Genomic DNA, 72,089 nt, shown 5'->3' with positions numbered 1-72,089 from the left:
CTCACGTCTACGAAGTATACTTTGCATCACTTATCTCCTGGGGGCATCTTTTTTGTACCTTTCAAGTCTAGGCTATATTGTCTCTCTTCTAGGATGTGTCACTTCACAACTCTGAAATTTGAACCACATCATCTCCCTTCTGAGTGGTGTTGTTTCACATCAAGTCTCTAAAATCTGGACAATGTCACCTTCCTCCAACATCTGAAGTTGATGTTGCATCATCTCTCCTCTAAGGGCATGTTCGTGCAATGTCAAAATCATGGCGGCATTCTTCTCACATCTTCAAGGTTTTATTGGCATCTCTTTGCATCCTCAAAGTCTTGATGGGAGCTTCTTGAAACTTCAAGCTTCATTATAAAGGCCAATATTAGTGCAGCTTTTGTGCAAATGAAGTGTTGACGTAGCTTCATGGCAAAGATGAATGTTGGCATAGCTTCTGTGCAAATGGAGTGTTGACGTAGCTTCATGGCAAAGATGAATGTTGGCATAGCTTCTGTGCAAATGGAGTGTTGACACGACTTCATAGCAAAGATGAATGTTGGCATGGCTTTTGTGCAAATGAAGTGTTAACGTAGCTTCATGGCAAAAATAAATGTTGGCATGGCTTCTGTGCAAATGGGGTGTTGACACGACTGCATGACAAAAATGGATGTCGGCACGACTTCAATATAGAACTATTGGCCCAGCTTCGATGCAAATGAAGTGTTGACGTAGCTTCATGGCAAAGATGAATGTTGGCATGGCTTTTGTGCAAATGAAGTGTTGACGTAGCTTTATGGGCGATAGCATTATTGTCTAGCTGAATATCCTTATGGAAACGTCGTTGCAAAGACGAATATCACTAAAAGATTGTTGATGCAAGAAAAGAATGTAACAACATGAAGGCATACGTTCTTGCAACGTTGCTATCAATGAAATACAAAGTCACCAAATGAAGGCGAACACTTCTATGAGAACGTCAGCGTGAAGTTTGATATCAAAACCCAAAGATCAAGGAAACTGAGCTGCAAAACAAAAACAAGCAACAACAAAAAAAGCAAAGTCAGAAGAAAATCTCATTGCATGGCTAAACAAAGGATAAAAGAAAAAGAAAAAAAAAATCTTAAAAGCTGGAAAAGAAGACTGAAGGCTGGTTCTTGCCCAATCTTCGAATCCTTGAAATAAAGCATCATGGTTCCCTAAAAAAAAAAAAAAAAAAATCAGTGAAAATTTTAATAATAATAACAAATAAATAATGAATTAAAAAAAAGAAAAAAAAAAGATCTCTACACTTTTATTCAGAAGATTACACTTTGAATAAATGTATGTATGCCCGTATGGCTTTATATAGAAAAAATTTCTGGTATAAACAGACAAAAAAAAAGAGGAGTCCAACAATGCTGCTTCTCTTCCAAATTTTCAAAGTTCTCTGACAAAGATGACCCAAAGAATCAACATTCAGCGGCCACCATAATGTCTTCATCCTGTCAGGGCAGCCACCAGAATTCCTGCATCCTGTCAGGGCGGCCACCACAAAATTAGACCAGAGAAAAAGAAAGCCATAAGTCCAACAAAGACCCACGACTTTCTCGTCCAAGTTTGTGAAAATCCAGACCTTATTTCACAAATCTGAAACCACAGGAGTCTTCTACAGCCTTCGATCCGCCAAACCTGAAAGTTACAGGCCCAGATTCCGGGCCACGCACCACCACGCGCCGCCACAAATTCTCAGTGACCCGCGGGTTTCTCATTCAAAACTGAGCAAATCTATGCACAATTTCACAAAACTGACCATATAGCAGTCTTCTACGGCCTTGTAACTGCAACATTTGAAAATTTCAAGCCCAAACGATGAGCCACGCGCCGCCACGCGCCGCCAGAAGGTCCGGCAATCCCAGCGTCAGTTGCACGCGCTTCCACGCGCCGCTGAATGTTTCACGCGCTCCCACGCGCCGGCACTCCCTCACGCGCTTGCACGCGCCACGCGTGACACGCGCTCCTCGTCGATGACGTCACGGGTGACGTCATCCTCCTGGCCCGGTTCAATCCGCTTAGACCCGGTTCGACCCGGAAAATCCGACCCGGATCCGGACCGCCTGAAAAAAAAAAAAAAAAAAAAAAAAAAAAAAAAAAAAAAAAAAAAAAATAAAAAAAAACTTTGGCAAATTAAGACTTTGACTTTGACCAAAAAGTCAAAATTTTCAAAACGGACCTGTCCCGCTCAATTTTTCACGTACTTTCCAATTTTGGGGCCTGTTTCTTCAACCGAAGCTCGAAAATTGCACAACAGTCCAATTTCTAAAAAATTGACTTTTGCACAAATTTTGACCAAAAGTCAAAATTTTTAAGATTGACCTGTCTTGCTCAATTTTTCGTGTGCTTTCCAATTTTTGGTTCTATTTATTCATTTGAGGATCCAAAAATTGCTCAAATAGTGTGATTCTACAGCTATTGGCTTTGATGTAAACTCTGACCGAAAATCAAGATGTTCAAGCAACACTTGTCCTATCAGGTTTTCGCAAAGATTTTGATTTTGAAATCTAGGTATTTGTTTTGGACTTAGAGACTACATCCGCTTCTCCAAAATACTAGCGGTATCCAAAATTTAAGCTCTCAAGATCATAATTTGAAATCCATCCATTTGGTCTGGATTCCCTCAAAATTATCCTTCAGACTTGATCAAAGCTCCCCTTTCAAAAACAAACGAACTCTCACAAGCATGTCTCAAAATTGAAATTACATTGGGTCACTGCTTCAACCTATTATTTTCGTCGGTGCCTACCAGTCTCCAACCTAACGTTCCCATTCGGCGCCTACCATTCTCATACACTGTTCCCATTCGGCGTCTACCATTCTCATCCACCGTTCCGACCGAGAAGTCTCATCCGCCATTCTAAACCACCCAGCTACCATTCTTCATCTCTTCACTATAAATAGAAGGGCCGGATCCGCTAAATCCATCAAGAAAAAAAACACATACACTGAGTCATGAAATGAAAATTTGCTTCTTTCAAATTTTCAAATCCTCCTTCTCACAGCCAGTTCTCACTATGGTCTCGTCATTCTCAATACCGAGCAACCAAGATCACTTCATGATCAGTTTGAAATCAACCCCTTCATGGTTCAGTAGCAACCCTTCTCACAACATCATCACTATTTTAGGATGCAAACAAATTTTGTTTCCTCACATAATGACCACGTTTGTTCATAGAGTTATTCATAACAAGGTCGGCATCGTTGTTCCATGCTTTCTTGGATTTGGTTCACCAGGAAATCCAAGTCCAGCAGAGACACCCGTTCCTGAGACCAGAGCTTCCATAGTCTCTCTTCAACTGTTTGGTCTCCCAACAGAAGCGGTGGTTCGGAACAAACAGCAACTTGGCTGGTTTCTAAAACCAGGATCACAAGTTAGCTCCATCTTTCATTTGTTATGCTTTCCCAATAAAGTTGCATCAAGTGAAGATGGTAAGAAGTGTTGGGGTATCCTACAAATTGTCTCCCATCCAACACTTGTGATGACCTCCAAGGTACCAGCTCATCAGAAATTAGCCTTTGGTGTCGGTGAAGGGTCCCCAAAGCCTCATTCCATGTTTCCACCAGCATGGGGTCCAAAGGTCATCGTTGCTAGTACCACAAAACACACTTTCTGGAATTACTCCAACTTAAGATCAGCTTGAAGAATTTCAGAAAATATACTTCTGAAATTACTTCAACTTAATGTCCGTCAGTATGGTCCAGTTACACAGGCACATTCAACGACTTGCTGACGGACCTCATTCAGCATGCAGCCAATCCCACATCCGAAGGTGTACTTCCTAGAGACATCTAGGCCAGAAAGTCCCTAACATGCAGGGTCAGGGCCATGGTGTCATATGTCTCACCTATTCACTTGGCTTCATCACCATCTTCTTTCACCATCAACATCAACAAACCCAAAATACTCTTCTGAAATTACCTCAACTTAACCAGAGTGATGCGATAACGCAAGCACATTCGACCACACTCCCACATGTTCTCTCTGTGACCCGAAGTATACCCTTCAGATATAACTTCACCAGAAGTCCTTAAAAATAAGAGGCTAGCTCCAGAGCTCTGCATGCTGTATGCCAACATTCTCACCTCTTCTCCATCTTCAACACCCTGTGATCGCCACCAACAATCCAAAATACTCTTCCGAAATTACCTCAGCTTAACATCTACCGAAATGTTTCAATCTTGCAAGTACATCCAACTTCTTGCAAATAACTTTCAGCCCCACCAACCCACTCCAAGTACCATTGAATACTCTTCTGAAATTACTTTGACTTAACCTTTGCTCAGAAAGCTCGGTCACACAAGTATATTCAAATACGGGCAGACCCCTTCTCAGTCTCATCAAAACCTTTCATATGGGTGGGTCTACTCTTCTGCAATTACTTCATCCTGCTAAAAGCTCCACCACCTTCAGCTATTTCACTAGAAGAGTCAAGTATAAAAAGGAATCCACTTTCTTTCAAGACTCATTCATTCACCACACTCTAAAAAAAACTGTGTGCATGAACGAGTCTCGAGGGGGCATTTGTAGAGAGGGAAAATTCCCGACCTATCACAAGCTGACACATCATACTACCAAAGTCCACAAAATACAACCAATTACAAAGCGCCACGTACTGCTGCTAGGTTTTGCCATCGCTATTCAGAAACCAATAGAAGTTTGCCAAGTGTCATTGAAATAAAGGCATGAAACTGCATCAGCAGGTGTAAGCAATGACACAAGCAGCTCCGCACATGTAAGCGATGACACAGGCAGCCTCGCACGTGTAAGCAGTGACACAAGCACTCAGCACGTGTAAGCGATGACATAAGCGGACCAATCAAGCTGTGACAAGTGTCACCAATCAAACTCCGCCACGTGTCGCTCACCTACCCCTAAACTCCTATAAATAGAAGCCTTCCTAAGACATTTAGGGAGGACACAGAACAGAGAGAAGGAAGAAGATATCTTGAGTTCAGAAACCCAGAAGCTCTGCCAGGATCAAACCTCAAAGCCTCCAAGAAATTCAAGAACTTCAATCTCGAATACAGACAACATTCGAAGCAAAGTCATCCAAACTACTCATCCAGATCTCAAAGTTCACTGGAATCAAGCTCAAAAGCCTCCAGAAACCTCAACAAACCATAAATTAACGAAGCTCTACGGAATCAAGCCTCTAAAGCACCGAAGAACTTCCACCACAAACCTTTAAACACGAAGAACACACGAAGAACACGAAGAACACACGAAGAACACGAAGAACACGAAGAACAAAGAATTTCTAACAAGCTCATAGCCAGAGATTCATTGTAATTCCGTTTCAAAGATCTTCGATCCATTCTTCAGTCAAATTGAAGAATATCTTATGTTCAAAGCAAAATCACATTACCACAATTCCAATCAATAAATCTTTCAAGGAGATCGAATCAGAGGATCACTCCTTTGTAATTATAGAGAATTGTACCACACATTTATCAATACAAATTCGTATTTGTGAAACTATTTTACTTGTTTGATTTATTTCGAACTAAGAAATTTAGTCGTCTACAAGTGCATCACGAGTTTGTCTTCAATTTAGAACGACAAGTATTGATCATTCATAAATGTTAGAACTTTTGGAAGCCAAACAACAATGTGTGGTCATGATTCTTAGTTTTGAAGATTAAAGAAAAGCATTTAATTAGATTGAGACCTAAGATGTTGGCCTTTTGTGTCCCCAAATCCACACACTCTTATCTTTCCAACCCTCTCTTAAATGTCATTTTTTTAATTTGCTCATGCTGGAAAAAAGAAGATATAACATAAGCCAAATTGTAAAATTATGCTTGTGTCACAATTATGTGATTTATATCTGCCACTTTTATTTAGTGGTAGTTCATTACTGCATCAAATAAATGGGGTTGGATTCTGCAACCCTCTTTTGGCAATAGTTGGAGACTTTTCACTACTTGAATGGTCACAAAATGTTGAGGCTTAAATTTTGAGTTTTTGACAGTAAACATATTATAAGAAAAATCTGTCTCTCGTGTGCATCACGAGTTTGACTTCTATTTAGTATGACAAGCATCACGAGTTTTTGACAGTAATCTATCTCTTGAGTGCATCACGAGTTTGTCTTCAATTTAGAACGACAAGTATTGATCATTCATAAATGTTAGAACTTTTGGAAGCCAAACAACAATGTGTGGTCATGATTCTTAGTTTTGAAGATTAAAGAAAAGCATTTAATTAGATTGAGACCTAAGATGTTGGCCTTTTGTGTCCCCAAATCCACACACTCTCATCTTTCCAACCCTCTCTTAAATATCATTTTTTTAATTTGCTCATGCTGGAAAAAAGAAGATATAACATAAGCCAAATTGTAAAATCATGCTTGTGTCACAATTATGTGATTTATATCTGCCACTTTTATTTAGTGGTAGTTCATTACTGCATCAAATAAATGGGGTTGGATTCTGTAACCCTCTTTTGGCAATAGTTGGAGACTTTTCACTACTTGAATGGTCACAAAATGTTGAGGCTTAAATTTTGAGTTTTTGACAGTAAACATATTATAAGAAAAATCTGTCTCTCGTGTGCATCACGAGTTTGACTTCTATTTAGTATGACAAGTATCAATCATTCATAAATGTTACGACTTTTAGAAACTTAACAATAGTGTGTAGTCATGATTCTTAGTTCTGAAGATTAAAGAAAAACATTTAACTAGATTGAGACCTAAGATATTGACCTCTTGTGTCTCCAAATCCACACTCTCTTATCTTTCCAACCCTCTCTTAAATATCATTTTTCAATTTACACATGGTGGAAAAAAGATGATATAACATAAGGCAAATTGTAAAATTGTGCTTGTGTCACAATTTTATAATTTATATCAACCACTTTTATTCATTGCTAATTCTGAATTGCATCAAATAAACTGTTTGGATTCTGCAACCCTCTACAGGCAATAGTTGGGGACTTTTCACAGCTTGAATGTTCATAAAATGTTGAGGCTTACATTATGAGTTTTTGGCAATAAACATATTATAAGAAAAATCTATCTCTCGCGTGCATCATGAGTTTGTCTTCTATTTAGAATGACAAGTGTCAATTGTTCATAGATGTTAAGACTTTTGGAAACCTAACAACAGAGTGTAGTCATGATTCTTAGTTCTGAAGATTAAAGAAAAGCATTTAATTAGATTGAGACCTAAGATGTTGGCCTTTTGTGTCTCCAAATCCACACACTCTCTTATCTTTCCAACCATCTCTTAAATATCATTTTTTAATTTACACATGCTGGAAAAAAGAAGATATAACATAAGCCAAATTGTAAAATTGTGCTTGTGTCACAATTATATAATTTATATCAGCTACTTTTATTCATTGCTAATTTAGAATTGCATCAAATAAATGGTTTGGATTCTGCAACCCTCTTCAGGCAATAGTTGGGGACTTTTCTCTACTTGAATACTCACAAAATGTTGAGGCTTACATTTTGAGTTTTTGACAGTAAACATATTATAAGAAAAATTTGTCTCTTACGTGCTTCACGAGTTTGTCTTCTATTTTGAATGACAAGTATCGATCCTTCATAAATGTTAAGACTTTTGGAAACCTAACAACAGTGTGTAGTCATGATTCTTATTTCCGAAGATTAAAGGGAACCATTTAATTAGATTGAGACCTAAGATATTGATCTCTTGTGTCCCCAAATCCACACACTCTTATCTTTCCAACCTTCTCTTAAATATCATTTATTAATTTACACATGCTAGAATAAGGAAGATATAACATAAGCCAAATTGTGAAATTGTGTTTGTGTCACAATTATATGATTTTATGTCTGCCAATTTTATTCAGTGGTAGTCTAGAATTGCAACAAATAAATGGAGTTGGATTCTACAATCCTCTTCAGGTAATAGTTGAGGAATTTTCACTGCTTGAATGTTCACAAAATGTGAGGCTTACATTATGAGTTTTTGACACTAAACATATTATAAGAAAAATCTCTCTTGCGTGCATCATGAGTTTGTCTTCAATTTAGAACGACAAGTATTGATCATTCATAAATGTTAAAACTTTTGGAAACCTAACAACAATGTGTGGTTATGGTTCTTAGTTCTGAAGATTAAAGAAAAGCATTTAATTAGACTGAAACCTATGATGTTGGCCTTTTGTGTCCCCAAGTCCACACACTCTCTTATCTTTCCAACCCTCTCTTAAATAACATTTTTTAATTTGCTCATGCTGGAAAAAAGAAGATATAACATAAGCCAAATTGTGAAATTGTGCTTGTGTCACAATTATATGATTTATATTTGCCACTTTTATTTTTATTCAGTGGTAGTTTAGAATTGAATCAAATGAATGGAGTTGGGTTCAGCAACCCTCTTCAGGCAATAGTTTGGGGATATGTTTTACATGAATTATGTGACTTTTAAGTAGGCCATGTTACTAAAATTATATTTGAATATCGATTTGACTTAACACGTAGAAGGTTGAAACACGTACCTTCAAATTGGTTTAGTGGAAGACTCTGTCCTTGTTTCGTCAGTTTTGAAAGACGTGGTATAATGCAAGCCTGACCAAGTATGACAGACCATCACCAAAAGCTAATAAGCTATAGCCTTTTAAACTAATTGTGCTACATTTCCTTATCAATAAATAAATTGTGCTACATTGAGTAGGACTATCTGATTGAAAATAATAATAATAATAATGCATTGAGTAGGATTTGGTGGAGCTGTCACCAAAAAAGCAAAAACTGCTGATCTTGACAATGCATTATTATTACGAAAGGAGACATAGCTCAAGCGCATAGACGGGAAAGGATTTTATGGGCCAATTTGTAGTGGATGATAATTGGCAATTATCATGGAACTCTATTTCATTTCATATCTGGGCCTGTAGGCTACAAAATATGTAAAATTGGCAATACCTTTTAAATAAACTTCAGGGAACCAGTTTAACAACCATTATGGGCCCATTTGAGAGCTGGCTGGCTGTTTCTGTATTACCTAGGGTAGAAAATGTATTATTAAAAAAAAAACCACATATTTTGTTCCTGAAACTAACTCTTTGACCATCATACTATGATGCTAATTTTCATCCTGATATGGCTAATGAACGAATGAGGTAGCCTGATTTTTGTTGTCATCACATCTTTTTTAATAATTAAAAAAACTACCGTCAACCCCCCCCCCCCCCCCCATTTTGTGCCAAAAACTTTTTTTTTTTTTTTTTTAACCTACAACACAAATCAGCCTTTTGTTGACAAGTCAGTAGGACGCTGAAATACCATTTTATGTATATACACTGTCCTCCTGAAATGCAAATCACTTTAATGTTGTTGTAAATACAAAAACCTCAAATTTGAAAATCAAACAATTGAAAATATTTCACAAATATTAATTTATATTCATTGAATGAGTGAGTACCTATGCTTCAGCTTGTAGACATATATAGATTATAGATAATCGAGCATTAGCTTTTCGTGATAAGATCACCCAAACAAAACTTGCTATTTTAAGCCATATAGTAAATTGAGACATCATGTCTAAATTAGGGATGGCAATGGGCTGGGGCGGGGCCGAAGGATGGGATCTTCGCCCCCGCCCAGTATAAATTTTCCTTGCCCCATTCCCGCCCCGCCCCGCATGACGGGGAAAATTGCTTACCCCATCCCCGCCCCTTAAGGCCCCGCAAAAACTCGCAAAGCCCCACCCTACACCGTAAAACTTTATTTCTTGTTAATTTTCCCTATAACTATTACCATTTTTTCAAATAAAATGACATGTTTCAATATTAAAAATATACTTGAAATTATAAATAAATTTATCCTATTAAATCAAACTAATTTTTTGCAAAAAATAAATAATATTATCTAAATGTTTAACAAGACAATGTCACAACAAAAATCTCATAGTATGACACAAAAATCTCATATTATGTTAATGATGAAAAGTATGTTGAGAAAGACATGAATCATGAATGAAAAGACAAAAAAAGAGTTAAAATTGGTACCTTATTTCCAACTTTGCTTAAGAGAAAAGAGAGGTAGAACCACATTAGGTAAAATAAAATAAGTTGTGATATTTTTGTTAAAATAGTAAGATTTTAGAGTATGAAAAAATTACAACTTAATCCTTATTAATGCGGGGTGGGGCGGGGTGGGTCTAAAACGTGTAAACCCATCCCCACCCCGCCCCGTGGTGCAGGTCTAAAATCTCGCCCCATCCTCACTCCATCACCTTTGCGGAGATGGAAAAACCCACATGGAACGAAGCGAGAAGAGGCAGGTCAAGCGGAGCGAGGAAAAATTGTCATCCCTAGTCTAAATACCTCTTCTAGTTTTTTTCCAACTTTAGGGTCAAACAAGTAATAAAGGAAGCAGAAATCTATTAAAAGTTCCATTGTCAAAATGAATTAACTAGGCCCAAACCCCGGCTCCCATCTAGGCCCAAATGGTCATGGCCGAACGACCATGGTCCAATGCAACTATTAGGTAAATTTATGGCGGACTTAAATGTTATGCAACCAGTCTTCGAAGTAAAGAAGCATTCAACTTAAGCCCACATCTATTTGAGTATTCACGAAGACCATCATTTAAATAAATAAAATTGTAATGGATTCAGAGCATCAAAATTCACAATAAAGGTTATATCCACTCTGCTCATGATCTTGTGAAACTATCTCAAATTCTTGAGGAGACCAGCCTAATCAAACCCCTAATCTCGCTATGACTGGAATAGCATGGACCTATAGAGAGGCTAACTGGGTCTTGGGCTCTGGGCAGTTAGAGCACTGCCGTCAATAATCGAGTACAACCGTTTGTTTTTGTTATTGTTGTTGTTGTTGTTGTTTTTTTTTTTTTTTTTTCCTAATTGAAACTTTTTTTTTTTTAGAAAAATAATAGAATAATTGAAACTAAGGCAACCGTGATAGAGCACATGTAATCTTGTTTTTTTTTTCTAATTTAAATAAATTTTTTAATTTAAGAAATAGAGTTCAAACAAATCTGTCATGTTTACTATTTTCAATTTATTTATAACTATGCCAATATATATATATAATTTTGAAAACATCTTCTAAGCTGTTTTCAAAATCCTATTGTGAAAAGGGAAAACAAGAAAACAACTTTTTCAAAACCCAAAATTGTATTTAAAGAACATTAGCCAAACAATCAATTCATGTATGTGATCCACTATCTTTTTGGTTTCCTAAACAAAATATTGTATATAAATCCTCTTATGAAACAAGCCCTAAGACTTTATTTTTATTGTCTCGATAAAATCTTTGGGCGACTGTGAAATTTGAATTGAATTTGTAATCACTTTTGAACAATGTAGGTAATACTCAACTCTTTCTTTTTTAAAAGTAACAATGCAATTTGATTAGGTTCCTATGTGACTTTTTTGGTATACTGCGTGTTCAACTCATTCATTTCTTCCTCATTCAGTAATGACCAAATTTGTATGACAATTTACTTTTCATAAAGCAACTATGAAATTTGAATTGGATTTGTAATCAATTTTGAACAATGTATGTAATACTCATTTCCTTTCTTTTTTAAAAGTAACTACGCAACTTGATTAGGTTCCTAGGTGACTTTTTTGGTATACTGCATATCAATGTGGGTGATACCATACCGTACCAGCCGGTATATACCATACCGGTCAATGCACTGGTACAAGTACACCCCCTGTTTTTTACTGGAAAAAATATCGGTCGTACCGGCGAAATTCGGTTATTTCGGCTGGTAAATGGATATCAGGCCGAAACATGAAATGCAAATCTGGGTAAGCCAAGAAAATCCAGTAGAAAGAAGGAGAAAAATGCAAAAGGTAACCGGTGAACATATATAAATTCCAAATTTACAACATATATAAACTCAAAAAAAAAAAAAAAAAACAAACACTCCTCGGCGGCGACATTGGTACCGTCCCAATTGCTCCGCTTGCCATGGCCAGTTAACCACGCTGCCAGTGTTCTTGCTGGGATTTTGTAATGCCACTCCTCGGCAGTGACACTGGTACACTTCTTCCTCCAAAATGCAGACCCACAAGCCAAACCCAATATAGCTTTCTCCTTCCTCCAAAACGCAGATTCACAGCCAAACCCAATATAGCTCTTTGTCATTCCCGCACCACTCATCTATCCCGATCAACCTTTCTGTCGTGAAGCACCGAACTGCTCAACACTGTTGTGAAGCAAACCAAACTGTGAAGCAATTCACTTTCTTTCTCTCAAAAAAAAAAAAAAAGTAATGAAGTGTTGTACAGCTATACAACATTTCACATATAATATTTTTATCTTTCTTTTATTTTTTTTATTATAATAAGATATATTAGTTTTGTTACTTTTGCTCTGGTGATTTAGTACATTACAAATAATAATAATAATAATAATAATAATAATAATAATAATAATAATAATAATATATAAAAATAATGTGGTTTATATTAAAATATTAGATTATCTATAAAATATTATTATATAAAACATTAAACATACCAATAAAATAATCATTATAACTTTGTATATTGTATAAAATAGTAAAAAATAGCGTTAAACCCGAAACGGTACACCGGTATTGACCGGTAACCGAAATATATCGTATTACTGGTTAAACCTGTACAGCCTCCGATACGGTATTGACTTCCTTGCTGCATATTCTACTCATACTTTTCTTCCAATTTCAGTCACGATCGATTTTAAACAAGCATTACAATTTACTTTTTAATAAAATTAACTATAAACATTGAATAAGTTCCTGCTTAAATTTGTAATCACTTTACATTATATTTATCTTCTTTTCTTTAAAGCAACTATGCAATTTGAATAAATGTGACTTTTTTAGGTATGCCACAGGATTCACGCATTCTTTTCCTCCTATTCAATAGATCAATTTGAACAATGTATGATAATGTTCATTTCAATAAACAACTTTAGAATTTGAACAAGTTCCGTTATCCAAAAAAAAAAAGAATAAGCTCCTGCTTAGATTTGTTTGGTATACTGCTTGTTCTGTATATTCCATTTCTTTGAGTTTAGAAATTATCATTTCCAAGGAATGCAGGCAGTGTTTTCTTTAAAATAAAGCAATTTCGTAATTTGAATAAGTTCCAGTGTAACGTTATGTTGTATGCCAATTTTTTCCATATATTTTATTTTTCTAAGTAACATAAGTAAAGCAAGTATGTAAGGAAGTAGTGATATGTGGAGTCTAGCAAGACTCAGAATCCCATAGGAAACCGCCAATTTAACTAAAATCGGCCCACTTCTTCTTTTAATAACCAAATCATCTCAGTACATTTTAATGTTTGGTCGTTCATGTTAAAATTTTAGTTTTATTTTTAAATTTCATTGATGTGGATTGAAGCAAGGAATTTTAGAGTTATTTTATTTTAGTGTGCTGACATAAAGCTAATGCTTTGAATGAGGTTTATTAAACTTTAATTTGGTCAATTATTATCAAACCTTGAAGAACTGAATAAATTTAGCTTATTAGGGTATGTTTCATGTGGAAAAATGTACAGTCTTTTGTCAACCAGATAGCTATTTTCTGAAATATGTTATTCTAAGTTGCTAACAAATCATTAAGAGCCTATTTGATAACCCTAACTTCAAGTATAAAATCAGTTTAGGAATGATTCAAGTATCTTGTATAAATTGAGGAATTCATTGATCTTCTAATATTGCGCTTAGTGGCTCCTACTTCTAAGCTTACCTAGGCCCAACCCCAGCCCCACATCTAGGCCCAAATTTTTATGGAATACAACCATGACCTAATGCAAGGGATGACATAAATGTTTATAAAATTGAAAATGAATTTGGAAGGGCTCAACAGTTAGGACGGACTTCAATGTGTTCGCCCGATCTTCGACCTGGGAAGCATTCAACTTAAGCTCACATCTATTTTGTTATTCATGAAGACAAACATTTAAAATAATAGTAATAAGTGTAATAGAATCAGGGCATCACAATGAAGGTAATATCTACTCTGCTCATCATCTTGTTAAACTATCTCAAATTGTTGAGAAGACAAGCCTTATCAAGCCCCAAATCTCGCTATGATTGCTATAGCTTGGAAGTGTAGAGTGGCTAAATAGGTCCTTTTTTTTGGGTCAAAATTTCGAAGCTGTCACGTTGTGCTAGTAGAAGGATTTGTAGGCAGCTTAAGCCTAGCTAATATGAAAAAGGAGTTGACATCGAGGTGGTCAAAGTCCAATCAAAATTTCATTAATGCCAATGTTGGTAATCATAGAATATTATTGTTGTATAACAAAAACGTACCCTTCTCCTCACATAATATAGTGGCTCTTGCTAATTAGATTCATGATTAAACCCACTACTTATATGAGATGAAAGAGAGTGCTTTTACTGTATTCTTAGAAGATGATTCTATAATTTTCCATTGTGAAGGTCTATCCTAAAGACCATGAACATACTTAAACTAATTGAAAAATGCTATATTTATAATATTTTCACAATACTTTTACAACAAATTATAAATGATAAGTTGTTACAGATTGTTATTGATGAGCACAAAAGTAATTTCATTAGTAAGAAAAATTAGAACCAATAAAAACTTATTACTTATAATTTGTTGTGAAAGTATTGCGAAAATATTGTAAGCACTTCAAGAATGAATTATTTTAGAAGATTCATAATGAGATTGCCTAAGAATTCAAGCAATCGGGCTTGTATAGTGGATTTCAATGCCATTATCAAAGCCACTGAAAAGAAGGGAATGAGAGTAGCTTAAAGCTTGTCGATGATGCATTGTTAGAAATTAGAATTATGGTCAATCATGGGGAAGTTGACCTTGGGCTTTAGGCCCGTACATGTTGGCCCAAACTAAGGAATATCCAAGCATACCAAGTCAACGCCGTAATCACAATGGTGAAAATGAGACACTCTTAACAAAAAGGTTTGATAGACAGTTTTGTAATACTCAAAGCAAAGGTTTATATCTCAAGATTTCACGATTATCGAGTGAGTGATTTAGAAGTGATATCAAATTAGAAAGCGTAAATTATGTTGTATTACAGATTTTTTTTTTTTGGTAGATTTCGGTTAGCTTAACTAGTAATATCTCTGATGGTTGAATAAAATATCTGAGATTTAATCTCTACCTACACCAAAAAACGATGAGTGTCTTGATTTGATAATAGAGAGCTATCACTACAAAAAAAAAAAAGTAGGCTATAGCCGCATTTTATTAGCCACGTTTACAAGAAATGCAGCTATAGCTAACCTATAGCCGCATTTATAAGTGTTTTTACCCGGGTTTTTTTGAAAAGGGCCTATAGCCACATTTAAAAAATGCGGCTATAGGTCTAGCGGAATAATTTTTTTTTTTAAAGGAGGACCTATAGCCACATTTGAAAAAAGTGGCTATAGCTTACCTATAGCCATGTTCAAAAAACGTGGCTATAGGTCCAGTCGAATTTTTTTTTTTTTTTTTTTTAAGGAGGGCCTATAGCCACATTCAAAAAATACGGCTATAGCTTACCTATAACCGCATTTTTAAAACGTGGTTATAGGTTAAGTTTATAGCTGTGTTCAAAAAGTGTGGCTATAGGTCTAGCCAAATAATAATTTTTTTTAAAGGAGGACTTATAGCCGTGTTCAAAAAACGTGGCTATAGGTAACACCAAAAAAAATTTTAAAAAAATTACGGAATGATAATTATACCTATCCCCACTTTCCCAACTACCCCATTATTACCTACCCCCACTTTCATCTTTTCTTTCTTATCTCATTTTTATTTTCTTTCTTTAATTTCTTCCTTTCTTCTTCAAGTCACGCCTGCTTCTTCTTTCTTTTTCTTTTTTCTTTTTCCTTTCCTTTTTCTTTCTTCCTTCTTCACTCCAGGGCAACTCGTTTTTTTTTTTTTTCTTTGTTTCTCTGTAACTGCTTCTTCTTCTTCTTCTTTTTCCCTTTCTTTCTCTTTCTTTCTTTTTTTCTTCATCTCAAGCACACTAATTTGAAGCCATGCCTCCAACCAACCCTTGCTGACCCACCCACGTTGACGCCATCCACGCCTGTTAGCCTTTCCCCTTCCTCTTTTCCTCCCCTTATCTCCATCTTTGCTTTTTGTGTTTTTTTGTTTGTAGATCCAATGTTTTTTTTTTTGGTTATTTTATGTTTTCTTTTTAATGTTGAAAATTTTGAATGAAGTGGATATTCTAGCAATATTAGTTTCTATGTCTTGATTTGGATTTGAGTTTTGATTTTGAATTTTTTGGATCTGTGTTTCAATTTGTGCTATTGTGTTACTGATATTGTGCTTATGTTTAAATCTGGGTTTGTGTTCTTGAGCTTGCTTTTGAGCTTACATTTTTGTGTTTATTGAATAGATTTGGTGTCGGATTTGAGTTGGTTTTGTTGAATGAGAGAAGATTCATGGGTTTGTGTTCTTGTTTTTTGGAGCATATGGTGTTTGTATTGTGGGTATGTTGTGTTTGATTTTGAATTGTCTAGGTGTGTTTTTATTATGAGTACGTTGTGTTTGATTTTTGAATTTTCTGGGTTTGTGTTTGATTTTGAACTTTTTGGGTTTGTGTTTGATTTTGACTAAGCTAAACCCTATAACCCCAATTTTTTTTTAAAAAAACTTACAGCCACATTTTAAAATACGGCTGTAGGTTGAGGACCTACAGCTGTGTTTAACAAATGCAGCTAATGTACACCCTATAGCCACGTCTAAAAGAACACAACTATAGACCTAACGGACCTATAGTCACGATGTATAGGTTACATTTAAAAACGCAGTTATAGAAAATGCGGCTATAGACCAAATGGACCTATAGCCACATTTTTAGGAGCTAAAGCTATATTTTAAAAAAGCGGCTATAGCCCACATTTTTTGTATTGTATCATCAAGAGCGAATGCTATAGGAGTAAACCTCACCACGTTAAGTACTACTTAAGCAGCACTTTGCTTGTAGAATATTATTGATGTGAAAAGTGTTTTCCTATTTTATCAGTGTTTTTGGCCATCCGTCGTACTAATAAATATTGAAGAATATAATGCACCTTGCACCCAATCACCAAACAATTCAATTAAGTGAAGAACGTCACATTAAACATTCTCATCTTCTATGCAATGGGCTAAACTTAAATAGCCTAAACTAGATTTAATACATGCCTAACATTAGAATCACTATATAAATATACACCAAAAAAACTTAGGTATAATACTTTAAATTTTGTACATTAATGGTGTGTTTGGATACCGCTTATTTTGCTGAAACTAAAAACTCATTGCTAAAAGTACTGTAGATAAAGGTAAAAGTTAATTGAAATAGTACAGTGAGACCCATGTATAGTACCAAAAAGTGATGAATAATACTAAAAAGGGATGAATAGTACCAAAAACTATATGAACAGTAACATGGGACCCACTAAATTTTCAGCAAAACACAAAATCTTTTCTTCAAAATGCAATCCAAATGCACACTAAGTTCTTCAACTAGATTTTGAAATACATAATTACATTAATATTAATTATCCTTGAAAATGAGAATATTGTTTGTGTTTTGCAAGCCAAACCAACTAGGAGTTTGAATTTAATTGAAAAGTCTAATGTATTGCAAATAAAGCACTATAATAAAGTTTTGAACTGTCTAAATAATAGGGGAATTATTGTATAAGGATTTCAAAATCCATTACACCTTTTTGCCCTTGTTTAACATGTTCCATTCTTCTCGACTCAAGTAATATAATCACTTTTGAACAATGTATGTAATCGTCATTGATAGGCCAAGAATGTACTATCTCCTTGTGATAAATTAATTGATTAATTAGCCAAGTTACTTAATTAATCCAATTAACATGCAAAATGCATGGTAGCATAAACAAATCACCAACTAAGTTAATATGCAACAGAAAATAAAGTTGACACGATGATTTGTTTACAAATGAGGAAAACCTCTAAGACAAAAATCGCACCGGGTGATTTTAAGGTCACCACTCCCGAAAATCCACTATTATCACAACAAGCGGTTACAAGTAAAAGAATTCTAGTACCTTATACCAACCTACAATTGAACCCTTACCTTAATACACAATTGGATTTGTTCTATAGTAACAATCTCTCATTTTCAATGCACAGCTCCTAGTATGTGACTAACTAATATATGCGCGGATCCTAGTACCTGACTTAATCACTAACTTGAGAAAAATGTTGGCTGCAAAATTCTTCAGTTCATCAACACGATGAAGATCACGAAGCTCCTTGGTCACAAAATCTAACAGCGTACAAACATAGTAGCTTCTTCAAGAGAAAGATGAACTAGGAAAAATTTTGTCTCCGGTCACAATTTGCATGAACAAAACTTTGCTTCACACTTGTGCAACTGTGCCACCTTTGACAGCCCTTAAAATAATCCTTATATATGTTTAAGGTTGTGAGAAAAGAAATCCTAAATATGTACACATGGACTGAAGTGAAATCAAATCTTAAAAACTATTTTTCATAAATCTTTTCAATAGATAGAGTATCTATCGATCAGCTGTCGAGCATCGGACTATAGCAGCCTTCTAAACTTCGATAGATGCTATCTGTCAAGCTAGCTATCGAGCTTTAATATCCAGCATTTCTTCACTTGTTTCTTGGATAGATTTACATGGCTTTAACACTTGGACTTGAAACCTCATTCCTTGAAGTATTAAACACATCATAGATCTACTCAATTACAAGTAGAGTGCGTTTTGTCAAAGGATTAGCGAACTCTAAATGACATATGTTCCTAACATGAATCACATATGTCCTAACAATCTCCCCCTTTGCAATCCGTGACAAAACCACAACAAAGAAATGAACTTATGAAAGAAGTCATATATCACTCAACATATACTCATTTGTTAAATAAAATAAAATCTATCCTAACACAAACTCTTGAAAAACTTTGCAAGAAGAGAGTTCATGGCAAGAAGACTCTGACAACCTGTATTTCTAAAACACTTTAAACAAAACTCATCATGATATCTTAGTGTGAAATAGAAATAAAAGATTGCATACAAGTAATAAGAAGCATGTGCATAAAGAGAGAAAAGAAACAACACATGAAGAGATAGGTGAAAGTGTAATAATAACCTCAATATATATATATATATATATATATATATATATATATATATATATATCAACAATAAGTACAAGGTTTGCTATCAAAAAGTATGAACAATGTATCTATAAAAGATAGAAAAGAAAAAAAAAATACATAAGTCCTCACTACATCCCTCGACAAGTATAGACACTCCCCCTAACAAAAATCTCTTATACTAACTCTCCCCCTAAATACATGACTACTCTCATATCCAAGACTACTCTCCCTTTTTTACAAAATGACAAAGGACAAGTAACTCAAGCAATCATCTTATCATCACTGGAAGAGCTAGCACCATCAAACTCATCACCATCGCCATCAAAGCCACCATCGTTGTCCTCATCCTCAGAAGTCTCTAGAGAAGGAGTGGGAGACTCGACGAAGCCACTAAGGCAAGCCTGTCGTCGTGCAATACGATCGACATGGGTGTTCACCTAATCTTATATAAATATAGAGTTTTAAGCTCCACAAAGTTCCACACAAAACCAAATTAAACATCACCAAATTAAATAAGAACATTCTAAATACTTTATTTTATAAATGAACTTTAATTCAATAAAATTATATCTTACCTTCTTTCATTATATTAAAATTATTTATGTTTGATTCTGAACTAAATTTTCTAAAGCAATCACTTAAACATCTATTTGATAATCTTAAGTTCTATATAATCTTTCCTACCGAACATATATAGATAACAGTAGAAATACATTACACTCTGTATTTATTACTAGCCTTTGAGCACGCGGAGCGCGTGCTCAGAAGCTCTTCTATTTTTTGAGTAAGGGTTAATTTAAAGCATTTATTATAATTTGAGATTATTACATTTTTCAATCACAAAAAAAAAAACCTAGGGATGTGATGAAAAAAAAAACCTAAGGTGTGATGAGTATTATGTGCGGTAAAATAATTTTTCATCACATCCCTAGGTTTTTTTTTTGTGATTGAAAAATGTAGTAATCCCAAATTATAATAAATGCTCTAAATTAACCCTTACTCAAAAAATAGAAAAGCCTCTGAACACGCGCATGAGCGCGTGCTCAAAGGCTAATTTATAATTTATCTCCTATGTTTAATTAGAGATAAAACTACATGACAATTTGGTAAAAATGCAACTCTAACTCCCACTAAAATATTGCCTAAAAAATAGGCTTGTTAATTTTTAAATTACTTTATCCATTTATAAATTAGATTTTCAAAATAAAAATTATATATATATAATTAAAAAAAACACATTTTTTTTCTACAAAATAGGGCCACTAAAAAAAGCTTCATCTCATGTTAATTTTAAAATTACTTTATTCACTAAATTGCACATGCCTTGCCCGTGTGATGAATAAGTGGATAAATAAATTTGAAAATCAATAGGAAAGTGACCCTATTGTTTAGGCAATGTTTTAATGGAAGTTAGAATTGTATTTTTATTGGATTGTCCTTTATTTTTGTCTCTACTTAAATATAGGAATGTAAGGGTATTTTAGAAAAAAAAATCCAGTCCAAATAGGGGACGCCTTTTAAATAATAGTATAAATTAAGATAATAATATAGATTTGTCTCTACTTAAACATAGGAATGTAAGTCTCATAAATAAATAAAAAAAGGAATGTAAGGGTATTTTATAACAAAAAAAATTCAATCCAAACAGGATAAACTTCTTAAATAATAGTATAGAGATGGTTAAATTTAATTTTCGTTAGGTTACTTTTTATACATTGGTCAACATATTAATTATATAAAATTTAAATATTCATTATTAAAATAAAAAAGACTGTACACTTCAAGAGTTCAAAGTTCAAACTAATCCTTCGTATTGTTTTCAAAAAAAAAAAAAACTAATCGTTCTTGCTCTCCGAAAACGACACCGCATCTCTCTCACACATCGTACAACCATGCACTTTTTGTCAGCATGACACTACAAAACCGCACACAAACAAAACATAGTGAGAGTCACAGTCAAAGAGAAAGAGACAAAACAAAGTGAGATTTGAGAGACCAAAAAGACGATTAAAGGTCTAAGAAAAATCTGAGAATTCACTCAAAGTTTTTGGTAATGTTTAACTCACTCTAACTCTCTATTTTCTATTTCCTCACTCTTTTTTTTTCCTTCTTCGTATCTTTGAGTATATACAAAGAAGGAAAAAAAATGTGAGGAAATAGAAAATAAAAAAATTTTAGAATTTAATTCTAGACTCTTTAAAATCTAATCACCACATCATCAACTATTTAAATAAATAACTACATAAAAAAAATTAACGCCAAAAACATATACAATAATGGTAAAAAAAATTCTTAAAAAGAAAAAAAATACGAAGAAGGAAAAAAAAAGTGAGGAAATAGAAGAAAATAGTAATTAATCATTTATATTTTAATCATTAATCAAATTTTCAAAATTACATTAAAAAAAAAAAAAAAGAGTTAACGTGATACATATAAAAAAAAAAAGTAGAACTCAAAGAAAGTTATTCATAAACCAAAGAAAAGAAAACAAAGAGGAACTTGCAAAGATAGAACCTGAAAATTTGTTGGTTGAATGCTTTTTTTGTAGCATAAGGCAGTCCTGTCTTTGGATCACAATACCTACTGATGATGCAAAGAAGATCAGTAGGCTGGATGTTTCGGACTTGAAAGGACCACTTGCTCTCTCTGCGGCCTGAAGAAAAAGAAAAGCGAATCAAAGGTGACCGGGGCTGCCGGCCAAAAACCCTCCGACGGCAAAGTTAGTTTTTCTCTCTATATTTTTGGAGTTCCAACTTTTTTGGAATCAAATTCACATACCTTTGCCTTGTCTGAATCAGTCTTTATATAGTGCCTTCATAGGCGGTTATCGAAATTGGAAACCCCCTTGGATTCAAGGAGGCGCAAGGGTTAAATGTAACTCCTACAACCGTTTAGGAGTTATTGCTTCTATTTCACAACGGATACTTGACAGTTATGCGTGGGATAAGGAATTATCACATTATATTCGGAGATTTTCCTAAGTGTGATACTCTCGTCTTGGAACTCCTTAGTTGAGTATACTTTGGCACTTGTGCAGGGGCTGTCTCGTCTAACAGACAAACTCCTTCAAGACGAGGTTGTCCGCGCTCTGGACGAGCGCCCATTCTCTGGTGGTGCTTATCTCGTCCAGAGCTCTTCTTCCTTGGACGAGGTAGTTGCAGGTAGGGTCCAAAGGGTGTTTACAATTCCAGACGGGTTACGGACGACCTTTATGGACGACTTGGAGATGGGCAAAATCAGTACCCTATCACCTACAACATGAAATGACAATTCATTAAGAAGTACAGTGGTAGAGTATATGAAGGAACCATTCATTTCAAAATTACATTTTTTTTAAAAAAAAAAAAAGAAAAAAAAAAGAGTTAACATGATACATAAATAAAAAATAAAAATAAATAAATAAAAAGAGTAGACCTCAAAGAAAGTCAATCATAAACCAAAAAAAATAAAAATAAAGAGGAACTTGCAAAAGACAGAACCTGAAAATTTGTTGGAGCTTCTGACAATAAATGTCTTTAATCTGAAGAAAAAGAAAAGAGGATGTAGAGTTAAACTAAATATCTTCAATTTGAAGATAAATGAGAGATAGAAAGTGAGATAGAAACTGCAAAGCGTACGTGTGTTTTAAAATGTAGGAGTTTTAATTTACATATTTATCCTCATTAATTAAAAACTTGTAAGTGGATATGATGAGAGTACTTTAGGCATCCAAAATGTGGAATTCAAACAGGGGAAGCCCCTTAAATAGTAGTATCACTTTCTATCTCTCATTCTTCTTCAGATTGAAAATATTTAGTTTAGCTCTACATCTTCCTTTCTTTTTCTTCAGATTAAAGACATTTATTGTCAGAGGCTCCAACAAATTTTCAGGTTCTATCTTTTGCAAGTTCCTCTTTGTTTTCTTTTCTTTGGTTTATGATTGACTTTCTTTGAGCTCTACATTTTTTTTTTTATATATGTATCACGTTAACTCTTTTTTTTTTAATGTAATTTTCAAATGAATGGTTCCTTCATATACTCTGCTACTGTACTTTTTAATGAATTGTCATTTCATGTTGTAGGTATTGTGATCCAAAGACAGGGCTGCCTTATGCTACAAAAGAAACATTCAACTAACAAATTTTTAGGTTCTATCTTTTGCCAGTTCCTCTTTGTTTTCTTTTCTTTGGTTTATGAATGACTTTCTTTGAATTCTACTTCTTCTTTTTTTATATGTATCACATTAACTCTTTTTTTTTTTAATGTAATTTTGAAAATTTGATTAATGATCAAAATATAAATGATCAATTACTATTTCCTTCAATTTCCTCACTTCTTCTTTTTTTTTTTTCCTTCTATGTATTTTTTTTTCTTTTTAAGAAATTTTTTTACCATCATTGTATATGTTTTTGGCATTTAAGTTTTTTAGTTTTTTTTTTTTTACCATCATTGTATATGTTTTTCGCATTAAATTATATTTTTTTTATTTAAACTATACTACTATTTAAGGGGCTGCCCCTGTTTGGACTGGATTTTTTTTATTCCAAAATACCCCTACACTCCTAGGTTTAAGTAGAGACAAAACCAAAGAATAGTTCGGAAAAAATACATGTCTAACTTGCACTAAATCATTGCCTACAAAATATGAACACTCTTCCACGAACACTCTTCCACTAACTCACTTCTTCAAAGTAACTATACATTTATTGTTTTTTTTTTAAATAAAAAAATAAGTTAAACAACGCATTTGCTGCTTTTTTTTCCTTTAAAAAAAACAGATTTTTTTTTTGCTAAAAAAAAAAAAGAAAGCCTCATTGCACCGGATTTTTTTTTCAAAATACCCATATTTTCTTAAGTTTAAGTAGAGACGAAACTAAAGAATAAACTGGTAAAATAGACAAATAGAGCACTCCTAAAATTTGAGATTTTTTTCTTAACGTTCATTTTTTTATTCCCTAAAATTTAGCATTTTTTAGAAGTAGGCTCAATGCCAAACACTTACAAATTTCAAAACACCCGAATTCTTGCTAATAATAACAAACATTCCACCAAAAACCCACTGCGTCATGTAAAAAAAAAAAAAAAAAAAGGATGTTCACCTCTCCAGTATTCAAATGTCTGCTACATTCCTATCCGAAAAAAATAATAATAATTAAAACTTCTTTGTTTCCCTCTCTTTTATCTTACTAATCCATTTATCCATTTACCTCTCTTTCACCTCCCACTAAACTCAGTGGTATAACTACTAAAAACTGACCATTTATATTCACCATTTATTTTTTTCAAATCACAATTAGGTAACTCTCTCTCCTCTTGCACTCTCTTACTTTCAATTTCATTTTCAAGTTTTTCTTTCTTTAGTCATTTAGATAAAATTTTCTTATAGTTATTTTTGGTTGATGCATTTTTCTGAAGGATATTTTTTATTGATGCATTTTGACATGGAGAAGACACATTTTGAAAAAGATTAAATGGTTCTCTACAGTTAATCCACCCTCTCACAAATCACAATTTTAGGTAACTCTCTTTTCTCTCGTGCTCTCTTACTCTTAATTTCATTTTTTTTTTTTTTTGAGTCATATTGATATAATTTTTTAAAGGTTATTTTTTTATTTATGTATTTTGACAAGGAGAAGACACATTTTGAAAGAGATTATCATTGAGTGATTAGATTGATTGCGGAATAGTTGACGATGGTGATGAATCGGAGACACGATACTACATAAACACTTATTAAAGAGCCCAAATGAATGCAAAGGAGTATGAGACATCTAATCTTTTATTTTTTATTTTTATATCTTCATCTATTGTTGTTGACTTATATTCTTTGTTGGATTTCGTGAGGAAAAACAATTGTAATTCTTTTTATTTATAAGGGGTTTTTTTTTTTCAGTAGGTTGATCTAGAAGATTAAGAAGAGTAATTGGGATGTATAAAGTTGTAACTGTGTATATATTTCAATTTTCAAAAGAAGGCAACATTCTAGAGATCCCAAAATTTTTTCTTTCAATATGAATTTGGCAATATTGTTGGGGCTCCACTAGATTACCAACTAAATGCATCTTCTTCTTTTTTCTTTTTCATTATTTCCCTCTCAGATGGAGTTGTTGAAAACTTGGATTTGGGTGGTAATGCACAATTGCATAGGATAAGTCTTCACGTGTAGAGAGTTAGGAAGTTTTTTCTTTTTTTGAAAGAGATTTAGGAAGTTAATCATGAAAGGTACAATAGTTTTTTTTAAAAAAAATTTATTTTATACTGCCCATTTGAGAATTACTTATTTAAGATATTTGTATATATTAAGAGGATTCAGAAAGTTATATAGTTTATTTGCATATGTGAGACAAAAAAAATTAAAACTTACTTATTTCCAAAAAATTGAAACTTAGACTATTTGAAATAAAGTTGAGACTCACAAAAAGTATATAAAATATGTGAAAATGCGATTCATATATATTATTTAAATAAATCACACAAATCATTAAAATAGTCATAAAACTAAAATTATACATGAATAAAATTTTCAATTGCCACATAGTGAGTTTGAGAAAAATTCTACCAAATCCATTTGGAACAATACCATTTCCTAAAATAAAAATTATATCAATATGACTCACAAAATAAATAAAAAAATAAAAATAAAAACTGAAAAATGAAAAATGAAATTAAGAGTAAGAGAGCATGAGAGGAAAGAGAGTTACCTAAAATTGTGATTTGTTAGAGGGTGGATTAACTGTAGAGAACCATTTAATCTTTTTCAAAATGTTTCTTCTCCATGTCAAAATGCATCAATAAAAAATATCCTTCAGAAAAATGTATCAACCAAAAACTAGTCTCTGAGCACGCGCGTGAGGCTCTTCTATTTTTTAGGTAAGAGTTAATTTTAGACATATCTATACTATTATTTAAGCGGTTGCACCTGTATGGACAGGATTTTTTTTTTGTTCCAAAATACCCCTACACCCCTAAGTTTAAGTAGAGACAGAACCAAATGATAGTTTGATAAAAATACATATTTAACTTGCACTAAAATATTGCCTACAAAATAGGAACACTCTTCCACTAACCCACTTCTTCAAAGTAACTATACGTTTATTATTTTTTGAGAAATGATATGTCCACAACATTTTTACAACATTTTTACAACAAATCCTAAGTGGCAGGATGTTACTGGTTGTTATTGTTGGGGCAAAAAAGTAATCTTAGTGTTAGGTTCAAATTTGAACCAATAACAACTAACCACCTATGATTTGTTGTAAAAATGTTGTAAAAATGTTGTGGACGTAGCACCTCTCTTATTTTTTTTAATAAGTTAAACACCCCACGTTTATTTAAAAACAAATCTTAATATATATATATATATATATATATATATATATATATATATATATATATATAAAATCTAAAGGACAATCTGGATTGTTTTTGTTCTAAAATACTCTTACATTCCTATGTTTAAGTAGAGACAAAACTAAAGGACAATCCGGTAAAAATAAAACCTTAACTTCCATTAAAACATCGCCTAAAAAATAGGGTCACTTTCCTATTGATTTTCAAATTTATTTATCCACTTATAAATTATATTCTCAAAATAAAAATTATATATATAATAAAAAACATAGATTTTTTTTTGTTACAGCCTATGTTTAAGTAAGGGCAAAACTTGATAAAAATACTTCTTTAACTTCCACGTAAAACACTATCTACAAAATAGGACCACACTCCCAGTACAATCACGTTGGTTTTGAAACTCAAATTGCTTCTTCTTCAGTTCTCCAATTCTCTCAATTTTGTGTTTTCAAACTCCTTTCACCTACCTCTTTGCTTCAGATTTCACTACAAACAACAAAAACAGCAGATAGATTTGAGATAAACTATTTCTTAGATCAAATCTCAGCCCTCTCTATCTCTGATCTCACTTTTTTTATTTTTACATTTCTCACTTCAATTTCTCTCTGTATTTGGTCATGTTTTGCTTATTGTTATTTCCGGACTTACTGGATATTTTCTGATGTGTAGGCAGAGGAGATCAGTGTGAGAAGTAGAGAGAGTAAACTGATTTTGGGTGCAGGGTATTTTATAAAAAAAAACACGTTCTAGGTTAGTTTTAAACTCTAATACTCATAATACTCATCAAGAAGACACGTTCCATGTTCCAGTGTTTATCACCTTGGCTTAAATTTATGGGTTGCTCCCTCCAATCAACCCTTTCATTCTATATATGTGCAATACGAATATCTAATACTATTCTCTCTTCTTCTTCTTTTTTCTTTTTCTTTTTTGTTAATGGAAATTATTCCCCTTTTTTTTTCTTTTGAAACCATTTATAAGCTAAGGTGATAAACGCTAAGGTGATAATTATTATAAACGCTAAGGTGATAATTGTTATGGAAAATCTTTCAATTTTTATAATTATTATGGTTTTGTTCTATTTTGGGTGTGACAGCTGTGAAAGGTTGAGGGTTTTTTTTTTTTAATAGTTTTGAGCTTTTGTTTCTAGGTTTTGTTGTTCAAACTTGAAAGTGGCTAATATTCTCAACAAAAAAAAAAACAAAAAAAAAAGAAGAAGAAGAAAGAAAGTGGCTAATAAGTAATGATTTTTTTTTTAAGTCTTGGATTATCGTTTAGCAAAAAAAAAGTCTTGGATTATCAGATTATGTGTTAATTTTCTTCTCCATGTGTTGTTTTATCTCCAACAAAATCTTATTACTTTATCATGATTTAGATTTTAAAAGGACTACACTTTATTATCATTATCCTTTCCATATCATTATCTTATCTTCTTTTTTTTTTTTTAATTTGGTCAGTTTGATGGGTGTTTAAGTATTTTCTCTAATTAATGACTATTTTTTAAAGAATAGGAATGATATATATTGATTTGTCTTTATTTTTATTATTCTTTTGTGGTTATCGGGTTTGACTCATTATTTTAGTGTATGTGTTTTAAGTGGTGCCGTCTCTTCCTCTTATTATTTTTGTTTGTTGTTTTCCTTACATTTAAGCCTTACTCTCTATTTTTTTTGTATTTTTTTAGGGTGACATATCAAAAATTTGGTTAGATTGCATAGCAGACACATTGGATGAATTCGGGTGAGCGAAGTGGTAGTCAATCTATCAAGTAGTTGTTAAAAAACATTTTTTGTAATATGAATATCCTACCTTATGAAATTTAATATTGTCCTTTTTTGTGCCTTTCATTGCACATTTGATGACTTTATAAGCAATTGTCATATACACAATTTTGCTAAAGCAAGAATGATACTGGAGAACTTATCTTTAAAGATAAAATTTTAAAATTGTGCTGAAAATTGCTTCTAAATAATAGACTAACTTTTAGGGGTAAAAACTTACACCCTTAAATATATCTTATATTTGATAATTTAAAATGTTACTTCATTTTAATTTTTAAAATTTTTAAAATAGGTAAAATTTAATTTGATCCAAAATAACTTACCAAAAGACAAAAAGACTCCAAACAAACCATGTCTTTTGAATTTGCATCAAGTGTTATGTGTCCTCAATTAATAAATTTGCATCAATTTTTTTTTTTTAAGTGTGGCGAGTCCTTTAACGTTGGTTTCCTATTTTTTTGCAATTTCAAGCAAAAAAGAAAAAATCCATCAACGTTGGTTTCCTATTTTTTTGCAACTCCAAGGAAAAAAAAAAAAAAAAAAAACCCCATCAACGTTGGCTTCCTTTTTTTTTTTTTGCAACTCCAAGCAAACAAAAAAAAAATCCATCAATGTTGGTTTCCTTTTTTTTTTGCAACTTCAAGCAAAAAAAAAAATTCCGATGTTTTAGGTATTTTAATAATATGCTAGCACTGTTTTACATTAAATTTTTAAAAAAAAATAAGTATTTTTATCCTAAAATTTTGCCTATTATTTAGATACTAAAGCAAGAATGATACTGGAGAACTTATCTTTAAAGATAAAATTTTAAAATTGTGCTGAAAATTACTTCTAAATAATAGACTAACTTTTAGGGGTAAAAACCCACACCCTTAAATATATCTTATATTTGATAGCTTGAAATGTTACTTCATTTAAAATTTTTAAATTTTTAAAATTGGTAAATTTTAATCTGTTCCAAAATAACTTACCAAAAGACAAAAAAGACACCAAACAAACCATGCATTTTGAATTTGCATCAAGTGTTACCTGTCCTCAATTAATAAATTTGCATCAACGTTTTTTTTTTTTTCCGAGGGTGGTGAGTCCTTCAACGTTGGTCTCCTATTTTTTTACAACTTCAAGCAAAAAAAATAAAAAATAAAAAATAAGGGTGCCATATTATTTTGCAAAACTTTTATATAAGAAATTTGATGACAAAATTTTAACATAGACATGCTTCCACTTTTACTAAAATTTTATTAGAATTGCACATATTACTACTGTAAGTGCACAATTGTACCCGGACCCAAAAACAAGTGTTGGGCTCAGGCCCAATGAGCCTTATACAATAAAATTTGTAGATAATGAGTTTGAAATCTAAGTTCGGGATGTTGGAAGTTGGTTAACAGGCTAGAATGCCACAAACTGTGCAAATGACAAACGAATATGACAAAGGGACCTCCTCGGACGTAAGCCGAGGACGAGTCGTATAAACACTTTCTTTCTATACCAAAATTTATAATACTTAGTTCCTGTTTTTTCTCAGCGAAAAGTGTCTGTCCCCTTCTCTTTCCTTTCTCCTTTCTTTATATACTTCTTCTTTACTGGTTTATCCAGGCGTCATACAAATCTTTCCCTTAGATACTTGTCCCATCCGCCACCTTCTTGAAGTCTTCAAACAACAGCAAGAAGGCTGAATTCTACTGTTCAGATGTCATTTCCCCATTAATGCAACCAGGGAAGTAGATGCAGGGTCTTTAATGTGGTGGTAGCAGCTTTTTCCTCAGATATTTCTCACACGTCCTTGCTTCTAAAGGGTGCTTGGATCACCCTCTTACCTATCAATTTTTCCAGAATCTTGCCTCTAACCCCTTTAGCAAGTCTCAGGGTCATTGTCGAACCTGTCCGAGGAGACATTCATCCTCGGACAACTCCTTGGACCTCTGCAGTGTAAGCTAACTTGTGGGCTTAGAGACCCCCCTGACAAAAACAAACTGGTACCAACTGATCAGGCCCAAAGCCCAATTGTTTATTCAAATAGTTTTTACCCCCCACAACTACAATGTTTACAGGTTTAAATACACCATCTTTGAACTAGGGAATAATTATTGTGCTAAATATGTATATATGTGCAATACACCTATGACTCATACCAAAGACGTAGCACGTCGTCGAGAACTATGGAGATATTATGATCGACGTAGTAGACAAATAGAAGACAACTAGCCTCTGAGCACGCGCTCACGCGCGTGCTCAGAGGCTCTTCTATTTTTTGGGTAATATTTAATTTAGAGTATTTATTATAATTTGGGATTACTACATTTTTCAATCACAAAAAAAAAAAAAAAAAAAAAAAAACCTAGGGGTGTGATGAGTATTATGCATTAGCAGGTGAAATAATTTTTCATCACACTCCTAGGTTTTTTTTTGTGATTGAAAAATGTAGTAATCCCAAATTATAATAAATGCTCTAAATTAACTATTACCCAAAAAATAGAAGAGTCTCGCGCATGTTCAGAGGCTAGTTTCTATTATTATTATTATTTTTAATGGAATGATACAGTATGTGAGAAACCCTTGTCTGGGTTCTGGGTTTTACTTGGAACTATCTCAAATATTAGGATGTGTAATGGTGAATTGAGAATAATGTGTGTTACAAGATGCTTTTTTTTTTTTTTTGATACTGAGATATATTTGTTTAATTTACGCTTTTAATTAAAATTTTGAATCATGGGGTGGTTAGGGATTATAAATTTGGGTTTCTTTTGCTGGGGAATAATGTGTGTGTTAAATAGTCATTCATGATTGCATGGAGCATGTCTGATTACTAGCTTGTAGTTTGGAAGTGGTTCTTTACACTTCTGTTTGGATTATCAAAATTGCATATTTAAGGGGCTTTCCCTGTTTTGATTCCATATTTTGAATGCCTAAAGTACCCTCATCATATTTACTTATAAGTTTTCAACTAACGAAGATAAATATGTAAATTAAAACTCCTATACTTTAAAATTCACAAACTCACGTACACTTTGCAGTTTCTATCTCACTTTCTATCTCTCATTTATCTTCAAATTGAAAATATTTAGTTTAACTTTACACCCTCTTTTCTTTTTCTTCAGATTAAAGACATTTATTGTCAGAGGCTCCAACAAATTTTCAAGTTCTATCTTTTGCAAGTTCCTCTTTTTTTTTTTTGGTTTATGATTGACTTTCTTTGAACTCTACTTTTTTTTTTTTTTTATGTATCTGTTAACTCCTTTTTTTTTTTTTTTTAAATGTAATTTTGAAATGAATGGTTCCTTCATATACTCTACCACTGTACTTTTTAATGAATTATGATCAAAAGACAGGGTTGCCTTATACTACAAAAGAAGCATTCAACCAACAAATTTTCAGGTTCTATTTTTTGCAAGTTCCTCTTTGTTTTCTTTTCTTTGGTTTATGAATGACTTTCTTTGAGTTCTACTTTTTTTTTTTTATATGTATCACGTTAACTCTTTTTTTTTTTTAAAGGTAATTTTGAAAATTTGATTAATGATCAAAATATAAATGATCAATTACTATTTCCTTCTATTTCCTCACTTTTTTTTCCTTCTTCGTTTTTTTTTTCTTTTTAAGAATTTTTTTTTACCATCATTGTATATGTTTTTGGCGTTAATTTTTTTTATTTAGTTATTTATTTAAATAGTTGATGATGTGGTTGTGGGGAGTAAAAAGACCTTGATGGGGATGTGGGCCTTTGGGCCATGCTAAGGAAGGCCGACCTGCTCTTGGGTTTAGAACTTATTAGTACTACGGGTCGGCCCATACGCCGAGGATCCGAGGATCCAGCCGAGGATGAATTTCCCTTCGGATGAACACCGGAGAACCCGGGACTTCATGGTAAAGGTTAGGAAATGACACGGTCAAGACCAATGGTTAAAGGGGGTGAATCCTTGAATGTCCTAGAAGCACCGATGTTAGAGAAATACCAAAGATAAAGGCTGCCACCTCCACATTAAAGACCCTGCACCTACCACCCTGGCCGCATTAATGGGGAAGTGACACTTGAACAATTGAAGGGAAACTTCTGGTTACTATTCAAAGGCACTGAGAAAAGAAATATCTAGGTTAAGGGGGAGTTGGGGCAACACGTGTACAAAGTATCAAAAAGAGGAGTATTTAAGAAAAAACCTAGAACAGGAATGGGGGCCTCCCTTTTTTGTAATCTAAAAGAAAAAGAAAAAAGAGAAAGAGATAATATAAGAACAGCTCTCGGCTTACGTCCGAGCAGGTTGATTTATAATATTCCTTGTTGTTTTCAAGTGTTTGCAATCTTTGGCTTGTCATTTAATCCTCAGACACTTCTAACCTGGGTTTCAAGCCCACACTCTACAAATTCATATTGTTTAAGGCTCATTGGGCCTGAGCCCGTAACTGTTCTTGGGGCCAGGTGCAATTGTGCACTTACAGTGGTGATTAGATTTTAAAGAGTCTAGAATTAAATTCTAAATTTTTTTTATTTTCTATTTCCTCACCCTTTTTTTTCCTTCTTCGTATTTACTCAAAGATACGAAGAAGGAAGAAGGAAAAAAAAAGTGAGGAAATAGAAGATAGAGAGTTAGAGTGAGTTAAACATTACCAAAAACTTTGAGTGAATTCTCAGATTTTTCTTAGAGCTTTAACCGTCTTTTTGGTCTCTCAAATCTCTCTTTGTTTTCTCTCTTTCTCTTTGATTGTGACTCCCACTATGTTTTGTTTGTGTGCGGTTTTGTAGTGTCACACTGACAAAAAGTGCATGGTTGTACGATGTGTGAGAGAGATGCGGCGTCGTTTTCGGAGAGCAAGAAGGATTAGTTTTTTTTTTTTTTTTTTGAAAACAGCATAAGGATTAATTTGAACTTTGAACTCTTGAAGTGTACAGTCTTTTTTATTTTAATAATGAATATTTAAATTTTATATAATTAATGTGTTGACCAATGTATAAAAAGTAACATTATTTTTTAAGGAAAATTAAATTTAACCATATCTATACTATTATTTAAGAAGTTTATCTTGTTTGGATTGGATTTTTTTGTTCTAAAATACCCTTATATTCTTTTTTTTTATGAGACTTACATTCCTATGTTTAAGTAGAGACAAATCTATACTATTATCTTAATTTATACTATTATTTAAAAAGCTTCCTCTATTTGGACTTGATTTTTTTTTTCTAAAATACCCTTACATTCCTATATTTAAGTAAAGACTAAATTAAAGGACAATCCAATAAAAATACAATTCTAACTTCCACTAAAACATTGCCTAAAAAATAGGGTCATTTTCCTATTGATTTTCAAATTTATTTATCCACTTATTCATCACACGTACAAGGCATGTGCAATTTAGTGAATAAAGTAATTTAAAAATTAACATGAAATGAAGCTTTTTATTAGTGGTCCTATTTTGTATAAAAAAATGTGTTTTTTTTTAAAATTATATATATATAATTTTTATTTTGAAAATCTAATTTATAAATGGATAAAGTAATTTGAAAATTAACAGGCCTATTTTTTAGGCAATATTTTAGTGGGAGTTAGAGTTTCATTTTTACCCAATTGTCATGTAGTTTTATCTCTAATTAAACATAGGGAATAAATTATAAACTAGCCTTTGAGCACGCGCGTGAGGCTTTTCTATTTTTTGAGTAAAAGTTAATTTAGAGCATTTATTATAATTTCGGATTACTACATTTTTCAATTAAAAAAAAAAACCTAGGGTGTGATGAAAAATTATTTTACCGCACATAATACTCATCACACCCTAGGTTTTTTTTGTGATTAAAAAATGTAATAATCCTAAATTATAATATATACTCTAAATTAACTCTTACTCAAAAAAATAGAAGAGCTTCTGAGCACGCGCTCACGCGCTTGCTCAAAGGCTAGTAGATTATTATTATTAAACAAAAACATGATACACTTCGGGTCTGTTTGGATAGAGCTTATTGCTGAAAACTGAAAACTGAAAACTGAAAACTGAAAACTGAAAACTGAAAACACTGTACCAAAATAATTTTTAAATGTGTGAATAGTACCGTGGGACCCATTTTTAATAAAAAAAATTCTGTAAAGTGAAGTTTGTGGGTCCCGTAAACAGTACATGGGACCTACAAATGTGCTGAAAAGTCAGCAAAATCGGCTACTGTTCATGCACAGTAGCATGAACAGTAGCCTTTGTCCCTTCTGACCCGTGCAGCAGCAGAAGAAAAAAAAAAAAAAAAAAAAAAAAAAAAACGCACAGACGCGGACGCTATATATATAAGCTGTATCCAAACTCAGCTTTCATATACTCTAATTAATAGCAGAAGTTGAGCAAAAGTTAATTTTTACAATTAAGGAAGTGCTGCCATGTAATAAAAATATATATCTAAAATTCAACTACGTTTAAGTTAAAAAGCGATAAATTACATTGTTTGATAATGCTACAATTAAAAGACCCATCTAATAATTTGCTACCTTCACAAATTCACAATGAAAAAGCATAAGTTATATTCTTTCACAATGTTAACTCCGTTTGATGGTTTGTCAGTATATAAAACTAAATAAATAACCGGTTAAAACCCCCTTAAAATCCAAAAGTTACAGTGTTTTGCTAGAAAACGATGGAAAGTAAAAACCAAAACCTTGAAAAGATAAAAGAAAAATCTTCAAAACCGAATCAAAAGACCACACCTTTTGCTTTACCCAAATAAGTTGTGCTAATTTCTTCCCTTTGCAATCACACCACTTAAAAAAAAAAAAAAAAGCCACCTACGTTCAAATTCCTTTCACTATCTTTCACTCTACCTTGTGATTAAGGAAAACAAAAACTTGGATTGATGTATATCCATGGTTTGCAATTAGACTTCACCATCTTGATTCTACCAAAAATTCAGAAGAAGGAAAATGAATCTACTCTGCCTATTAACAATGCCTCCGACTGGGTTCCTATTCATTTTCCGACTTTTCCCCTCACAAATTTGATCTGTTATATGTTTCAAACTTTTACAATTACAAGTGGGTTTGGTTCGAGAAATTGGGGTTAAGGAATTTGAAATTCTGATATGTGAGTATTTTTTTAAGATATTTTCAGTAATGGGTTTGTTTAAATTCTATCCTTTTGGATTTAAAACATTCAATTTCTTTCTCTGCATAGATGAAGTGGAATCTTTCTTCAATCTGGAGTCTCTAATTTCATCAAAGCAAAGGTACCAATTTCTTTTCCTAATATTCTCCGAATTTTTCCTCTCTATTTGTTGAAATCAGGGAAAACCTCCGCAAAATGAAATCTTTCTAATCCTTTAAACTTAATCATTCACTTTAATTTTCAAATTTTGTTTTCTCTCTTACATGTTCCCTTATTTGTAAGGGGGGATTGAAATTGTGGGGTTTTGAAATCTGAAAATATTTTGTTATTTTGTTTATACATTGTAGATTTTAGACGATATTTTTTAAAAAAAAAGATAATTTTAAGTCATGATTTTGTTATTTTTGATGTTGGGTTTTTCTGGGTTTTGCATGTTTTAAATTGTTAAATCACTAAATCAGAAAGTATAATGTTCTTTGTACAAAATTGATTACTTTGTATGTTATGGTAAAGAATAATTTTCTCAGAGATTTACATATCAAAAAATAATATTTTTCTCAGAGATTCCTAGGTGTTGGTTTTGGTGTGTACAATATTTGGTTTTTTGGGTTTTTCATGTTGTATGTTGTTCTTGAAAATTCATTGAGAATCTTTTTAGTACTAAGAAACAAAAGTGAAACAATAGTAAAAGGAATTGTAACCAGTTTTGAAGGTTTTAGATTGTTCTATTTAAATTATATTTGTTAGTTTCCTTTGCTAATCTGTGAATTGTGGTGATAAGTAGAGAATTGCAACCAGTTATGTATTTAAATACCATGAAATTTCAGCAAGTTGAGATGATTAGTAGAGAATCTGTCATGTAGTCACATGAGAAAATTCAATAATTCAAGGCTTTATACAGTATTTAACTCAATTGAGATGATTTCTTTTCAATTTGTGAATGATGGAAATATTTTTTTTGCCTAATTCATAGTGTAATGTACCAAGTTTCTTCGGTCAGTTTTCTTAATCCTCTTATACTTGTAAGGTCTATTTTGGAAGAGAATTATGGGTGGAAAAAGCTTATATAAATAAAGGGGTTCACACATTGAAGAAGCCACAATATTGGTTTATGTTTTTAGTAAAGTATGGTATTTGATCTTGCTACATTTTGAAAGTATTAAAATTTGACAGTGGGCATGATATTCTTTTTTTTCTTTTTTCTTTTTTTTCAGACTTTCAGTTGTGTTATATTGATCCTGGAGTTTCCAATGGGGAGGAGATGAAACCACTGAAGAGAAAATGTAGTGCGCAATTATAAAGTATTGTGTTCTCTGTTAGTGCTTCTTTTAGGTACTATTTATCTATTTCATTATGTTATTTTCCTCATTCGATCCCTTTTCTGTTGTACTGTATGAAAAATAAAAATATTTCAAGGTTATTACTTGAACACCAAATGAAAAAAATTACAGGTGTATGTTTGTTTTGTAATTTTGTTTAGCAAGTCAATGTATTGAATTTTTGTGATAGTTAATCTACAAGATTAGCAATCTCACAATCCGATTACGCAATTCTCAACTTAAATTACAAAAGGTATCCATCCATGACTAGAGTAACCAACTAAAGCACAATTGCAATTTAATTCCGCTCACTAACTTAGAGTCGCATTGAGTATCTCATTTAGAACCTATAGTTTATCATTATAGCATTACAAAAAATGTATAGACACAGACTCTCTTAAAGAAAGAACATCATTGTCAGAAACATCAGAACATTTCTCCCTGCATTCTCTCAATTTTGCTTTATTTTTTTTTCCAGGTCCAAGAAAATCCTCTCAGCTCCAAAAACTTTTTGCAGATTAAGCCCATTAGTCAAGAAAAGTAATTCTTATCTAAGTTTTGAAGAATAAATTCATTGAAATGGTTCATGGTCATCATGGATGGATTTTTTTTTTGGAAAATTTCATTCATAATTGAGAAGTTTCTAATGCATATTTATACAGTGCAATTGGTTAGGTAGATTAGGTAATGATAATCATGAATTAAATAAAAATTGCCATAATGATTATTATTTCTTAAAAGCTAATCCATATTTAATATACATTTTAGTTGATTTAAGGATCATCTAGATCTATTATTGCTTAAATTCTATGAAATTTTTGTAGTTTTAGATAGTGCAATTGGTATGTATGCTTGACTTTTATACCCAACTTTAATGGCTACATTATAGTGATTTTTAGTTATTTAAGTTGAATACCTCTATTTATCCTGGCCGGAGACAAATGATTTATTATTTGGATAGAGAATAAAAGGATGATTCAAAGAGCTACAAAGATAGGATAGCAACAGATTGGTAATTGAATTAAAAATTGGCATGCATAATTATATTAGAAATGCGTTAGATTTAATAGATGGCTTGGTCAATTAGGAATCACACCAAAGCTCTAGATGGAATTAGATGTGTGTGTGTGTGTGTGTGTGTGTGACATTTGTGTTTTAACATTTGATAGCAGTACGATGCTTACAGCAGAGTTGTTTTTGGGTTTTAATCTTAAAGATATGTGACTATAAATATCTTTCTTTATAGTTCAATGATTGATGTCCAAATTAATTGAAAAGAATTATAAAAAAAATTAGGTAGATGGTAAAGAGTAAAGCACCTTGCAGTTTGCATTGCTCTATATCAGGAAAGGGATTTCAATTGGATTAATATGCATGTTGCAGGAAGTGCAAGGATACAAAGAGGAAAGCTTTAAGACAAATAGCTCAAACTCAACAACAAAAGTAAGATTGAATCCAAAATTTCTCTCTGATGTTTTCTTTTAGAATGTATGGAATTATTATGTTGTACATAGAGGACATTTTTATTGAATTATGAAGTAATTATTCAATATATTTGTTTTTATTTTCTGCAAAAAAAATTGTTTAACAGTATATGGAGTTATGTTATTTTTTGTGGTGTTAAAGTGATAGAATGACTTTGTATACATGAAAGTAGAGACTTCATCTTTACATAGTCTAAAATTTTGCCAGTTGGTGTGTTCCTTGCAATATTCTTTTGTTTTTAATTAATTTTTTAAAGTTTCTGTGAGACTACTCACTACTGTAGTTTGATGTAATTCATAGATTACTACTATAGGTTTTGAATTTCATGATATTGAGTGCATGTGTGATGAAGAAAGACAATTTTTGTTTTTTGTCTATTTCAAATTTTGTTGAATGAACAAGAAATTTCAAGATTTGATTTCATAGTTTTCTTTCTTGCAAGTTTTTTTTTTTTTTAATATCTTTTTTGGTATTATCTAACTATAAAATGTTTAAATTTTCACCTACAATTTGTCTTTTGTAATAAATAAAAGTGTCCCGCACATTGTGCAGGTTATAAGCTAGTTTATATAATGTGTGAAATGTTACCATCACAAACATTCAGCCAAAGCTTTTACTTTTAGTCAGTCGAATTGGTAAATGTCAGTTGTGAACTGCTCTATAGCAGTTATTGCAGACAGAACAATAGAGCGACAAGGAAAACAAAGATAGAGTGAGAGAGTTGTACCACCGGTTGGACTGGTTTAGGAGTGGAGTTGAGCAGACGATCAGACTTCGGAGGACTGCATGGCAAGGCAAGGCAGCTTGCTTGGGCTTGACGAATTTTTTTCTTCTTATTTTTATTGTTATTTTTTTTAAGAGGGCTTACTTTTACTGGGTTAGTTCAAAATTCTGAGCTTGAAATGGGGGCCAATGAAGAAAATTTTCTTAATTTCTAAGTTTATTGCCGATTATACTGATAAATAATGGAAATTTCAAAAAGCTGCATTGGGCTTGACTGATTTTTTTCTTCTTTTTATTGTTATTTTTTTAGAGGGCTTACTTTTACTGGGTTAGTTCAAAATTCTGAGCTTTGGGGGGGGGGGGGATAATGAAGAAAACTTTCTTAATCTCTAAGTAGGGGTGTCAATTTGGGTTAGCGTGTCGGGTTCGTGTCGTGTCGAGGTAGGGGTATTCGACTAAATGGCTCAATCCTAACCCAACTCATTTAATAATCGTGTCATGATCCTTCAACCCTAACCCGACCTGTTAATTAGGCGGGTTGACTTGACCCAACTCATTTGACACGCTTAATAAACGAGTTGTGTTGGGTTGGCACGAATGTAACACAACCCATTTAAACCTGCATAATATTAAATATAACATCCATTTAAAAATAATTTTTTTTACATCCCAAAAGTAGTGCATACACTTCAAGTCTTTAACTCACATTCAAAATAATATAGTTCAACAAAAATATAACATTCATCTAGAAATAAGTTCTTTACATTCCAAAAGAAATACATACACTTCAGAGAGAGAGAGAGAGAGAGATAACCGGTTTGAGAGTTGACACTTTGAGTTTGAGAATTGGGCTTGAGGAGAGTAGGATGACTGGAAAAAAAAAAAAAAAAAAAAAAGAATAGAAAAAACAGATATTTATAAGAAGGTTTAGAGATTTAGGGTTTGTAAAGTTTCAATTTCCAATTATATCATTTGTAAATTTTTCTAATTACTTACTTTTCTTTTTAAATTTAAAATATATGTTGGATATAAAAGGTATTTGACAAATTTAAAATAAAAAGAATATTTATTTGTTATACGAGTTAAACGGGTTGTATTAAGTGGGTCATTTCGGGTTGACACAAATAAATTAACGTGTCAAACGTGTCTATTGCGGGTTACATGGGTTAACCTGTTTATGACACGTTTCTTATCGTGTCGCTTTCGGGTCAACCCGTTTATGACCCAAACCCATTAAGGCCCAACCCTAACCCGAAAAAACTCGTGTCGGGTTCGTATCATATTCGCGGGTTGGGTCGAACATTGACACCCCTATCTCTAAGTTTTTTGCCGATTATACTGATAAATAATGGAAATTTCAAAAAGCTCCGCCCCTAGCGTGAGAGATATGAGAAGAGAGGTTTTTTTTTTCTTATCGGGTTTTGTTTTTGGGGAGGAAGATTTTTTTTTTTAAATATTGTTAATGTAGGAAATTGTAGGAGCTTCAAATTAATCCTACATGACAAGCTCTCAGAAGTTTAAAAAAAAAAAAAAAAAAGTTAGAGATTTCATGTATGTTTGGCTAACTTACTTTTTACCAACTTATTTTACTATTTAATTTATTTTTGCCACTATTTATATGATCCACTGCATTTTTTGGTACTATTCATGAGTTTCATTTTACTATTTTCACTAACATTTACCTTTATCTATAGTACTTTTAGCAAAAAGTTTTCAGTTTCAGCAAAATAAGCAGATCTCAAACAGTGCCTTTCAATTTAATAATATATATAGATTACATATTTTGCTAAGGATTTTTTTTTTTTTTAAACACAGAAAAATGGTAGCTTTAATTATAGAGAAAACAAACACAAAACATCAAAGAAAGTGTGTGCATAGGTCCGGTTGGGTTGGGTTGAGGGGATTTTTTGACTCAACCCACCATGGTGGGTCAAAAAAAATTCAACCCAACCCATCACATAAGTCTAACTCAACCCACATGGGTCGAGTTGGCCGGGTTGAACCCATGGGTTGGACAAAATTTTTATTATTATTATTATTAAATTGAGTAGAAAAAAATATAAATATAAATATATTAAAAAACCTAACAATTAATATCAATGTAACTCCTTAAAGGCAAACAATACTAATGACTAAACAACAATAGTAATTTACTGGAGTTTGTGTGAACTAATTGGTTTTTATATAAAATAGGAAGAGCTTGTCATTTTTAAAAATTTATTAATTATATAATATATTTTAAATATATATATATATATATATTAAATATATGGGTGGGTCGGGTTGGGTTTGGCGGGTTTGAAATTTTATGACCCAAACCCAACCCAACCTGCTATTAAAAAAAATGTTGTAACCCAACCCAACCCACCAAGGCCTAAAAATTGACCCAATTCAACGGGTTGGGTTGGATTGGGTCGGTTTTGGCGAGTTGGCTACACACCCCTATATTAAAGATTGGGAAGAAGAAGCCTACTGTGTTCTAGAAGACAGTGATTGGGTCGCCCGTACCTAAGGAGGCCCATCTATAAAAGCCCAAGAAATTCACCCTCATCCCGACCAAGGTTGAATGCTTAGGGCTTCTCAATTGGGCCCAATCTGAATGCTAGATGGAACAAAAGACCAGGCGAGAGTCTAAGCTTTCTCGCAATTTGACATAAGGACCTCGAGCCACAAATCACATCCTTCAAGACATTTTGTGTTCTAGTCAATAAACTCATGTTGTTCTCTCATCCTCCTTGAGCTTGAGGGAAGTTGTTAGTTATACATATCAATTGAGCTCTAGTCCCAATTTAGGCTAGCTATCTATCACTCATATTACATGTACTACAAATAGCGGTGTTCACCAAACTGTACAAATTGCAAAAACTGCTTACAAAATGGTATAATTGCACCGCACTATAAGTAACAAGGCATCACTTCAAATAATTGCACCGCACTATATTTATAGTTTAATAGAAATGAATTGCTTAGATAGTTTTCTGGTTCTTTGTTTATCACTTCAAATACTTATTTTGTGAGCCGATGGGCATTCCAAATAAATTGCATAGATTGTGTGGCATTGACGTTGGTCCTCTCTTAAAAGAAATGGCACAATCTATGAAGGATAAATATGAGAAGTATTGGAGAGACATTGAAATTTTGAAAAATATATCAACTTCAAACCATTCAAACCGCATTTTATACATTGTACCGCATATGTGATCACAATAATGAGGTGAGGTGCGGTTATGGTTTTGACATATGTTTTAAAAACCGGACCGGACCGGCCGGTCCGACCGGTTCAACCGGAAAAACCGGTGCAGTCCGGTCCGGTTATATGTATCAAAACCGGTCAATAACCGGTCAAAAACCGGAAATTTTGAAAAAAACGGTTTTATTCTCGGTTCGGTTTTTAAAACCATGGTTTTGACTAAACTGCACAGCAAAATATGGTGCTAAAAATAGTTCAAAACCACACCGCACTACACCGCGAACACTCCTAACTACAAAAAAAACTTATACATAAGCCTTCGTATATAAAGGCTATTCCCTGAATAGTTTTGATCATGAATGAAATAGAGTTGCTTTCACAATTCTAATAGTGACATCATAAAAAAATAAAAAATAAAAAGACCATTTATGTGTCCAATTTATATTTGAGGCAATAAAAAAAATTATATTTGATGTTTATGATTTTATCTTTCAAATAAATCAATTGATAATAAAAGGGTGAAGCTATTTCCGTAATCTTATTGATTTTCTCCGGAATTTTTCTTTGGAATCATATGACTATATTTAATACTAGCCATATAAGTGAAGAAAATATTGATAAAGAAAATATTTTATGAAAATGAAAACAGAATGAACAAAAACATACTTCAATAATAAATTTCTTGATTAGAGAACACAGGAATATTCGACCTTCTAATTTTTTTTAAAAGGTATGTCCACAATATTTTCACAACAAATTCTAAGTGATAAGTTGTTATTGGCTATTATGGATGGGCGAAGAAGTAATTTTAGTTGTAAATTTAAATTAAAACGGATAATAACTTACCACCTATGATTTATTGTGAAAGTGTTGTAAAAATGTTGTGGTCGTAGCATTTCTCTAAAAAATAGAAAATATAAGAAATTAAGAATAGGTCAAGATCCAAAATTAGGTGATATTATGTTAATTAAGGTTGAGAAAGAGTTCATAAAATTTTTTTAAAAAATTAAGGTTGAGAAAGGGTGTACTCTAAGATGCAATAATCTTCTCTCTCTTTTTTGGAAAAAGATGCAATAATCTAAAAGCAAAAACATTGAAAGAAAAAAAAAATTCTAAGTTATTAAAATTAATGTAGAAAAGAAAACTTAACCTGACTCACGTCACAACAATATAATAATAAAAAAATTCTTTTATGTTATGAGTAAAAGGTGGAACCTTATTCATTTAGAGAAGTGAGATATTCACAATAAATCCTAAGTGGTAAGTTGTTACTAATTTTAATTTAAACTTATCACTTAAATTACTTTTTTGCTCATCTATAGCAACCAATGAGAACCTCTTCTTAGGATTTGTTATAAAAATGTGTTGAACACAGTATTTCTCTATTTTTGAAGGTTAACATATTAAAACTTAGAGTAATGCTACAACCATAAACTATTTTACAAAAAAAATTAAAAACTGTTGATGTGGCTGATTCTTACTGGTCCTTGTTTAAACCCACCACTAACATTATTTTTTTCACTAACTAATAACAACTCACCATATCAGCGGTTTGTAAAAATTTATTTTAAAATACTTTGTATTTTTAGTATTTTCCTAAAACTTGTGACATCCATAATTTTCTATGTGAGAGAGAGAGAGAGAGAGAGAGAGAGAGAGATGAATGGACAAAAGGAAGAGAGAAAGAGGCTCAAAAGATTATAATATTAGAGTTTCTTATGTAATAAATAATTTTTTTACTAATAAAAAGACCGAATATCTAAGTTAATGATAGTTGGTTCAATAGGAAGTCAGACCTTAGGAAATTTTAATCTCATTTCGTATCTCTAATTTAAGATTAATCAATGAAGTTAATTAATTCATTAATTAATACAACAATTTAAAACAAGTATATGACAAACGAGGATATCCAAATCTCAAGTTTCGAGTCCAGAATCTCATAAATATAATAAAGTTACGAGATCCACAAAGCAAACTAAGATTTTAGAATTGTTTTCTAAATACCATGTGTTGGAGCTTCCTAGTCCCCATTCTCTTCTTAAAAAGGTTGACTAGAATACGTCATTGAAGGATGGCGTAATCACGTAAATGCCCTTAACACGGGATTTTAGTATTTTACATCATCCTACGGAATCTACATCCATTTAGGCTGCGTTTGGTTGGACGGTAAATCAGTTTCAGAAAATATTTTACACATTTGTGTGTGTTTGACAGCAACTGAAAATTTGGTCAAACTGAAAATCACTTCCCATTGACCGTAAAATACCCCTTCCCAGACTGAAAATCACTTTCGTTTCTGTTTTACCTTCAAATAGAATTTTCCAGTTGGAAAACAGAAAAGGAGAGAGAGAGAGCAATGACTCACACCAGAAAAGATAGAGAGAGAGAGAGCTAGAGGGAGATCGCCAAATTGGTCAGATCACGCCGGTGAAGCCTAGATCGTCGTCCTCAACCCAAAGCCCCGCCGTCGAGCTCGTGCTGGACGAGATCGAGGCGCGAGATCGCGCTGTCGAGCTCGCGCCGGGCGAGATTGAGGCATGAGATCGCACTGTCGGGCTCGCGCCGGACGAGATCGAGGCGCGAGATCGCACTGTCGAGCTCGCGCCGGCGAGATCGCTGACCCACCAATCTCTTTCTTCCTCCTCCCCGTCTCACCTCCCTCTCTCGCCTTGACCGAATGATTTGCCCGTAATGGTGTTGTTTTGATTTTCGTTTGTTTAAAAGTTGATGGATTGCAATTTTCTATTATAAAATTTGTTTGGAATGTAAGAAAATGACTGATAAAATGTGAGAAACCAGTAGAAAATTTGTATTTTCAGAATGTTACCAAACACTTGAAATTATTTTCTAATATAAATTTTAAAATGCAACCAAACACTAGAAAATATTTTCCTTTCCTAAAAATTTTTTCACCTGAAATTATTTTACACTCGAAAAATATTTTATACCGAAACAAACGCACCCTTAATGAACAAAGAAAACAGTCGGCAAAGAAGATCCTAAATCCACCTTCAAATTGTTTCTTTTTCCTTTCCAATATATAGGTTAGTCTGGCTCAGCCCAAAGAAGATCAATTCCGCACTATGAGGGGCTTTGAAGAAAGAATTTGTGGACTGGCTGGGCTAAAGCTTTATTACACAGCAGTCCATTTAGCTCATAGATGGAGTATGGAGCATGCACCAACTACGACCCATTACTGAGCCCAACCCTAACCTCTTCTACAATTTCTGTGTGTCACAAAACTCATGAAATATGGTCTTAGTTTTATATGACCAAAATAAATGAATTTTGGCTTTAATGTTCTTACTTCATGGCCAAAAATCTTGTATCTCAACATCATTTCCTGCTTTCCTTTATTAGAAGAAACAAGATTCTAATCTCCTCTTCATTGTACTATCAAATCAAAAGAAGAAGAAGAAAAATTAGGGTAAACTACATATTTGATATTTGGTCTCTATTCTATACATCATATTTCAATTTGATTTCTAACTTTTCATTTGTATCAATTTGGTCTCTAACTTTTCAGTACTGTTTCAATTTAGTCAATGTCATTATCTTTGGGATGAAAATTGACGACGTGTCTAATGACCAAAATAAAAAATTAACTTCTATTAATGTGACAATAAACTAAAATTTTATTTTAGCCATTTGTTATATTAGTAATTTTCATCCAAAATATAACAATAGGGACTAAATTGGCACTACAATCGAAATGTTATTATTCCATCGTCCGTACCATCGGTACATATGAAGAGACTGATAGGCTTATTTATGAAAAATCATATAAAAATCACATGATAGATAAATTCAAAGTAGGATACAAGATTAGGTATGTTTTCACTTTCATGGAGACTAAATTGGAAAATCACATACGTTTACAGCAAACTCTATCACAATATTTGATTTTTTTTTTTAAACGGGAACACAATATTTGATTTATACCAAACATTCACAGCCTCAAAGTACATGATGATAGACTAATAATTCTCGCATTGTCTTACTAAAACCTGTTTGGTTGCTTCCATAAAAATAAAAATAAATAATAAACCTTTTGGTTGCGGTTATATCATTAAATCAGGCTTTCGTTTTAACAATAAAACAACGCAATTCCACAAAGTTATGTAATGATTAAGCCAAAATTTTCACTTATGTAAACTCATCCATTTTCAGTACCAAACCACTTTGGATACAAATTTATTGTAAATTATAGTTGGTCAAAGCTTAAAACATTTTACTCATAACTTACCAAAATTTTACACAAATATTATTGGTACAGCTAAGTAAATTTATTCATTTATACGCATCATGAGATAATGAAAAGGGGAAAAAATACACTACCCCACTTAAGGTGGAATAACAATGATCTTCAAAGTTTTGCAGAAAATTGTCCCACCCTGAAACTTTAATTTGTGATAGATGTTAAAGTTATTATCAAATCACCAGGTTGTCTTTGAGTAACTCTATTTTTCCTGACTAACATGCTATTGGTTAAGCAATATTCTCTTAGCTTATAAAAAAAAAATAATAAAAAAAAACTTTATTTTACCTTTAAATTACTTGATATTGATATATCAAAAATAAAATAAAATAAATAGAAACATTATTGTGAAAAAATAGGCTAATTCAAGCGCTAATTAGAGATCTTCTTGTACTTTTTATGCTTATCATAAAACTTAAGAAGATTGTTTCTAAAAAAAAAAAAAACTTAGGAAGATTGTTATTTTTGCAAAACTTTCAAACCAAATAGAGATGCTAGGATAATTCAAAAGAATCTTATTATATTCATTATGTTTAGGGTAAGTTGAAAATTACATTCCTAAAGTTTGGGGGTGTTTGAACTTTGGATTTTACACCTTGAAATTTCAGAACTTAAATTTTACTCCCTGAAGTTTGGGAATATTTAGATTTTACACCCTAATATTTCAGAATTTTTTTACTCTCTAAATTTTAAAGGTGTTTGGGTTTTATACCCTCAAAATTTGGGGGTGTTGAGATTTCATACCCTAAAGTTTTAGGATTAGGAACTAAAATCTAAATTATGAAATGTCAAGGTGTAAAATCCAAATACCAAATTTCAGAATGTAAATTTCAAATTCTAAGACTTCAAGGGATAAAATCCAAACACCCCAAAATTTTAGGGGTGTAATTTGCAACTTAATCTTATGTTTATTATAAAATTCAAAAATATTGTTCCAAAGTTGGTATAATTTTTCCAATAGAGAATTAAAAGTTAAGAAAATTTACTCCTTGTCACCCTAAACTTTCAGCTCATTTTTAAGTCTTTCAAATTATCAATTTACACTAATACTTAAATTTTAGCTAATTGTATCATCCTAGTACTCAATTTTTTGATAATTCAATTGTTCCAGTGAAGTCTCTCTCTGTCTAACCTCCATTGAAATAATATGGTTTTGAGAATGTATATACTACCAAGATATTCTATAAGTTAACGTAGTAGCACAACCTTCAGTTTTTTTTTATTTATTATTTGGTCACAATTCTTTGTTTCTTTTTCTCTTTGCAATATAGGTTGGGCTGGTTCTGCCCAGAGAGATCGTCAGCACAATGGTGGGCTTCAAAGAAAGAGTTTTTGGAGTAGCTGGGCTAGAGTTTTAATTCGATGCCAGCCCGTTTATCTCTTTTGCATGGACAATGGGGTATGGACTATGCACCAACTACGACCCATTACTGAGCGGTTGAGCCCAATCCAAAATCGTTTTAGGTATGACTGTGATTCTAATATTTCATAAATAAGTCTACCAATTTCTTCATATATATATTACTAAACCTTTTAGTTTTTTTTTATAAAAAAAAATAGATAAATAAATAATCAGCGGACCGCTCAAAATAGGATATGTTTGGTTTGGTAGAAAATTCAACATAGTATACGTTTACAGCAAAATCTACACAATATTTTGATTTGATATAAAAAATATACTGCCGCAAAATACGTGATGATAAATTAAAACTTCTAGCATCAACTTACTATCCCTGTTTCATTGTGATTATATTATCAAATTAGGCTTGTTTTAACATTTAAAAATACAATTCCACAAAGATATGTAGTTATGATTAAGCTAAAATTTTCACTACTCCTACATCTTCCATACCTAACCGGATACAAATCTGCTTGTAATTTATAGTTGGCCAAAGCTTAGAACATTTTAATCATAACTTACCAAAATTTACAAAAATATTCTAGGTACTACTAAACAGGAAATAAAAAGGGGGAAATAACAATGATTTTCAAAGTTGCAGAAAACAGCTCCACCCTGAGGTCTGTGATAAATATTAAAGTTATTATCAAATCACCATGTTGCCTTTGAGAATATCTATTTTGTCTAACTAACATGCTATTGGTTAAGTAATAACCCCTATAATATTCCCTTAGCTTATAAATATAAACTTTATTACCTTTGAGTTATTTATTTTATCAAATAAATAAATAAAAAGGTTAGTTCTTGATGATAAAGTTTGGCAATAAACTTGGTTTTAGTCAATAGTTACGACTCTATTCAATATTTTTTTTTACTAGATGAGTATTTTGTCAAATTCACATTTGGATTATATTTTCTTCTATGTTTGTAGAATTTCCAAAAGATCAACAATCAATAACTATGTTGTCAAATAAATGTTTAAATTTTAAGTTTTTGTAATCTAAAATTATGCAAAAAAATGTATTTATAGATCGAATAGTAAATAACATACGATTAGCATGAAATTTGATGTGAGTATTAATAATATAAAGAACATGTAATCAAACAAGTTAAATTTTCAAAATATATAATCATTTAAATTTTTTTTAGTAGGAGCTGTAGTCAATGATTATGACTAAGTTTGTAACTAAACTTTGTCCAATTTCTAAAACAAGATAATTCAAGAACCAAATAAAGATCTTCTTGTTTTTATTGTACTTCATAAGGTGTTTTTTTGGGTACCAACTCCTTCTACCTATACCACAGTTTGAAGCACCTACAGGAGAATTTTGTGCCATTCTGATCATAAAACTTAAGAAGACTTATTTATGCAAAACTTTATAATCAAATAGAGGTGTTATCACAAAATAGTATAATTCAAAAGAATCTTATTGTATGATTATTCTAAAATTCAAAGAGACTACTCCAAAGTTGGTTTAATCTTTCCAGCAAAGAATTTAAAGTTTGGTAAGTTTTTTTTACCACCCTAAATTTTTGTCTCATTTTTAATGTGTCCCAAATTATTTATTTAATTGCCATTCAAAATATATAAATTTACCTAGTTTTTCATAATTTAATTGTTACAACAAGTAGCGGAGGGAGATTCAAGGCATGATTATTCTTATAAAGAGCAAACAATGTTTTTGAGATGCAAGACTTTTGGCACTAATATAATCAATTACTTTCTAAACCAGTTGTTAAATAAGATGGTAATTATGGCTTACATTGCAGCAAGTGAGGATAAATTTATCTATTATGACCGCAATGCTAACCACTGTTTCTAAAACCAATAGATAAGTTAAAAGTTTAGTGGTGAAAAAAAAGAGAGTAATTTCTCCCTAAATATTAACAATTCTGCACACAAAAATAAAAATCATAATTTGTTGAAATATTGCAACTAGTGTAATAATGGGACCGATATTGACATTAATTTCAGAGTATTACAATGGGCACAATAATTTTCCTAAAAAACTTAAGTGGTAAATTGTTACTAGCTCTCATCTAGGTCCACCACTAATATAATTTTTCTAGATACCATTAATAGCATGTTACCTAAATGTTGCGAAATTATTCTAAAAATATTATTTCATAGCTTTATTATTTACTTTTATTACACACCAATTATATAACTTTTCCTCTCAATAATTATTGTGACACTATAACTATTGAAATATTAATAGGGAAAACTTCCATTAAGTTTTCTATGAAATGGAAGTTTTCCTATTATGAAATTCTTGTAATGCTATATTTAAAGCTTTTTTTTTTCATCACTAACATCACATTTTTATATTCCATTCAAAATTTGCTACTAGACTTATATATATATATATATATATATATATATATATATATATATATATATATATACACACACATACAAGATAGAAATTTTATTCTAATTTAATCTAAGTGTATATGTGTGTGAAGTCCCCTTATGAAAACTTGAACCTCAGCCCTTACCTCTCACACTCTACAAGCACTTATACTTGTGGAATGATCATCGCCCAAACTCTAACTTAATTTAAATGTATATGTGTGTGAAGTTTCCTTTTAAAAATTTGAATCCCAACTCTTACCTATCACACTTCATAAACACTTATATTTGTAAAGTGACTATTGCATTAAGAGCGCGCGACGGTAACACTTGCTAGTAGACTTTGTTGTAAAATTGTTACATCCCTAACTTTATTCTTATTTTTATTTGATCAAGTCATCATCTCAATAATTAGGAAATTATTGAAATATTAGTAGGGCAAACTTCCATTAAGTTTTATGTGAAATGGAGAGAAGTAGCCCCGGGGAAGGAGCAAAGGTCACATGGGAGAGAGGCAGCAGGGCAGAGGTTGCTACTAACTTAGTGCAGTGCAGCTATAGCAAGAAGCATGTTTGGCCGGATCCAGGGCACCAGCCGCAGTAGCATCACAGTCTCTTTTTTCCATTGTCCCAAAAACATTGTCAGCACAAACCCTGTCTTCTAGCTTAACCCCCAAAGGATCTCTCTTGAAGCCTTTGCTCTTGTCCCATCATAAACCCCCTCTCTCTCCTTTAAGTCTCATTCACTCACATAATAAAGTCTCCTAAAGAAAACACAATGGTAATCAATTGTGACCCAATAAAAGGACTGAAAGTGATTTTAGGGGCAAAATAGTACTTGGCTTTGGGACCCAATAGTTTTATTTTTAGAGAGAGAAAGTGAGATGTTGGAATTCTAGAGACAGAGAAAGGGAATGAATGTGAAGGATGGGCCAAAGGGGACCCTTTTTATTATGAAGTGCTTACATATTTTAGATAGATAGATGCTTTTATATGCCATGCCAGGCCTTGGAAATTGATGCAATTTGTTTCTTTTATTGGTTAAAACCCAGTCTCTGGATAAGGGCACGCCAAGAAACCATCGGAAGCAAAGGTTGTCCCATAGTGAAAGTGCTTTAAAAGAACTTTTTAGCTTTTAGGGGAACCATATAGTGACCAAGGATAAATCTTTAGACTTACACGTTAATCATTTATTTTGAAAAAAAATTTATGGAGAATTAAAAAAACAGTTAATTATTTTTTCGTTTTTGTCATAAATTTTTTTTAAAAATGATTTATTAATGTATACTTTAAGAGTATATGTTAGTAAAATTCTATATATATATATATATATATATATATATATATATATATGAGTCCGATTAAGGCATTGAGAATTGAAAAAATTGTCAAATTTTTTTCAATTCTCAATAAAATTATTTCAAAAAATGGTATACTATGTTAGTAAAATTATATATATATATATATATATATATGTGTGTGTAAAATAATTGTTTTAGTAAAGTTTTTCATTTTTTTCTCTTTTTTTTGCTTTATGCCGAAAATATCTGTAATCTGTATCAAAATTCACAAGAAGTCAAAACAATAAAATAGGGACTAGGGAGTACTTGATCAAAAATTGGAAGAAGAGGGAGATGATGCTGCTGGCTACAAAAGATGGGAAGAAAACGAGGGAGGTGAAGTGGGAGTACAATCTTGATAAAAATAAATTTTTTTTTAAAAAAAAATTGTTGGAAATCTCATCATATATATGTTTATGAATAACATTCATTCCTTGAGGTTTATATTAATTATAAATGAAGTTAAAATACATACATATATATATATAAGGAAAATTTTAAATAATAATCATGGGGGTAAATGTCATTTAAAAAAAATATATGAAGGGTATATCTGTTATTTTCCCAAATTTTAAGGGAAATCAGTGTAATTTATCAAAAAAAATTGCAACAACTATAATAAAAAAAATCTATAATCTTTAAAATTTGAGGTCAATATACCAAAAAAAAATAATTTTGAAGTCAATTATGAATTGTCAATCAACTAATCTAAATAAGCAATTTGTATTCTAATTCATCAAACAAACAAAAAGCCACCTGTATTCATTATGTCATTTTATCCTATTCAACATTTTTTTTTTTTTGGGTAAAATATCCTATTCAACATTATATACTTTGTCCCTACTTAATTAATGTCACTTTTTTGTATTACTTCTATCGATGTCATTTATGTTTTTCCCTAAGTCTCCTTTCCTCCCTTTAACTTAAGGATTTTACTAACGTGTGTTATAAGGGCACACAATAATATATTATTTTTGCAAAAAAAAATTATTGAAAATTGAAAAAATTTTACAATTTTTTCAATTCCCCATAAAATATTTATAAAAATAAATAACTTAATATGTGCCCTTAAGACACACATTAACCAGACCCTTAACTTAAATCAATTGCTTCCTTCTCCTTTGCACTAACCAGTCTCCTCTAGCAGTACACATGACCAATTCAGCACAAATGTAAACAATGATGTTTCAAAATTATCCTCTACCAAATTATTAATTAACAAAACTTTTATGACAGTATCAAATTATCAACTCACTAGGAATTTTTTGTGATACTTTCTTTGCTGTCCATGAACCCCATTTTTACATTAGGAGGGGAAAACACTTTCTTGACTCATCATTTTTTTTTTTTTTTTTGCTTTTTACAGAAAAACTTAAATCTATTAGGTGGAAAAACTTTTTTTTTTTTTTAAATTTCAAAGAAAATCTTAGAACAATGACATCGTGCAAGACAAGTCAAAATAAAGAAAAAAAGAAAGAAAAGAAAATGAAAAGAAAAGAGGATGAAGGTGACCTCTAGGCTACAAGTATGACCTGTCCACCATCAAAGCAACAAAAGCACACAGCGAGAAATACCTATAGCTGGTAAAAGGCTTGGTAGTCTCAACAAGCTAAAGCATAATCCTAAACAACGAAACTGTACCCTAAAGCTAGTTACCCTATAGCTAGCTACCCCTAAACCCTAAAGCCAATAGGCTTACAAATCTTTCATAGATTACATAGGTGTAAACAGGTTGTATTGTAAGTAGGCTTGTAATGATGAGAAATGTCTATGCATGAAGTATCTTGTCTTGTAGATTTTGTCTCTTTTCTATGTGTCTATTATTTATAACCCTCTCTCTCTCTGCCTGGTTTTTCTGCTAGATTTATGTGGATCCCCCTTCTGCCCCGAATCTATCTCTATTTTTTATTTTCCCTGCAAAACACTCTCTTGGTCCGTACATGTATCCGAATACATATAGTCACTGACTCACTGGATCAATGTTGAATGCATCGTCACCTTCAACCTTTTTTTATTTTGAGAAGCATTCTAGCTAATGAAAACAAAGTGGATGCATTATCTTTTAAGGTTCGGATTAACGTGTGCGTACATATTAAACTATATATTTTTAAAAATATTTTATAAAAAATTAAAAAAAATTTATAATTTTTTCAATTCTCGATAAATTTTTTTTTAAAAAATAATATACTGTTATATATTTTTAGGACGCACATTAGGAAAGTCTTTATCTTAAATCTATTTTAGAAAGGACAATCTAAAATGTTCCTTATGTGAATGATATTAATTACCTTACAATCCTAATTTATTGTGTGTATGTATGTGTGTGTTTTTATTTTTTTATGGCTTGTGTTGACGAATATTGTAAAAATTGTTCTATGTCAAATTTTTGATTGGTTTTATAGATTATGGAGTCCATAAAGTTAACTTTTTTGCTTTTATTTGGCATGTGCATGGTTGTTTAAAGGTTTTTATTTTTTTAGGGAAATTTTAATTTTGCTTAATTTGTTATTTTTTAAACTAAATAAACCAATAAAAATAAGTTTAACAATAAACTAGATAGGTACAAACCAATTATTCAATACATATATTATTGAAAAAAGAGTTGCCATCAGCCCATCACCATCTTCTTTTTTTCGCAAATAGGAAACTTTACAGATCCAACATACAATCCAACAAAGTCTGAATTCAAATAGATAACTACATCCATGGGGGGATTTAAGAACAATTCAAAATCTTAAGTTTGGTTTGTGCTCCTTATTATTGTATGTATCCCTAGTTCCTACATCTCTTATGCTGTGTTTGGTAGCAAGTAGGGGAAAAGAAAAGAGCAAGGGAAAAGATAATGTTTTCCTCTTATATGTTTGGTAATAGGGAGGGAAGGAGGAAAAAAAAAATGCTCAACTTTCCTTTCTTTGGTTTGTAATGATTACTTTTTTACATTTATGTCCTAATGAAATAGATAAAGTAACAAAAATTTATGGGCACAAAAGTAATTTTCAAACGAACAAAAGTCAAAATTTATTGTCTGTAGAGATTTCTCCCCATTTCTGCTCAAATTGGGTAGAAACAAATTGTGTGCACGAAGTGATTTGGGATCCATTTGGTATATGTGTTTAAACACATATTTTCAGTTTTTAAACAATATTACACGTATTTTTATATATATTTTCTTCCATTTTTAGCTTTATTTTCTTCTCTCTTATCATCCAAACAATGAAAATTGACTCACTTTCTCTTCCCTTCCATCCTCTTCATCTCAATCCAAACATAGTGTTAGATTTCATGTTTTAGTACCTCGACCCTCACTTACAAAAATTGAATCATCAACTCCATGCAATAATCAACAAGAAAGAATAGCAATAAGTATCATTAATTCAGCAAAAAACTATAAGTATCATTAGCTTTGGAAATCAAATTCATAATATAATAAATCTACTATCTAGTCACAACTCACTAGTCCAACAAATGAACATGAAAAAAGACTCACAAGAGAGTGGGCATATGGGATAAATACTATTTTGATCCCTAAATTTTAACAAATTCGTTTTTCATCTTTAAACTATAGAAAAAATTATTTTTCATCTCTAAACTATTGAGAATGCTTTACTTTTGTCCTTAAAACTTAAAAAAAAAAAATTATCTTTAAAGTATTGAAAAAAACTATTTTCAAAATTTAAAGATTAAAAAAGAAAAGACCTTTTAAGATTTTTGGGAAAATTTTTTTTTAGTAATATTGAAGGATAAAAATATTATTTTATCCATTGGCTTGTTGAAACCTGATTTGGAACATTTTCAAACCAAATTCTAGGGGCCGTTTGAAATATGCGTTTAAAAATTAAAAATAATTATTTAAAAATATTTGTAAAAATACATATAAAGTGAAAAAATATATAAAACATATATAATGTTATTTAAAAATTATAAATTATTATTTAAAAGCACAAACCAAACACCTTCTAAACCTTTGTTGCATGGAATGCAATGAAACAGAGTATATTCTTTGGTTTCAACGCGCCAAGAAGAAGAGTTGGCAATGATAACGAAGGAAGGCCAAAAAGAAATAGACTGCAAGAGAGACATATAAAGTTAAAGGGCACGCAATTTAAGGCAGTTCCTACAGCACCAGGGTAATGCTTGGGTTCTCTTCCTCTCTTTCACAGTAGTAGTAGTGTAATAGTCAATGGGGAGGGAGCCCAGTTCTTTGACTTTTTCTTTGTGTTTTGCAGTATGTACCCTTGTGTATTTGTGTTTTAGCAGAGTATTGTTCTGTCTCTGTCTATCAACCCGAAAATTATATCCTATACCCGGCATATATGCCGGGTACAGGATATACCGGCTCCTATCAACCATTACAATAATCAAGTTCAGTCTAATATATTAAAAAAAAAAAATCAATTCTTTTCATCACCACAAATTTTATCATTACTTTGTCACAATTTGTATATGCCTTAACTTCTGATTGAATTACATCGTACACACAACTTGATTCAGTTACCACACAATACATATGCAGATTGTGATAACTGATAATATGTGTTAAAAGTGTGTACCCTTCACTTTTACTTAATTTTTTTAGATGAAATATATAATATATTATTATTGGGATGATAATTTTTTTTTCATTTATGGGAATGGTAATTTACACTAAAGCAATATTAATAATTGACATTAATTTAATTATGTATTAATTAGAATTTACCAAATTAATAACTTCCAAAAGAAAGTATGTCAATACTCAATAGACTTGGACATAAGACAGAGTGACGAGATCCGTCAAATCAGGATTAATCCATGAACTGAGGTTTTCTGCTCGACCTTACGTTCCGTTTGTTTCAATGAAAAACTTGGTGTAAAAATAGTTTTCCTTATTTTCTAGTGTTTGGTAGCATAAAAAAAAAGATGAGTCAAAGAAAAATTATCTTTGATTAATATAAAAAGTATAGCTTATTTTTAGAGATTGTTTTCCATTAAATTTTTTTGGAAAACAACTCTATCTCACAGCAAGCTAAATAAGGGAAGTTAGGAGGTTGTTTTTCAACTCATTTAAAGTTGCTACCAAACATTAGAAAATTAGATAGTTTCATAGAAAATGCTTTTAAGAAAATAACTCATTTTCTAAAAAACATCATTGTTGAAACAAACAGAGCGTAATTGTAAATCATTATAATTAAAAAAAGGTTAATCCAAATGCACATTAATTCATAAGAAACAAACAATGTATGCATTGTTATAAGGGTTCCGTAATTATTATATTTTCTTTTAAACTAAATAGTTATTGTAAATTACACTCTTAAAATTTGGAATTTACCCCTTAAATTTTAGGGGTGTTTTGATTTTACTTCCTAAAGTTTTAGAATTTGTTAATGTAAAATTTAAATACTTCTAAACTTGAAGAGATAAAATCCAAATTCTGAAACGTTAGGGTGTAAAATCCAAACACTTCAAATTTTAAGAAGTAAAATCTAAATTCTGAAACTTTAGAGTAAAATTTAAACAACCCTAAACTTTAAAGATGTAATTTGCATTTACAATTTACCATTTTATCAATAATTTCCAGGCATTAGAAGGAGAACAAAGGTGGAAATTCAAAAACCAATATACTTCAAATCTTCAATGTAGTTCATATCTGTTTTGAAATTTGATTATGTTAACTTTTTTTGAAGTAATAAAATTCCTTTTTTTTTTCTAATATTAATATGTTTTATATTTTGAGTTTTTTGAATATATTTTAGATAGAGTTAGTAGTTGAATTAATTGTACGTTTTTGATATCTAGTTATAGATTACCGAAAAAAAAAGATATCTAGTTATAGTTGTCTCTTGTCTGCCAGGGTCTCTACTGGCAAGCAGCACCTAGCATATTTAGGTCTTTTTCTTTGGAGAAGAGCATTTTTAGGTCTTGATTGGACGTTGCTGATATGTGCAGACTACAATATTATTTTTTAATTATTATTTTGAGTTTTTTTTTTTTGATAAAAAACGTATTATATTATCATTATTTACCCCCATTTCAACATTTTAGTCTAAAAAGTATTAATAAGCAATTTTCATTTCTAAAAATAAATTATAAATTTCAACGCAAGAGAGTACAATTTTGAGTAACACTTTTTTTTTTTTTTCTAAAGTAACATTCCAAATTAAGGCATTTCACAATTTGGAATTGCATTTTCTAAATAAATTACAATAAAATTAAACAAACTTGTCAATATAGGGACTTATGTTGACACCAGCTAACTTTCATGACAACATTATTACATAGAAAAAAAAAAAAAAACATAAAGAACTAATCAACCGATTGCATTAGGACATATTTATGTGTATTTCCTCAATTTTTTTATATTAAGTTCTCCAATTAAGTTGTTCAAAAAAAATTTCTTTGATTAAATTCAAATGTATTACTACATTAATTCAAAATTCTAACATGCAGGTTGTAGAATTCTGCCTAACTTTTATTCTTTATTTAATCAATGACCACATAAAATTTGGATTGGGAACCAAGTAATATAGGTTAGCTGACGTATAAAGCTATCCCTTCTCTCTTGCGGTGAGCATAGATTGTATCTAAAGTTAGTGTTAATTAGCACTGGGAAGTTCATATATTGGAATTTGGAACTTCAATGTTAAATATATCCTCAATCCCAAAAAGTCCTAGAGCTGAAAAGGGTTGCAATAAATTTCATAATTTTCATATGATTGGTGCAAATATGAACCCATCGCTATCTTTACTTTTTCATCCATAAAATCAAAATATAATAATCCGTAAAAGAGTTAATTAAAAGACAAAAAAAAAATTGTTATATGCAAATTTACTCAACTGAATACTGATGATTAAAATATAAGAAGTTAAGAACAACTATAATAATATTAATGATAAAAAAACAAATGTGAAATAAATATAAATTATTAACATATAATAGAGCTTTTTTTATTATTCAAAACATGGAATAGACTGTCTATAAATGTACTTTTCTTTTATATTCAGGATATAGTTTGCATTTTATTGTTTAAAAATAAAATAAAATAATTTTATAAAAATATAAATTGAGTAATTATGAAGGTAGGGACAATCGGTAATTATGAGGGAGGTTAGGGCTTTATAGAGGAGTGGCACAAAGGCTTTATTTTAAGTACCTAGCTAGTAATCTATTTTTATTTTAATTATTTTGCGTCATGTGGTCGGTGCCATAATAAAGGTGATGCAGTTCATAAAATAAATAAATAAGAAGAAAAGTTGTCCATAATAAATATTGTCTCATACCAATTCCAACTTTGCTTCCATGTCAAGACTAACCGGTTGAAATCAAATTGTCTAGTGACTAATTAATTTGAAAATATGATACGTACTTCATATGTTACATTACCCCAAGTAAATATGAAAATTTCTTTAACAATCTAAAGTTTCGATTCTGAAATTCTACTTCAACTACAACTTGTTTTCATGAAAGACAAACTAAACCAACCTACACCTTCCTCTTCATCCGTACTTTCCTTTGATATCATGTTGAAAACAGTCGCAAGAAATTAGAAAAGCTAATAAGCTTCTAAAAAGCCCAAATCCATATTGTTTTTCTACCATTCTATCTAGCTTTCCCTTTACTAATTTCTGTTCTCAAATCTTGTCACCATTTCTCTCTTACTCATTCCACAATGCAAACATCGGGACTTGATGAACCATAGCCAAATTTCCAAGTCTATTGGCATCCCCATGTTCATTCCCACTATTGCCATCTTCATACTTAGACCCCTGCAAAGAGAAGTATGGATGAGAATAGTCACCAGCACCACCAACTCCAAACTCACTACTTGGTCCAAATGAACATTTTGGGCTTCCTGGATTTGAAGAATTCCTGCTGCTTGAAGCCAGCAATGTTGCATCACCATTGGTGTTTGCATTCTCATGCTGTTGACGTTCATTATTGTTGTTATTAGTCCACACCATGTCAACCAATTCATCAGAGGGCTCATTGCTTGTTATGGCCAAAAGGGGTTGAGGAGTGGATGGTGCACAAGAATTGTAGTCTTCAACGGCAGCCGGAGCCGAGTCTTTCGGTGAACGTTTAGCGAGGTCTCCAGCAATCAGCGTGGAGCTTGAGCAAATTCTCTTCACATCATACCTACTTATATCAAAATTAGTAACTGCACTTGTTCCCCTAAACTTAATTGCTGCAATGTCATATGCCTCAGCTGCTTCCTCTTGTGTGCCTACATGGTAACACAAATCATTGTAACAATACTAAGAAATGAGAAGTGGAAACTAAATTGAGTTTGATTAAATTTGGATATGAGACTACATCATAGTTTGTCCTGCAATATGTCGACATGAGTCATGGACAATAAATGTGAGACATAAATTGGTCTGAAGATGTAGCACACCTAAATTGAAGAAGTTCATGAAACAGTTGGAAATAATTGGAAATTATTACAAGAAACAACTAATTTGGACTTTCAAATCTTGGAGGACTCTGATTAGATTAGTACAATTTCCTTCAATGAAAACTAGAACATCACTGACCTTACTAAAGTGAGGCTTTTAATTAAGTCTGTGTAAATGTTTTATGCTGAGTGAAAGTCGGTGGGTGTTTAAATAAATGAGTTGAAACTTACTAAATGTGCCAAGGTACAAGTCCTTGTTTCCGGCAACCCTTCCAATTCTAGCTTGCCACCTCCCATGCTGATGGTGTCTGCCAAGACAACCAAAAACAAAAACACACCAACTTAAGAGAGAATAAAGATATAGATTTCAATAAGGGCCTTCAATAATGTACTACTATATATACATGTTCAATATATCATATACAAATATATAATAGTGTTGCCTATTATTGCCGCCTATATGATAATTGAAAAGGCTGCAAATGCAGTAAATGATAGTAACTCTATTATTAAAGTCCACCGCTGTCTGCCATACCTTGTCACTCCTCTATACATGGATGCCCCTCTTGAAAACCCACTGCTCTTCCTATATACACATTTAAAAAGGAAAAAAAAAACTAATTAATAAAAAATCCAATATAAAATAAAAATAAATAGAAATAATAGTTTATGGAATTATCAAATGGGTACCTCCTCAAATTGGCAACAAATTCTTGCCTAGTCATGTTCTTCATCTCTTCAAGTTCTTTCTCATAAGTGCTTATCTGAGCATTTACAGTAAAAATAGTAACAGTTAAATTTAGTTACGTAAAATGAATACTTGAATAGTGTCCATATAGGAAGGCCCTAACAAACTTACTGGGAAATTTATGTGAGTTGTTGGACCCCAATACTTTAGTGCAGCTAAATCATAAGCCCTTGCTGCTTTTTCTTCCTTATCATAACCACCTGGTAATCATTTACCAATGAAGATTTTAGTTTTAATTTTTTTTTTAACATGCACGTATTCCCAAGGTTCAGATTTCCAGAATGTAATCAGTAAACACATTATTAAATCTTTAATGGGTTTTTCTTTTTGTTCTGAAAAGGAAAAAAATAGGTGCAACAAAGATAATAAAGCAAAGTAACATGCAGAATGATGTGGGAGTTTAACTTTCACCTACCAAGATAAACTGCACAGAGTAGAAGCCGTGACAAGTTGAAGAATCAATCAGTCCATGAAACAAAAACCGTTAGTATATTCTTCCCAAAAATCAAAAACATTAGGAAAAATAAATAAATGTTAAAATAGATGGGGGGGATAGGGCATGTTTGGATCTATCATTTTTGTTTTGAAACTGAATATATATAACTGAAAACAAGCTGGGATTTGGCTGAAAATGATTACATGAGGGGAGCATGAATATAAAAGAAACACATTTTGTTGTTCCTTTTTATCTAAACAAAATGCAAAAGGAGAGCACATTTTGGACAACCAAACAAGTCCTATAAAATGTTCTTCAGTGTCTCACCTTGTCTTCCTTTCCTTGTTTGTCCTTCCTTTCTGCAGCTATTATCCCACAAATGGGCCTCATATCTCCCAGTCCATCTATGTCTAACAAATGACAAAATCCCATATGACACCCACCAAAAAAAGTGAAAATTATTACTTTTATTTTTTATCAAGATTCAAACTAAGACTTTCATCAAATAAAGCAGCATAGAAAAGTGTTCGTTTAGTACCTAGTAACACCACGATACTGAGAGGTTCTCTGACCAAAAGTATCAATGGATTTACGAGGAACAGGTTCTCTAGCAAGAGACTTTGACACAGCTCTTTTGCGGGTATGATCAGCTACCACTTGCAAAGGTGAAATTGCACCAATATCATTTTCTGCACTTGGGCTCATAGTGAGAGCTAGAGACTGAAAACCACACCCATTTGGATGAGTTGAAGATTTCGCATCAGAAAATGGTGTTTGGCCTAACCAAGACTTGTACATGCCACTGCTAGTCATTAGAGCTTGTGTGGTTTCATTGAACTGGTTATAAGGTTGGAGTAAGGGAGATGGGGTTGTGAGATTATTGTCTCCGGAATCAATTTCACCATGGGTGTTGAAGTTGTTAGGGGCTATGTTAACATTGATTTTGGAGATATTGTTATTGCTATGGCTTTGGTCCTCTTGGGTTTGGCAATAGACTTTGGTTTCATCAGGGGCTGAGTTTGAGTAACAACAGCCCAAGAAATCTTCAAGCTTTGGTCCATCTTCATCTGGATTTGTTGCACTCATGGCATGCTCATATCTCCAATCTATAAATTAATCGCCAATAAGAGATTTGAAAACTCATAGACTCAGTTTCACATATATTTAGTAACATGCAAAAACAGAAAAAGGGAAACAAAAGCAATAGCTTCAACAACATGCAAAACAAAAAAGGAAAGGTTTTATTTAACTTGCAAGATTACCATCAGCAACATTGGAGCGCCTAAAAGGGTCAGCAGCAACACAGAGAGAGCCATCAGAGCGCAAGGGCATGACAGACAAGTGAGGAGGAAAAGCTCCATGGTCCTGGTGGGTGTCTCTCCCAAAACCATCATCAATCCTCAAGTGTGGAGTCAGAGAGAACCCCAGCCAATTACTCATATTATCCACTTTCTAAAGAAACAATCACACAAACCCACACAACAAAAAATCTCTTCCCCTCTCTCTCTCTCTCTCTCTCTCTCTCTCTCTCTAACTTTGGGTTTTGAGCTCAAACTTCAAAGCTGCTAGTGTTAATGGGGGTTTGGAGTAAACTCTTTTTACTTCACAGTCATCATGGAAGCTTGATTTGTTGTGGTGAATCTAATATATATATATAAAAAGCACAAAAATGATTGTTGAAAAAAAACTATATAACTTTTCCTCTTGGCCTTAATATTCTCAGCACTATTTCTGTTTTGTTTTCAAAGTCTTGGGCTTTGTGCCTGCCTTTCATTTCTTTTCTCAGATTTTGGCAGAGGAGGCCATGACATGTAGACGAGAGAAAAGGAAATTAAAGACAGAGAGGTCAAATTGAATTGGGCTCTGATATCGTACGTACGAGTTGAAAGTGTGAACTTTGCATTTACAACAACACTCGATATGGGCCCACCAAACTAATAGAATTTTTAGGTTTTCACACATGGCAGGGATTTAACGAGAGTGAAAGCTAGCATGTCAAAAAATAAAAAGGGACATCAAAGCAAAGTTGTCGACACTTTACTATATTGCGGGTATGGTCCGTATTTTTCGTATTGATATGTGATTATGCATAAATAACTCTTTTAAAATGTTTATTCTAAATATTGAATAGTACTAGGTTGAATGTATTGTGTTTATTAGAAAAAATTGGGTGTTTCAGCTTGTAATGAGAAATTGACCAAGTACCCAAAATTAAATAAACTCTTTTATTAGAGATTTGATGCACAATTTCCTATTGTGCTCCTCTTTCTTTTGTAAGACCCTCCCACCTCTTTCTCCTTTGCTTTGGTTTGGTTTTTAGTGTTCTTGTTTTTTGCTTAAATTTGACATCATGGAAGAAGATGATGTTAGGTGTGTTTGGCCTTTAGGGAGGCGGCTGTGGAGAGAGAGAGAGAGAGAGAGAGAGAGAGAGAGAGAGAGAGAGAGAGAGAGAGAGAGAGAGAGAGAGAGAGAGAGAGAGAGAGAGAGAGAGAGAGAGAGAGAGAGATTTGTGCAAACCCAACTAGCCATCATCTTACCATTCTTAACAAATAATCTTAGTCATCCATCTCTAAAATCCCAAAATCCTCTCTCTCTCTCTCTCTCTCTCATGGAAAGATGTTAAAAATCTAAGAACATTTAGGGCCCGTTTGTTTTCCCATCTCAAACCCACATTTTTACATTTTAAACAACATTGCACACTTTTTCATTTACACGTATTTCAAAAAATTACAAAATTTTTATCTCAAACTATTCTACCAAACACCCTCTTAATATGCATATTTCATTTTTGTCCAAGGTCAACCCGAAAAGTATATTATATTCACTATAAAACATTAACTTATTCACAAATTAACCTCTCTTTCTATATGAATAATCACGATAATCTCAAAATGGTATATAAGTATTAATTGGTATTAAAATTTTTCATTTTCCTAACCAAACTGAAACAATCCAAAACTTTCCATCAAACTCCAAATCCTCTTTAGTGGAAAATGACAAATTTGGATAAATCACTTTTGTTTTTGAAAAAATGGTGATAATTTAGAAATTGTCAAAAATTATTAATTTGACTTTATTGTTTTTTTTAGTGGAATAAAAATTTATTCTTTATTAAATCAATGAATGGATATTCCTTATGCACTAAAAGAAAAGTATTCATTGCCATTAGTAAAAAGAAATTGAATCTTAAAAATAAACAATACTACAAATGGTTGGTAGCTTTTGGCCCAAGGGTGGTACTCTTGCATGGGTAGAGAGATTTTAAGTTAGCTCTAAAGAGATTCTGTTAGTTTGTGAGAGAGTGCAGCACTTTGTAATCTCTCTTGAGAGAAGTCTCGCCAAATTAGAGATGTATAAAGAAATTGTATTTGGTGGCTTGATTCATGCCAAGGTGGTTTGTAAATACTGTTGAGGTGGATTTGGTTCAATTTGCGACATTGTTTTTGGATTAAGGTGGAACTCTTGCCAAAAGAAGAAGAGGATTTCTTGGTGGAATTTGAATGAAGGTGGAGATTTATTAGAAGTTGTCTCAAATTCCTAAATTTAAGATTTAATTTTTTTTAAGTGGAAAAAACTATATTCTTTATTAAAAAAAATAAATTGATTCCTTTTCAATTAAGAAAAATATTCATTGTTACCAAGACATTATTGAAGTTTTTTGAAATAGATAAGACTAGAAAATTTTTGGTGGCTTTTTGTACATAAATCCTCCCATAAGGAGGGAGATTTTGTTGTCTATGGGTGTTCTTTTAAGTGTGTATAGACTTTATAATCTCTCTCTGATATAGTAAACTCATCCACCCGTGTTTGTGGAAGTATGCCTAAAGTCAAACTATGTAAATCCATAGTGTTCTTCTCTTGTGTATGATTAGCTTTTTTTTTTTTTTTTTTTTTTTTTTGTTCTATTGTTTGTTTGTGGGATCTTTTACAAGTCCATAATAGTGATCACAATTTATCTTTATGTAGGAATATTTCCAAAGATCATTTTACACAACATACTGAAAGCTCAATATCGCAAAACACTAAAACTTGTTTAGACTCCCAATTTTATACTTACGGCTAAATTGCTTTTAACCTACTCAACTAAGTGTGGAATAAGAGTACGTAATTAATGCGCAATTAATTGGGACTACTACCTAGTGCATATACAAACATAATCAACAAGTAATTATAAAGCACAAGTAGTAAGGGAAGAAAGATGCAAATACAAAAAAACCATCGAGACATATATCAAAGAGGAAACCAAAATACTAGACGGAAAACCTCTCCGCGACCCTCCAAGTTGAAATGATCCACTAGTGAATATAGTTAGAGTACAAAGATATAAAGAAGATCCTCTAAGCATAATCTACCCACTGTACTTGAACTCTCCAAGTTCCAACTCCCAACAGACTTCACTGAGTTATGTCTTCACTATTTATCCAAATCTTGTAATTAGCTCCAAATTGCATCAACGATAGAATGACTTTTTCCAATGCTACTCACATGCACCAAAACAACTCTCAACGCTCAGATTGAGTGAGGAATGTGTTTGGGCTAAAAACCTCTTAAGAATTTGTAATTAGAGATGTAGGAGTAGAGGAAAACTAAAAGAAATGTGTAGATGATTGTGGGTTTACAATCTCTGACTCTTAAGTGTATTTCTAGGGTTTTCTCTCTAAAATTGTTCTTACAATTTCGTGGGTAATATGAGTTTTTATAGTGTGGGTAAAGAAATTAGGAAAACACACTAAAACAAGTTGGCAATGCATTTTGCGAATTGGCCTAGTCAAGAGATGCCTCCTGACACTTGACTCTTCAACTTTTAACATGTGCTTCTCATATGACCTTTCGTGGATTGTCCACTCACGAGCCAATCATGAGCAAGTCACAAGTTGTCTTTTCTTTACAGTTCTTCATCAAATTTCACACACACAACCCTTACATTAACTCCCATAAACATACAGGAAAATAATTGAATAAATAAAATCAAATGTGATACGGAATTAAAGCAAAAAAAAACATAATTGAAAATTACAACTTTACATATACCAATATTAATGTTTCGCTATCGCAAAAAGTTGTTCATTTATTGATTACAAATTTATTTTTTAGTAGTTTAGGAATGAAAATTATATACAGTGTCATGTTATTTAAATTAATCACCAATCATTAATTGATATGATTGAATTTAAATGACATGACACAATATATTGATATATTACCGATTCTCCCAAAAGTTTAAATTGTTAGGAAATTGTAAATTTAATCATTTAATTATAGTTCTAACCCTCCTCACACACGTGGGTCTAAAATCCCCCTAAATAAGTAAGACCTAACACGTGAGATTTTAACATTTCAAATGGAATGTAGACTTATGTCAGGGATTGAACTTAGGTTGTGTTTGGCTTCAAGATCTAAGGGCCCCATCGAGGTAGAGGTGGTCCAATCTAGTCACGGTGATTATTGTTAGTGGGTGGGTGGGCACAATGGTTCGATTGGTTCGTGGGTGGGTCACGGTGGAGTAATGGTGAGCGACGACAATGACAGTCTAGTAAGAAGAGGCATGAACCTACGGTGGAGCCACGGGTAAGCTCTCTCTCTTTCCTTTGGCTAGTAGATGTGTGATGTGAAGAGTGGAAAATGATTTGAAAGTAATTTGGAAGTGTAAAACATATTACACTCCACATCACCATATTTTCTGATCAACTGAATTTATTTTCAATTTGACCAAATTATCATGTTTACCCAAACACCATCAAGGGTGTGAAATATTTTCTCAAATTTCTTTACAATCAAAACAAACATAGTCTTAGTATCTCCTACTTTGATACTATATTAAATTACTAATTGTTTCGAAAGCTAATCTTTATATAAATCTTTGAAACTGTATCTTTAATCACATGAAATGGAAAGGATCTAGATCTAATGCCTTTGTAGCATGGTCTTTTTGTCATATACCTACAGTTTTTAATTTATTAGCTCATAGTCTTGCAACTTGGATTGCCTCTAGTGGGTTGTGCGTGGAGGGGGGGGGGGTGGGTGTCATCTCTCTTTCATAAATCCGCTGATGCTGTTGGGGATGTGAGCTAAACTCATAATTTTCCCCTTAATTTAAATTTATTAAAAAACCAAGAGAAACAAGCCCAATGCTACAAAGGATTTGTACAATCACTGCCATAGCAAGACAGTATCATCACTGCCATAGCAAGACATTCCCAAAACCCCATAAGAAGTTGCTCACAGTGTCACATATAGGCTAACGCATTGCTTGCCTTCCTAATTTAACAAAAATCCCAAACAAGTACCATTGGTCAGGAAGCACGGTTGTTGATGCACTAAGTAACCTGCTTTTACAAAGAATTTTCTTCTACTATTATCTATCCACTAAAGAGACTTATGTTTTGTATCTCACAATCCATTATTCTAGTCTATTAGCTTAGAGCATCCACAGCAGTGGAGCTAAAAATTTAGCAATTTAGCTCTACCAAAAGTTACTTTATCTATTTTACCTACACACATGCTGCAGCAGTGGATCTATTTTACCTTTCAACACAACAAAATAATATAAACATCACAATAAAATAATATATCTACCACAATAAAATAATACATCTCACTACAATAAAAACACCACAATAAAAAATTAATTTTTTTTAGCTCTCATGAACAGTGCACATCTATCTATAGATGTGTACTGTAGCAATGAGCTAAAAAAAAAAAGATTTAGCTCCATTGCTGCATACTTCTTTTTGGTGTTTTGGTGGAGCTAAAATAGCTATATAACTATTTAGCTCCACTGCTGCAAGTGCTCTTAGCGACAAACACCCCATTTTCATTCTCTTTTCAAAAAAAAAAAAAAAATACCCCATTTTCAGTTTGTACTAGTTAATTATTTCGAGTCCCTGACCACAGTGAATCAGTGATGAAAGTAAAAAACTGCATGCACCATTCTGTTCGAGTTTTACAGCAGTTATGAAAAAGTAATGAGTGACCACATGCTAAGATTTTTTAATTTGAGGAGCGCCTTTGGGATGGAAGAAGGCTGTACGACACCACCCCCTAAGCTAGAAACTAGAGAAAATTTATCGAAATCCGCTTTCTGAAAGTTTCTTTTCTAAATATTTCTTTCAAAGTGTAGATTCCTAGTTTTTTTTTTTTTTCTTCTAAAAGTGCTATTAACCTTATCTTCAAGGTGTGATCTGTTTAGGATTTCCAAGAAAATCTTCCAAACACTCTGATTCTCATAATCTAGTTGTGCATATTGAAGGGTAACTAAAAAATTGTTTGTTGAAAAGTTAGTAGCTTGTTATGCTGTAAAGCTTCATATCTATAAAAATTACGCTAAAATATTGTTTTTGTTCTAAATCCTTACCAAAAATTTGGTTTTTATCTCTAAACTTCAAAAGGTTCGTGTTTTGCACCTAAACTTATCCTACGTTACCTATTGGAATGCTAATGTAAAATGTAAGTTCTACCAACCCATTTTCTTTTAAAAGGCATGGGCACATGGCACTAAATTATTGGCACACACGTGGGGCTAACATTTCACCAAGACAAAATTACTCCTTAGCAAAGGTTCAATAGGGAAGTGTTGGTCGTGGTGGATGTGAAATTGCTTTGAGGATGAATGAAGAGGAAGAGAGTAGGTTAGTGAGTGAAATAAAGTTGCAGAAGCGAGTTCTAGAGTTAATGGACTCAAAAATTGATACACAGAATATACCCTTGCTATGAAAGATGTGTCCAAGGCTAGCTGCACTGAGTGAGGGTGGATCATCTTGTGTTGCATTAACCAAACTCGTTGAGTTGTGGAAGCGACAATGAGTTGAATCTAACCTTGTTCATGGCACAGCATGTACTCTCGTGTTTTTACCCTGAGTAATTAAAAAGCCAAAAACAAAAAAACAAAAACAGACACACACATCATTATATCATTTATTTTCTTGCTTTTGTAGTATTCTAAATTTGTTGAATATTGTCAACTACAACAACAGATGTAGTCAGAGGGACATAGAATAGTATGTTTTCAAAATTTTAGAGACAAAGAATGACCATTTAAAATTTAGGATTAATCCCAAATTTTTTATAAAGCTGAGGAACGAAAACAATATCTTAACCAAAAAGTTATTGATAATACGTTAAAAAGTCAATCCACATCTTTCAAAATATATAGATATAATTTTTGGAATTTTACAATGAATTTATACTAAACATTCTGAAGGACCCTAATCCCACCTTTACGGCCTGTTTGATAGGGAGATGGAAAAGTAAAATGATAAAAAATAGAAAGTTGATAGAAAAGTGAGAGGATATAAGAAATTTTAGTTTCTCTTATTGATATTTGGTTGCAGACGTGAAAAAGTAGAAGGATAAAAATTTTTTTTTTTTTTTGGTTGAGAAGAAAAATAGGAGAATGAAAAATGTAATTTGCATAAATTTATAATCACATCCACATTGGATAAAATAAAATTAAAAAAAAAACTTTCTTATTTTGTTATGAAAAAAATATAAATGAATGGGCACTTCATTTAAATTCATTTATATTTTTTTTATTTAAAAAAGCTCAAGAAATTCAAGAACCTAAAACTGCTTTCTAAAAATCCAAAATAAAAAAAATCATAACTGATGAAAAAAAAAAAGAAGAAACAAAACAAAGAAGCGTTGTCAACATGCACGTGGCCATTTTAGTCCAAATTTGTTTACCTTATTTTCACTCTTATTTCCTCTTCATTTTGAGGAGATTGAGTTTTGGTAGATCCTAAAAAAAACAATCGGGTCCACCATTTTTCTCTCTCCCTCCCCTTCCCAACCAAATACCTTTCCAACCAATTTTCTCTTCTATTTTCCACTCCTCTTTTTTCATCTTCCTTAAAATCATCTCAACCAAACATTCCCTTATATCATTGAAAGTGAAACTAATAAGGCTTGATCATGAAAACCTTGCCCAATTACAAAATTAAGAGGATCCTGATACCTTGGACCTTCCTAAATCTCCCTCGGTGCTTTTTGTAATGTGAAATGGGCCGGTCCACTATAGTCTCTCCACTTTTTGTTTTTGGTAGCTATAATGTTCTTGGGTTGGTTTTTCTCACCAATTGTGTTGTCACCCAGCAACAAAATGTGGGACAGCTTGCTAGTATTATAATTTAGAAGCTATCAGCTCTAAATTATAATTGGTAAAGTTTCTAATAGTTAAATAAATTTAGAGTTGAATTCTCATTTACATTAAAAATTAATTGGTGTCTTAATTTGATAATAATGAATTATTATTAGAAGTGGACGGCATAAGTTGAAACTCTTAAATTAAATTTTTTTTTTTTAAATCCTTGGTTTCTCTGATATTAATAGCAGCAGTTTCAAGGGAAACTTTCCTTCGTAAGATTAAGCTGGCGGAGTGTCTTTCTAATTATGATCCATGTTTTGTAATATTATATGTAAGATGTCCAAGATTGAATCTGATATTGGGAACAATTATTGACAATAATATAGTATATAGTACATACTTTGTAGTTACCGGTCAAATTAAGAGGTTCCGTATCTGATAATCATGGGACATTACTTATTTAGAGTACTATTTGATCAAATAGCTTATATTTTTGTATTAAAAAAAATTGTGTTAAGAATCTTGAGATGACCTCCACCATTGTCCTTGTCGGGTAGAAGATTAAATTGTAGATGTGATTGATGTATAATACATTAATACTATTAGAACTGAGAATAATAATAATGCACATAACGAGGTGAGAAAAATAGGTAAATATCCTTAATTTTAAAACTTTTTTGTAAAATATTTATTTTTTAAACTATTTAGTAAAATGCTTTTATTTTTAAAATTCGACATTATCAATGTCAAGTTCTATACATATTTTGCCTCTTAAATTTTTTTTTTATTAATTTAAGTGGAACTTAATATTGCTAATATCAAGTCTACTTAAATATACACATAAAACTCGATTTTGGAGATATTTTGTCAAAATTGAAGTTCAAAACAATAGCATTTTGTTGCATAGTTTTAAAATTAAGGGTATTTATCCATTTTACTCCAAAGGAGGTCATATAATATATAGAGAGAGCAAAGACACATAATAGTACACAGCTACAATAATGATAATATGACCGTTTTAACTTAGTTATAGTGTCTGTATGTATATTTATAGTGGGATCAAGAATGACCTGATGTACGAGAAATTATTAGGTCCACCAGGAGGATTGTTGATGTGATCCTCTCTAATCTTCCAACCAATAAAATGTCATTATTTATGTAAATGTGACATCACCTGGTAATTTTTATTGTTTATTTTTTATGCTGATTAGGAAGCTCACTCACACATTTGCATAAATAACATTATCTCATTGGTTAGAAGGACCGCATTAGCAGTTCTCCTGGTAGACCTAATAATTTCTCCTGATGTACACCAATAAATACAATTTCCATGCAATAAAAATTTTATTTGTTTTACTTGGAAGTCACTTTGAACTAACTCGAAAATAAAAGAATCTTAATTAAGAACTTATAAGTAATGCTCAAATTAATATAAAAGATTTATTAGATATATGCTAGACTCGTTTATTCCCTCATAAAGTACATGACCATTTTGGTTAAAACCAATGGTCTTCCATCTAGTGGGCGGAAAAAAATATTTTATTATTTATTATTTATTTTTTTCTGATGGGATTTTATTTATTTAGGTAATGAGTTTCGACGAAGATATGAACGACCATCAAAGGCTTAAAGCTTCAAATTCCAAAAGCAGCATGGGCTAGTTTTGATTAAAGCCCAGTCCAAGTTTGAGCTTTTTAGCATTACAAAATTGAACCATGGCACAACCTAGCCCAATGACACATCTGACCAGGTTTGCTCATGGGCTCAGTCTCACGTTCAACTTGACCTTGGGTCTATTTGAAAAGTTACACCATAAGCCCAAGGTTATGGGTCTGATATACCAATTCAATACCTGGGATGGATATGAAGTAAAAACATTAATTCTTATTTTTTTATAACTCAACGGCAGTTGGAGGGAGAGGAGATTTATACCATATTTCAATTTAAAACATTTTTTTTTAGGGGAATCGATGGTAGACTTTATTGATTAATAATCATATTATACAAATGGAAAGAGAAAATATGGACATTCTTCAAACTAAGAAATAGCCTCCTCTTTCTCTTTTGCAAAATATTAACTTTAACAAGAGTTTGTTGGATTGAATATTATTCCAA

The 72,089-nt window shown here is 32.1% G+C and overlaps 1 protein-coding gene and 1 long non-coding RNA gene across 2 annotated transcripts; one reads left to right on the top strand and one right to left on the bottom strand.

Moving 5' to 3' along the window:
- The first annotated feature begins 34,981 nt into the window (after positions 1–34,981).
- Positions 34,982–36,579, top strand: LOC142634440 (uncharacterized). Its single transcript, XR_012844180.1, has 3 exons — positions 34,982–35,249; positions 35,340–35,391; positions 36,485–36,579. It is a non-coding gene; the product is annotated as an uncharacterized LOC142634440 (long non-coding RNA).
- A 21,987-nt stretch (positions 36,580–58,566) lies between these two features.
- Positions 58,567–62,434, bottom strand: LOC142634120 (AP2-like ethylene-responsive transcription factor AIL1). Its single transcript, XM_075808398.1, has 8 exons — positions 62,155–62,434; positions 61,431–61,998; positions 61,220–61,302; positions 60,568–60,656; positions 60,399–60,472; positions 60,244–60,294; positions 59,940–60,016; positions 58,567–59,537 (listed from the first exon to the last, which is right to left on the bottom strand). The coding sequence occupies exons 1-8, from the start codon at positions 62,330–62,332 to the stop codon at positions 58,969–58,971; spliced, it is 1,689 nt and encodes a 562-aa protein (XP_075664513.1). The 5' UTR covers positions 62,333–62,434; the 3' UTR covers positions 58,567–58,968.
- Between the last annotated feature and the right edge of the window lie 9,655 nt (positions 62,435–72,089).

Source organism: Castanea sativa, chromosome 5 (assembly GCF_040712315.1).
Source record: "Castanea sativa cultivar Marrone di Chiusa Pesio chromosome 5, ASM4071231v1".
In the NCBI taxonomy this organism is placed as follows: Eukaryota; Viridiplantae; Streptophyta; class Magnoliopsida; order Fagales; family Fagaceae; genus Castanea; species Castanea sativa.
The sequence above is the reverse complement of the archived record's forward strand: the minus strand, read 5'-3'. Positions and strand labels throughout refer to the sequence as shown.

Excerpts from the sequence above, each read along its gene's own strand:
- LOC142634120 (XM_075808398.1), bottom strand. The coding sequence starts at position 62,332 with ATGAGTAATTGGCTGGGGTTCTCTCTGACTCCACACTTGAGGATTGAT. Across the intron at positions 60,295-60,398 it reads TTTGTTGCCAATTTGAGGAG|GAAGAGCAGTGGGTTTTCAA; the intron begins GTACCCATTTGA and ends ATGTGTATATAG. Across the intron at positions 59,538-59,939 it reads CTTGTACCTTGGCACATTTA|GCACACAAGAGGAAGCAGCT; the intron begins GTAAGTTTCAAC and ends GTTACCATGTAG.